Source organism: Physeter macrocephalus, chromosome 19 (assembly GCF_002837175.3).
Source record: "Physeter macrocephalus isolate SW-GA chromosome 19, ASM283717v5, whole genome shotgun sequence".
Taxonomy (NCBI): Eukaryota; Metazoa; Chordata; class Mammalia; order Artiodactyla; family Physeteridae; genus Physeter; species Physeter macrocephalus.
The window spans coordinates 13,122,000-13,194,088 of NC_041232.1; positions in this window are offsets into that span (position 1 = coordinate 13,122,000).

Below are 72,089 nucleotides of genomic sequence, written 5' to 3' on the forward strand. Positions count from 1 at the left end.
AGCCAACAGAGGAAGAGGGAAAGAGCATTTCTAGCTTGCCTAAGTGGCCTCAGCCAGGGCGGCTGCCACTCATGAGAACTCCAGTTGGAACCCTTTTCAAAGCTCCTGGGACACACCAGGCTGGACCAGCAAGGTTACCACTGAGTGGGTGAAACAAGCCTGCCCAGAAGGTTTTGAGTTATAGCCAGAAGCTCAGCAGATTGATCCATTCAACAAGTATTTCATCGAGCACCTCGTACGTGCCAGGCATTTCCTAGACATCGGGGGTGCAGCCGAGAAGAGACCTGCAATCCCGGATCCTAGTGAGGCAAGGTGTCCATGTAGTTTCAACCTGGCCCAGGAAAAGTAGGTCATCGGAAGGATGCCAAGCCATATTCATCCACCTTTTCAGGAAAATCTTCCCCTGAAGAAGGACCTTCTTTCTACCTTGGACAAAAGATGATTTCATGAAACGCTGATGCACTTATGTGAAGATCTCACATGCTTTGTAAAGCAGGGATTGACAAACTGTGGCCCATGGGCTAAATAGGGGTCACCGCCTATTTTACTGGCACACAGCCCCACTCATTATTCATTCATTCTTTCATTCATTCGTCTACATATTGCCTACGGCTGATTTGTGCCACCGCAGCAAAGTCAAGGAGTTGCAACTAAGTAGGAAATCTTTACTATCTGGCCCTTTCCAGAAAAAGTTTGCCAACCCTGCTGTGGAGAGCTTCGTGTGGCCCAGGCATGCAGGTGTCCTAAGTAGTCCGTACGATTGGATGAGAGAGTAAAACGTCAGCTTATGTTGGCGCTCTGGAGTTCCCGAAGAGGAGGGACCACTCCCTGCCTCTGCGCTGCGCTTTTGCGAGCATCTGGCCTGCCGAGTGGTGTTTTCTGGACTTGTCGGGGTCATCCGACAGCTCCATCAAAGGTCACACACCTTCTCCGCTCTAGGCCCCCATGTGATGTCTGGGAGTCTTGCCTTAATCCACCAACAAGCCCTGGGTGGGAATTTAAGCCTTGTTTGATTCTTCAGCTGATCTGCAGATAACACGGAAGGACAGCTGCCCCTGGAGCCAGGGGTGATAGAGATCAGGCAGAAAGTTGTTTGGGGAGGGCTGAGGTAGGGCCATAAACCATGCTGAAAAGACTGCCATGTCACTTACCGGTCGTTTTCTTTCTTCTCCCCCATCACCAGCGTTCCAGCGTTGGGGGCTCTAATTACAGGTAGCAGGGATGCTAAGAGACTCTTAATCCCCAGATATACTGGATGGATTTATGCTCCTAGGTGCCTTTGCTCTTTTATTCTCCAGTCACTGGAGAATAAATGCTCCAGGCTGAGCAAGAAGTCCAAATCCTTGGTGCATCCTGCCTCCTGGGAGGTTAATGACGCTTTGTGAAGGCTGCCAGCTCCCACGGGGCCAATGAATTGCCCCAGAGCTGAGCTTCCCAGAGTGTCCCAAGCTCATGACTCAAAGGGCTCTGACCATGGATGTAAAGAGGGGAAGGGAATTAGGCAGACTGCAGAGTGGGTTTAAATTTCACCTCTGCCCTTGGAAACCGGCTGGCTCTGGGCAGGACAATCCCTCTTCAAACCACCATTTTCTCATCTATAACACTGCCTAAGAGGATGGTGAAAGAATTCGATTAAATGCCACACACTGCCAGCCCCATGGTAGGTGGTCAGTAAGGCGAGTTTCTTTCTCTTTCTACTCCTCTGTTCTGGAACCTTGTATGGCTCCCTGCTACCAGCCCGATCAAAGCTGGGGAGGAGATGGAACCAGTGAGGAATGGAGAGAACAGTGTCTCAGGCAGAGAGAACAGGAAGTGCAGAGGACCATGGATATTCATGGGTGTGGGTGTTTGTGGCCAGAAAGGGGAAGAAGCGTAGAAGTTTTGGCCAGGCCAAGTCAGAGGGGCTACATAAGGAATTTGGATCTGATACCAAAAAAAAAAAAAAAAAAGGGGAGTCTTTTCAGCTGGGGAATGATTTGATCTTGTACCAGTTTAAGGTGATGGCTTTGGCCGATGCAGGGAGAATCCTGGCACATCCTTCTTGAAAACACACAGTGGGTGCCTTTGTCCCTGTGACCTTTCTTGGTGCCTGAGTTTTCAGAAGAGTTTGCAGGTTTGAAAATGTAGGGGAGCGAGAGAAAAGCTGGTTCCTATAGAGGGTTCCCAAGGTCAAATCAAGAGCCCCGGATACTTGCCTGGTGCTGCATAAAAGCCCTGCTGTTTTCCAGGGAAGAAAAGCAGTGGGTTCAGGTGCTGCTGTCTTGCCCATGACCTTCCTGCTGCTTGCGGCTGTCAAGGCTGCCTCAGCCCGAGGAGAAAGCAGCCCACAGTGTGGGCAGGGACTAAAATCATGCTGTGTTCTCTGAGTGCTTTGGAGCCAGACATACTCCACTCTGAATTTTACCTCTGCCATTTCCTAACTAGAAGGGCTCTCTGAGTCTTGATTTTCTCATCTGTAAAATGGGAGTAGGGACTTCCCTGGCAGCCCAGTGGTTAAGACTTTGCCTTCCAATATAGCGGGTGAGGATTCAATCCCTGGTCTGGGGGTAAGATCCCACATGGCTCGCCAACAAAAAAACCAAAACATGAAACAGCAGCAATATTGTAACGAATTCAAAGAAGACGTTACAAAAATTTTAAAAAATGAGATGGGAATAATAACAGTATGAACTTTGTAGCATAGGTCTGAACTTTGAGAGAGGTATGGTATATACTGTGTAAGCACTTCACAGTCTATAAATGGTATGCATTGCTATTATCTTTATTAGCTGCAAGATTGCTGGCTGTTTTTGTTTTTTTTGAGAAATTTGAAAAATCAAGTAGAAAGAGAATTATATCTCCTGATAATTCCAACACCCAGAATTTGAAGAAGTGTGACTATCTAGAGTCTTAAATGTTTATGTGTGAAGTCTCAAGAGCTTTGAAAGAGTGGGAAGTGACAGAAACTCAGATTTTGTTCTTAGATAGATTGAATGGGAATCCCTGAGTCCCGTTTCCTGAGCTGTGTGGCTTTGGGCAATGACTGCACCCCTCAGGGCCTGTTTCCCCATCTGTAAGATGGCAATACTTCCTTCAGAAAAGTGATCACTGTTATTAATAAGGAACCTAATTGAAATTAAGTTTAAAATAGTTTTAGTGCGGAGTGCACTTTATTCTAATTCCTTGAAAAATGGTCATTCATGTATGATAGATGAGGTGACAAGAAAGTATGCTGTACGTTTTAACACAGGGTCCCGTAGGCTGAGCGTTGGGCCTGGCACATTGTAGATTTCAGGCCTGTGATCTCTTCCTTCCCTTTGGCGCTGTAGATTCAGCCAGGAGAACTGCCACGGTGCCTTGGCTCTGATGTAAAGGCTCAATGTTCTCCGGTTGACACGTTATCCTCGTTGAAAACTGAGCAATCTTTCCAGAAAGGGAAAGGCCCTTTGCTCTGAGTCACGGGGTGGCCGGGGTGTCGGTATTGTCTCCTGGAACCAGCGGACCTGGAAGAGGAACTCCTCCCTGGCTCACCGCCTGGACTGCTGCCCGAGAGGATGTGTCAGCCCGGGGGCCAAGCCTGGCCCGGGAGGGGCTCCTCTCTCCAGTCTTGGCGCCAAGCAAGGTCCGCTGGGGTCACATGCAGGCCCCAGACTGATTCATTGGGGAAGACCTTCCTTCTGGTCACCCATGCCACCTTCACACTGTGCCCCCCCACCCCCACCATTCAGTCACTGAGGGAATTTTGAAAACCAAGACCAGATCATGGCACTTACCAGCAGCTTCAGTGGATTCTGGAATAACATTCCAACTCCTACATTGGCTCACACAGCACAAGGCCACAGAGTACCGTGGTCCAGAGTGTCCTACTACCCTGCCTTCCCCATATTCTTCGCACCTCTCTCTAGACCAGTGGTTCTTACTGGGGGTGCAGGGGCAGAGGAAAGGGAGGGGAGGGTGATTTTGTCGTTCAGGGCACAATTTGGCAATGTCCAGTTGTCACGACTTTGGGGGGAGGGTGCTACTTACTGATTGGCGTCTAGTGGGTGGAGGCCAGGGATGCTGTTAAACATTCTGAAATGCACAGGACGGTTCACATGACACCAAGTCAGCCAGTCCAAAATGTCAGTAGCATCAAGGTTGAGAAACTGGTATAGATCTCACCTCCTCCAGAAAGCCTTCCCTGAATCCCTGGATGGAGGAGATAACGTCCCTTGGCCCCCACGCACTTCTGATCTTATCTGTCACAGCCTCCATCACTCTGTGTGGTCCTTGGACTCCAGGGGAAGAGCCCATATATTATTGTACCTACAGTTTTGTCTTCGTTTCTCTCTAGCTTGTGAGTCTCTGTAGGTCAGGGACCGTGTCTTGTCCACAGTTGTGTCTCTAAGATCTGGCATAGAACCTGACACGTTGTAGGCACCCGGTAAATATTTGTTGAATAAATGAATGAATCTATAGGCTGAGACTCAAGAAAACTAAGTTATCTTCTTTACTGCCCCCATAATGCTACCACTGGGCATGCTCTTAAACGTGCTCCCAATTCCAGTCCCTCCTTCCAAGTTGGCTTAATACGGGGTCTCCCTGTAGGCTGGTCCTTGTGAAAGGCAAGTGTGGACGGAAGTGTGCTGAACTCTTTACAAAAGAGAAGACCCACCCTTTCGAACTGAGATACCATTATTTTCATGTGTTACCCTGATAATATCTGTTATCCCTCTATGCTTAGGAAAGCCCTGGATAAAGGCTTTGTGCTGTGAACAGTACAGCAACAGTCTCAGGGATTTAATCTCTTATCTATGACTTTATTTTGGAAAACTGTGCTCGCTCCTAGCTCCACCCTTTCCCCCCAGTCCATGCTAATGCTTTCAACAAAGATCCCCCCGAAGGGGAAATACATTGCGTTCATCCCAGCGAGGAGTCACCCCCCCAGCCCAACCCCGGAGCGGGTGGGGGGACTAGTGGGTCCCACCCCCCATTCAGTCTTGTACTATCAGCTCCCCACACACCCTTGAGAATCACCAAATGGAGTTTAAAACAATGGGAGTTCGAAGAGGGAGAGAACAGTAGATTTGGGGCTCTTCCCCTAAGCCAAAGTTTCTCAACTTCAGTACTGTGGATATCTGGGACTGGATAATTCTTTGTGATGGAATGCTGTCCTGTGCACCCAGGATGCCTTCTTTTCACAATGTCAACTGTTGGCATTGGGGAGGGCAATGATCAAGATTTTTATCTGTGTCAATAACCTAGGGAAGAGTAAATGTTGGGTAGTAAGGAAGGGTCCTGAAGTCTAGCCACAAATTCTTCATGAGCCAGCTGAGTGGGCTTAGGGAAGTCAATAGACCTCTCTGAGTGCTAGTGTCTGGATGGATAAATGAGATATCCATTCAGTCTCCACTCACTCATTCATTTTCATGGGTTCACCATCTAAAATCTGGTCATTGTATATCTGTTACGTATGTGGCTCATGCAATGATTTAATCCTCAAGAACACTTCATAAAGTTACCTCTCTGAGCTTTTCTCCTCCTCCTCACCCTTTCACCCCCACACAGTCCCCACCCCTGGCTTCCCTGCTGCTCCTTCAGTACACCAGGCACACTCCTACCTCAGGGCCTTTGCACATGCTGTTCCCTCTGCATGAAACATTCTTGCCCAGGTATCTGCATGGTTTGCTCTCTTACCTCCTTTAGATCTTGTCTCAAATGTTACCTTCTCAGTGAGGCCTTTCTGGATCACTGTATCTAACCACTCCCCCCACCGCCCAACCCACTCCAACACACACACACACACACACACACACACACACACACACACACACACACAGTCTCACTTACCCAATCGCCCTTCCCTGCTCTGGTTTTTCTTCATTTAACCTCCTATGCAGTTTTCTTATTTGTTTTGTTCATATCTCTCCTCCTGCACAAGAATGAGGGTGGAATCTTTGTCTGTTTTGTTCACTGCTCTATATCCAGTGCCTAGAATGCTACCCGGCCCCAACTTAGTGCTCTAAAGAATATTTGACTAGGTGAATGGATGAATAAATGAAAACAAATCTTATTGTCTTTTGTTTTACAGAAACTGAGGCTCAGAAGGGTTAAATTGTTTGTCATAGTTAGTAAAAGAGCCAACATTTGATTCCTGTTCTACCTGCCCCATGAGCTAGATGGCCCTACACAATTATACATCAAATGAACTAATTGTGATTTTGCAAGACCTTCTGAGGGCAAGTGTGGATGTTCATAGAGATTTCGTCAGAGAGCTGATTCAAATATTGAAGATCTCTCTTTTTTGAATCTTTTTAACAAATAAAGCGGTGGGGGAAACCTGTCTCTACAATAGGATATCTCTGTTCATGGTTGTTTCAGATTTGGGTTTCAACAAAAGTCCAAACGAATGAAGAGAAAAATATCACCGACAGCATATGTTTATCCTCATTGTTTCCAACCCAACCCGTTACGGCATTCTGTTTTTTAAATAGACTTTCTGGAAAACAGCAATATCCGTCTGCTACGCGCGCCCTCGTCAACTACTGCAAAACAAAACGGCCATAAATAGGACTTGGGAAGCAATCACTTGCTTGTGATGCTGAAATAGGAACAGTAGAAAGTTCAACTGCATCACACAATGGCTGGTTCCTGGTGGGAGTGTGTGTGTGTGTGTGTGTGTGTGTGTGTGTGTGTGTGTGTGTATGTATTGGGGCTGGGGCAGTTGCTGGAGTCTTTTCAGCTACAGAATGAGGCCCGCCCCGCTTCTTTCTTGAATGCTCATATGTTCATGGGAGTGAAATGGATTCTGATGTATAAGGCAGGAGGCTCCAAGGCCATGACACCAACAGCTATTGATGGCAGCATAATAGCTGATACACTCAGCTTTCCCGCTGTGGGTGCTGGATGCATCATGCCTGGTCGTCCTCAGAAAACACTTGCATGGCGTGTTCTGAGGTTTTGGGGTGCCCTTAGCCTGGGCCCTCACATTAATGAGAATAAACCCTCACAACGAGCCTCCCTTTCCCCAGCCTTGTTCTAGGCACTTAGTACAGTACATGAAGTCATTTAATCTTCATTGCAACCCTTGGAAACAGACCCTGTTTCCATCCCCTTTTAACACGTGGAAAAGTGTGGGTCAAAGACACAAAGTGACTTATCTCTAGGCACAAAGCTAGGAGGTTGACAAGCTGAAATTGAATCCAGAGAGTGGGTCCCAAGGTGGCCTTCTAAACCTCCGGGATACACCTGCTCACATCCTTGGGCCTCCTTTGACTTTCGTCTTGTGTTTCTAAGGCCCTCACCCTAAAAGACAATAATGTCAGCACACCCCACTAACTTAAATATTTATTGAGTCCCTGCTTGGACGACTGATTTCTGGAAATCCTCACATCAACGTTCTAGGAACTTTAACCGTTTCCCTATTTTTCAGGCATAGACTCCAGGCTCAGCAAAGTTAAGGGACTTTGCTAGGATTTCATAGCCAGAAAGTAGATAGAATCATGCATTGAACCCCAAAATGTCTAGATTCAACTTATGAATGTCTAAGTGTATATAGCCTTTGCTCTTACACTATTCAGCAGTTTTATGTTCTCTTGCCTTCTACTGCTTGTTACAACTCCACTGGCTGATTTTGGTTTTCTCCCAGTTCTAACTTGTGATCTGGGTCAAATTATTTAATCTCTGTGTGCCTCAGTTTTCTCATCTGTAAAACGGGGATGATAATACTACCTGCTTCAAAGGATCATTATAGAGACTTAAGTAAGCTCATATAAACTTTAGAACAATACCTGGCATGTGAACAATTATTATTGTTATAGTTACTGTCATTCTCATGATTTCTTATTAGAAGTTGTTTCTCCTTTTGTCTAATGCAGAAAAGTCATTTCTGTCTCTGTCATTTCTACCTAACCATCTTTACTACTTCCTGCTTCAAACACCTAAATCCTACTATTGTTTAAGAGCCACCACCTCCATGAAGCCTTCCTTGGTTCCTCCAGGTCTCACGGACTTCTCTTCCCTCTCCAAGTCACTCCAGCCTGTATCAGACAGCCTGTATCAGAACCTGTGCTTCTATGAATATGCCCTGCTTCCAGAGTGTCATCATTCCCTCCTCAATCAGGTACCATCCTGCACGGCTATGAGTGACCCCTAGTTCTTGAGAAATGGTCCTCTCTTGAATCAGGCACTAATGTGTAGACTTTGCCTTTGGTTGGCCCAGAGGGCTTAGAAGAGTGCTGAGGCCACTGTTCAATACTGGGAATAGTGCCAGGCTTGGGATCTGGCAAGGAGCTGGGTGAGAATCCTGGCTTAACCACCTAAGCCATCATTTAACTTCTCAGGTCGTGGGTATCTTGTTAGTAAATGGGGGATAATAATCTCTACCTTTCGAGGGTGGTTAGAAGCAATCAGTGGGAGAATGTCTATGCAAGTGCCTGTATCAAATACTGGATTAGAGCCTCCTTACATTATTAATAATAGCAGCTCAATATTGATCAGTCACTTACAATACGCTCGACCCTGCCTGTGCTAAATATTTTACATATATCATTCTCCTATTTAGATAATTATTCAATAGACATCAAAAGCACAAGCAACAAAAAGAAAAATAGATAAAAGCACAAGCAACAAAATTAAACATTTTCACTTTGCAGGACACTATCAAGAAAGTGAAATGACAAGTCATAGAACAGGAGAAAATATTTGAAATATTTAATTAATACGTAAGAAATATCAATATGTAATTAATACTTGATAAATACGAAAATATTTACAAATCACATGTCTGATAAAAGACTGGTATCCAGAGTATATAAAGAACTCTTATAACTCAATAAAAGACAAGTAACCCAATTAAAAAATGGGCAAGGAATCTAAATAGACATTTCTCCAAGGAGGTGATATGTAAATGGTAAAAAGACACATACAAAGATGCTTGACATCATTAGTCATCAGGGAATCCAAATCAAAGTGAGATACCATTTCACAGCTACTGGAAGGACTAGAATCAAAAAAGACAGATAACACGTGCTGGTGAAGTTGTAGAGAAATTGGAACCCTCCTACACTGCTGGTGGGAATGTGAAATGCCACAGCACTCTGACAGTTCGGTTGGTCCTCAAATGATTAAACACAGAGTTACCATATGATCCAGCAACTCCATCTCTAGGTAGTAGAAGAGAATGGGATGAAATGAGACAACCCAAGAGAAATGAAGACATATGTTCACACAAAAACTTGTCCAAATGTTTATAGTGGTATTATTTATGATAGCCCAAAGGGTCAAACAGCCCAAATGTTCTTCAGTAGGTGAATGGATAAGTTAAATGCAGTCTATCCATATAATGGAATATTATTCAGCTATGAAAAGTAATAAAGTACTGGCACATGCTACAACATGGATGAACCCTGTGAATATTATGCTCAGTGAAAGAAGCCAGTCAAAAAAGACCATATATTATATGATTCCATTCATATATAATGTCCAGAACAGGGAAATCTATACAGACAGAAAGTAGCTTAGTGGTTGTTTAGGGCTGGGGGAGAGATGGGGGTTGGAGAAGTGATAGCTAAAGAGTACAGAGTTTCTTTTTGAGGTAACAACAATGTTCTAAAATTGATTGTGGTGATGGTTGCACATTTCTGTGAATATACTATAAAAACCATGGAATTGTACACTTGAAATAGATAAATTTTGTGGTATGTGAACTGTATCTCAATAATGCTGTTATAAAAATAGTTATTCAATGTTTATTCTCTAAGAAACAAAATCAGAAGCGATACTGCTGTCAAATACAAAAAAGTCTTTCCTGACTCTTGGGGAAGAAGATGCTGATAATGATAGTATACACCAAAATGGTGTGTATTAGTTTCTTACTGCTGCTGTAACAAATTACCACAAACTTAGTGGCTTAGTACAATACAAACTTATTATTATTTAATAGTTCTTCTGGTCAGAGGTCTGAAATCAGTTTCACTGGGCCAAAATCAAGGTATCAGCAGGCCTCTTTTTATTTTGCAGGCTGCAGGGAAGAATCCATTTACTTGCTTTTTTCCAGCTTCTGTGTTCCGTCTGCCTTCCTTGGCTCGTGACACTCAAACCTCTGACCTCTACTTCCATCTTCAAATCTCCTTCTCTGACTCTGACCCTCTCTTCACCCTCTTATAAGGACCTGGTGATTACATTCAGCCCACTGGGATAATCCAGGATAATCTTCCTCCTCCTCAAATCCTTAACATAATCACATTTGCAAAGTCCCTTTTGCCATGTCAAGTAACATGTTTACAGGTTCTGGGGATTAGGACATGGACATCTTTGGAGGGGGGTCATTATTCTACCTCCTACAGGGTGTTAGAATCTCCATTCCTTTAAAAAGGAAATGGTCCTTCACCTGTCCCCTGTGATATAGTTTACCTGCCAAGACAGGAGGTTTTTGGAGGTCCCTTCTGGCTTGAGGCTTCTGATGAGTTCTTTAAGTTTCTGACTTTCTTTGCTTATTCTTCCTCTGGAATGAGTGAATATGGGAAAAGGGGCCTTGGCTCTCAGACAGGGCTGTCTGAGCCTCAGCTGTATTACTTACCTGCTATGTGACTATGGGAGAATTAATTAACCTCTTTAAGCCTTAGTTTCCTCATCATCAAAATGAAGATTATAATATGCAACTCCTAAAACTGGTGTGAACAATGACCTAGGCATAAAGAAATGGTTGATTAGTTGGTAGCTATTGTTATCAACATATTTTCCCCCATTCTCACCTCTGTCTCTTTACTTCCTATCATAGGAGTTTGCACAGTCTCTTGAAAACATCTGTACTCTTGTCTATCTATCACTAAATAGTGAGCTCCTTAAAGGAATGGACGAAGGTCTTCTCTCTCTGAAGGCATTGCAAAGAGCAGATAGATGGATGGATGAATGGATGATGGTTCATCACTGAATGGATAAATGAATGAATGGGTGCATAGACGGATAAGGGACGGATAGGAGGCTGTGTGGTACGTATGTATGTAGGTAGGTATGTAGTTATATATGCTGTAGTTATATATACATATATATATCTATGTAGTTATGTATGGGTTCATGAATGAATGGATAAGTACATGGATGGATGGATGGATGGATGGATGGATGGCTAGATGGATGGAAGGGTATGTGTATGAATAGATGAATGGATATTTGGATGGATTTATGGATGCATAAATGAGAGGGTGGATGCATGTATGGATGGGTGTATATATGTATGTATGTGTGTATGACTTGATCAATGGATGAATGGAAGTTTGGATGATTGAATAAATGAATAGATAGATGAACACGTGTATGTATATGTATGAATGGGTGAACATATGGATGCATGGATACAGGAATAAACTGATGAATGGATTCATTAATGGATGGATGATGGAAGCATTCATGCGTATATAGATGGATGGATGATTGAGCGGTTTTATGGATGAATGGGTAAATGGGTGATCATTTAAAAAATTGCATTCTGGCACTCAGAGCAATATTTTCATGCTAAGTCTTTATCAGCGAGGGTTCTGATCCCTTCTCTGAACCCAAGCATGGGAAAAGCATACACTAGAATAATCTATTATGTGTCCCATAAAAGGACGCCTGGTGAAACATGGCACCATAGCAAATGGCTATGGATCAACATCACTGCAGGAGTGTTCACTATAATTGTCTCTAAATGCCTTCTCAATATGATATCCCAGAGGCTGATTCAAAGCTTGGTCCAACTTCCTCAGCACAAAAAGATAAGACTAGAGGGGATCCCAGATGCCATTTGTTTTGACCCTTTGATTTTTCAGACAGGGAAATCAAAGCCCAGAGAAGGGAAGGGACTTGCCCGAGGTCACACAGCAGATGAGCGTCAGACCTGAAACAAGAACTCAGGGTTCAAGACCAGAGCTTCTGCTATAAAGTGCTACCGGGCTTTCTTGTTTTGTCAAACCTCCCTGTCCCCAGATGCCTCTCCCAGGCAACCTCTTGGAACATCCCCACATGAAGACCTTCTCTCTCTTTGACCCTGACAATCACGGTCCTGAGAGCCAACTTGAACTTGTTCATCTCCTGTGTGACAGTCGTTAACTTAGCCGCCAACACCTGGCCCGCGGAGCAGTTGGAAGGATTTAGAGAGACAAGGAATTTGCCTTGTGTGGGTAGATTCCAAAGATGCCCTCTGGGGTTTCAGCATTTAAGGCTTTCCCCTTGTCTCCTGATTTTCTAAAGGGAAATCTTTCTTCTCTTTCGCTTTCATTAGTAGAATAAAAGGAAGGAAGACAGACACACACAGAGAGTTTGCCCTAGTTACTTAACAAAGGCACGCCACAAAGATTGTGTTTGTTCATCTCTGGGGCCTTGGGGGCCCTATTAGTCTTCCTGGAATCTTCAGCGTGGCAGTAATGAACGCCCAGCCCTTCCTGCTCTAGGGCTCTATCCTCCCTCCCTCCCACCCGGCTCCCACCTTGCCTTGGGAGCTGCCCAGGAAAGCCAGGATGTTGAGCAGGGCCCTGTTGCAATGGTTTTGTATTTATCTCTGGGTTTCTGAAATTTCCAGTCTTGAAAGAATCTAAACCTCTGTAGGAGGAACCCTCTCACCTGCGGGGATCACCTCTGCTGGTCTCAGGGCCAGAGGCATGGGAATAACAACAGCCACCACAGCAACATCAGTAATAATAACACCTGCATCCAAAGGGCTGACCATGTGCCGGTCACAGCTCTCACTCAGTCCTCACAACAGCTCTGTGAGGGGTTGCCGTATGCAGCCCCATTTGATGGGTAGAGAAACTGAAGCAGGGAAAAGTCCACCTAGCTTGGATTCCAGCACTGTGCTTAATTACTGCATTATACCAGGTGCCATACCTAGTGTTTTACCTGGATTAACTCGATTAATATTCTTTATGACCTAACCGGGTAACCACTATCCTTATGCCTGTTTACAAAGATGAAGATAATGGGAACAGAGAGGTCGAGTCACTTGCCCAAAGACACACAGCTAGTAGATGACAGAGCTGTACGCCGTCTTCCCAGTGGCAGTGACTTTGTAAATACTTTATAGAATTATAAAATCATAAATATTGGGGGCTGGATGGGCTGTAAGGAGCATCTAGGTGAAATATTATAGTTGAAGAAATAAGAGCCAGAGAGGCAAAGTGACTCACCAACGATCATAAGGCTGGTTAGCTACAGACTTCCTGGCAGAGTTGTAGAATAATAATAATTATAATTACTATTATTTCACATAATTAAAATATTTTAAATTTTTATTATTATTTTAAGAATTGCAATAGGCCTTGGGGATCTTTTGTAAATGCACACTCTATTTTGTGCAAATCAAATTGCAAAGTTAGGGCTTCCCTGGTGGTGCAGTGGTTAAGAATCCGCCTGCCAATGCAGGGAACACGGGTTCAAGCCCTAGTCCGGGAAGATCCCACATGCCGCGGAGCAACCCTTGCGCCACAACTACTGAGCCCACGTGCCACAACTACTGAAGCCTGTGTGCCTAGAGCCCGTGCTCCGCAACAAGAGAAGCCACCACAATAAGAAGCCCGCCCACTGCAACAAAGAGTAGCCCCTGCTCGCCGCAGCCAGAGAAAGCTGGCGTGCAGCAGCAAAGACCCAATGCAGCCAAAAATAAATAAACAAATAAATTTATTTTAAAAGACTTGCAAAGTCATTAAAACAATAACTTGTTAAGCAGCCTGGTGGGGCATTTGAGAACACCACGCCACTGAAACACACACATATACACACACACAACACAGCACACACACAACACAACACACACACCAATCTTCCTTGGGTAGTGCTTTGGGTTTTGCTATGGGAGGTGTGTGTATTTGTTTCTTTTTCCCCTTAGACGGCACTCAAGGGCGAAGTGGTCACGAGGGATCCGTGTGTGTCTTGGAGGAGGTCATCTTTGCCACCACCTGAGTTCGGTTTCCTGGGGAAAAAACTGTGGCTTGGACCCAGGAGGGGGACATTGTTGAGGAAGAGAAATTGGAGCTGACTAATGGAGGGTGGGGGGAAGGCAGCACAGAGACAGGAGCAGAGATGATTCTGCCTGGGAAAAACTGGAGGGAACTGCATCTCGGTCTTGCAACCAAGATGGGGCAGGTCCACAGGCTCTGAAAGCTTACATGACAGGGTTGGTAGAGACGGGGCAGGATAGGCTGAAAGTAAAAGATAAAATGCCAAAGACCCTCCAGATGTCATTGATCCTAACCACATATTTAGGACCCAGAAACTGATCACATTTCATCTTACGTGACCCTTCAGAACAAAGTTTCTCAGTTTGGGAGGGACTTTCAGAAGATACAGCACCAGGACATTATATAACATTAAACCACTCAGTGGAAAACGTATTCTCTTTTCTATTCCTTCGCATTCCTTTGGATTTCTTCAGGTAGCAAATCCTCGTTCGGTGCTTTGACTGCTTTACCTCTTCCAACACTTGCTAACCTCTCTTAAATAGAAGGACAGCTCCCCTCAGGCCCAGAGCCCTTCCAGTTATCTGACTAGAAGTTAGTATCAATAGTTTGTGTTCCGCATGTTTATTTTCAAGGTGACTTTCTATTTGGAGTAAAGGACCCTGGGATGCCAATGACTGGAGTAATATAAAGTTGCTTTTTTTTTTTTTTTTTTTTTTTTTTTTTTTTTTTTTTTTTTTTTTCACTGAGACTCAGTTCATTCTTCTTTGTTTAGTCTATTTTCTCTCTGAGCTTCATTTTTTTAATAGTTGTCTGGTATCTTTTTCTTTTAATATTTATTTTTGGCTGAATTGCGGTGCTCGGGCTTAGTTGCCCGGAGGCGTGTGGGATCCTCCCGGACCGGGGCACGAACCCGCGTCCCCTGCATCGGCAGGCGGACTCTCAACCACTGCGCCACCAGGGAAGCCCTAAAGTTGCTTTTTGAAATAAACTTATTAGACAGCAAAACGAGTTGGCATGAAGAACATCATTAAGTATAATAGTACAGGCAGTATATGGAGGTTGCAAAATTCATAACGATAATACAGGATGACTGATGTTGGGGGAGATATCAGTCTAGATGAGAAATGGAGAGGAGCAGACAGGGTGAGTATGGGGAAAGGGTGCCTTTTTTGAATCACAGGAAGGTGCCATAGGTGTTAGCTGTAGGTCTGAAAGTTGGCAACGGATAGGGAATGGCTGAGTGGTGTAAGGCAGGAGAAGCTTGCTGCTGTCACAAATAACCCCAGACTTCAGTGGCTTCCCCCAATGGAAGGCCAGTCAGGCACTCCTCATTGGTGAGATGTCTTCCACCAATGACCACAAAACAATGCTCATTTAGGGACCCAAGTTCCTTCCAGAGCCTTAGCCTCTCCATTTAGCTGGCAAATGATCACCATGGGCAGTTTTTATGGGCCACGTCAGGACGTGCACTTAACACTTCTGTCACATCCCACTGGCCACAGCTCTGTCACGTGACTACGCTAACAGCAAAGGATTCTGGGAAATACAGTCTAGCCATCTACCGAAGAGGCAAGGTGGGGTTTGGGAGGGCGGCTAGTCAGTCTCTGCCTGTGATGGTTAGTTCATTCAATTTATTTATTCAACATTCATTCAATATTCATTTACTCATTCAATATTTCAATATTTATTCATTCAATATTTATTGAACATCTATCTTATGCCAAGCATTTTTGCATCTCAACTTAATTAAAATGATGGCTTTGACCTTTTCATATATGTTTGGAGATCATTTATGAGATAAATATGAAAAATCAATTGCACGTACTGTATTTTCAGCTAAATAGAGTGGTGATTCTACCCTTTTCATGTGTTTAGAGATAATTTACGAGGAGATAAAAATTAAATTAAAATTAATCCCACATACTGTAGTGTATTTAAATGACCTTTTCAGAAATAATTACTCATCTTCAGTGGAGGTGCTTGGGGGTGAAGGCCATATCTTAAGTATTATTCCCAAGTACCTAGCACTGAGCTAGGCACATGAATGTTTTCTGGAAAAGAATGTAGAAAAGAAGTTTCTAGAGACAATGACTATATCAGACTGGTACTGGACTAGCGAGTTGGGTTGCCCCCTAACAGCCAAGATCTTCACCCACATCACCATCTCATTGGCCCAGGACAGAATCCCAAGACTGAAAGGAAGGATGCTCTTGGCAGCCTTTCCCCATCTCCCCTGTTGCCATGGGAACATGTTGTCTGGCAGCCACAGGTCAGGAGAGGCTGGGGACCCTAGACATTCTTCAGGGCCTCCTATCAATGAGCCCTGATAGCCCTTCTTTTACCCAAGGCACAGGTGTTCTTTTACCTGAGGTGGTATTTTCTGCTTAATAAGATCTACATGAACTTGCCCGTTGAACTCATCCATGGACAAATTCCTCCAAAGAGTGGGGTTCAGAGAGTGTCCCAGGAAGTTCCATTCATCTAATGTGCATTGAATATCAATTCAACACTTCCAAATTCTGCACAGTCTTTGTGGAAGTTGTTTCTTTGGACATCTACCTTGGGAATGGTTTGCAGGTCTTGGCATATCTGCTCCATGAACCCCAATGACACCACACTGCTCATAATGTTCTAGGATAGTTCTAGGATATTTGTCTCCTCCTATTCATGTTATCCACATAGTTAAGACCAGTTAAGACCCTGCTGTTAAAAAAAAGGTGCCCTTAAACATATATCTTGGAACATTTTCCCATGTCATTCATGTTATTTGTATGGTTTTAATATTTCCAAATAATTTGGTTCTTTATCAAAGATGTTTAAGCAGGGGAGGATATAATCAGATTAGAAAATTTTTAACTTTAGAATGCTAATTCTGGAGCAGTATGGAGCACAGGGTGATGGGGATAGAGAAGCAGATGAGAGTGGAAAAAAAAAAAAAAAAGGCAAGAGGCTGCTGGAATAGTCAGGAAAAGAACACTGGCACTCAGAGAAGCAGCCAAATGTGCTGGCTGTAGGTGTAAGCCCTGGAATGAGACTGTTTGCATTTATTGGAAGGTTCATGCACTTACTGGCTGTGTGCCTTTAGCCAAGTAACGTCATCTCCCCCAGCCTCAGTCTCCTCATCTCTAAAATAGGTTCACTGATGGTACTTGCATCACAGAGGTGTTTGAGGGCTCAGTGAGATAATTCATGTAAAGCACTCTGTGTAATGCTTTATAAATTATAAGTTGTATACTTTTAGAATATTTATAATCTATAATTCATATAAAACTACTCTTAAGTCGTGCCTGGCATATATAAGTGCTCTGGGAGAGTTAGCTGGTATTCTTGTGGCTCTGATAGCAGGACATGAAGATTGTTTGGGAGGAATTAAAATGACTTTGTGTGCCTGGGTGAGTGATGGTGCCTTTGGCCCAGATATGAAAGGTGGGGGCCCATTGAGGGAAGGATGGGGAGCTGGGTTTGGGCCTTGCTGACTGCTTATGATCTCCTAGCCCCATGTCCCACACAGTGGGTGAGGGACTTAGCTGGTGTCCACAAGTCCAGGAACTGGCTTAGCTGGGCTTGTGGACATAGCCTGAAGACTTAGTCAGGACCAAGGGACACACACCTCTCTGCTATCTCTCTCCTTCATGTTTAAGGAAGATTTAAGGAAGATTTAAGGAAAGATTTAAGGAAGATTTAAGGAAGATTCCAGGGTCTAGGGTGCCTGATCGTGGGAGACCTGGGACAGAATAAGGAAGGGATTCACTGCTACTACCTCTCCCATCCATTTCCACATTGGAAAATGCAAATGGCGTCGCATCACCCTCGCCTTAAAAGCCTCTTTTGGTGTCTCACGGCTCTCACGATCTGAGATGAGCCCTTCCCACAGCCATCGCATGTTGCTTTCCCCTGGAAGCAGCCTCTGAGACGGAGTCTAGGGCACAGGATGATTCTTCAGGTGTGCTCTTGGGATCAACACCTGCAGAGAGGAGGGGAAGGAAGCAGGAGCAGGCAGAAGGGGAAGTTGGGCCAGGAGGCAGGCCTGACAACAGACTTGGCCAAACCCCTGGAGAAGTCTGGGGCTAGAGGGGCCCTTCGGTGTTGTTTCACACTGCGCTGGCACGGCTAGATCTTCATGTTCTTTATATTCACATGGACGGCCATTAGCGTGGGTTCCCCTGAGAAGGGATGTGACCTTGGGCTAGGCTGCTCTCTGCTCCTGGGGGAATCCTTGAAGGGGCTGATGGCTGAAGGTCAACTCAAATCCTAACAGTACTCCTGGCAGCTGGGGCAACACGTTTTTCCTTAGAGGGGTCTGGAGAGTGTGCCTCTGTGTCCACTTCAATGGTCTACAAGGTCCGGCATGATACGGGCTAAAGGCAGCCCCAGTCTTTTCTCACTTAACTGCTCTTTTGGTCTCTGTGCTCTAGCCACACTGGCCTCTTCTCTTTGCCCCAGTGCCACATACTGTTTTGTGCCTCGGGCCTTCACACGTTCTCTACCTGAAATGCTCTTTTTACCTGTTTTTATCTGACCAACATCTAACTTGTGCTATCAATCTCAATTCAAATGGCTCTTTCTCCAGGAAGCCCTCCTTGAAACCCTGATACATTCAGGATCCCCGTTTTGTACCAGCAGTACCCTATGGGCTGTCCCTTCACCAGTCACAATTTCAGATTTATTTGTGTGAGCCTTTGTTTGCTCTCCTCCTTATCAACTGAAAGCCCCATGAGAAGCACGATCTGGGTGAGTTTGGGTTCCCCATGGTGTCCACCTGGCCCACAGGGACACTCAAGAATGATCAGTTTCGGGCTTCCCTGGTGGCGCAGTGGTTGGGAGTCCGCCTGCCGATGCAGGGGACACGGGTCCGTGCCCCGGTCCGGGAAGATCCCACGTGCCGCGGAGCGGCTGGGCCCGTGAGCCGTGGCCGCTGAGCCTGCGCGTCCGGAGCCTGCGCTCCGCAACGGGAGAGGCCGCAACGGTGAGAGGCCCGCGTATCGCAAAAAAAAAAACAACAAACAAAAAAGAATGATCAGTTTCCTCTCCTCTGTTCCCACTGGGCTATAGAAGACCTCCTTTTGTGACACCTTTTAAATTTTGACCAAAAAAAAAAAAATGCATTCACAAGTTCTGATATTTACGATTTCCCAGTATGAGGACACCAAACTGGGGGACAGGTTCCATTACTTACCCTTTCGGCCACAAGTTGAAATATATTTTAAAAAATTGCTTTGGAAAAAGACAAACTTGACCTCACATCTTCATTGTGTCACTTGCTAGCTGTGTGACCTTGGGCAGGCCACTTCACCTCTCTGAGCCTCTCAGCTCTCTCTTTTGAAAACTGCTCCCGCCCTATTCCTTAGGATAAAATGGGATGTGGTACAGAGCCCAGCATAATACCTGGCCCACAGTAAGTACTCGATGAATACTGCTTGCTCCTCTCTTCTCAGATGCAGGTTAGATTCCTGCCCCGTTGCTGTCTGTCAAGAACAGCAGTGAGAGACAAACCTCAGACAAAGACAGTGGCTTAATCGTCTCACCCTCCTGGCTGCTGACCTCCCTGGGGCCAAGGCTTGTTTGCCTTGGAAGATGCACTGATGGCTCCCAAGGTGGTCTGTTTACCTGGTGGCCTTTGAGGGCTGGGGCAAGGGATCGGGAGACCCAGAGGCTCCTGGTCAGGTCAAAGGGGCTTGCTGGACAAGCAGGGACAGAAGCCTGGTGCTGCATTGATCCAAAGTGGAGTACTGGTTAATCCCTGTTGCTTTTGGAAAGACGGCTCCATGTGTCACTTACAGAGACCAGGGGGACCTTTTAATTCCTTGATGATGGCTTGGCCATTGAAACACTCTGGAGAGGAGGAACTAGATTCATGAAGGTGGTGGTTTTAGGTGGTGATGTTCCAGGCCCAGAGGGTTTCCTGGCATGGCATCCCTCTTTTCCAGATGTCAGTAGTTGGACTTCACGTGACACATTTGGCCCTGATAGGTATGTAACCTCTTCCTTCCCAAGGAGCTTATTAAAAGGAGTCTTATGGGGGGAATTCTTTAATAACCTATTGAGTATTTTGCTAAGTAGTCATCTTTATAATTTGTTAATCATGTAAATTTGGCTGTTTCTAATCATCCATCCATCCACCCTTTCACTTATTCACTTACTAATGCACGCACTCTTTATTTACCTATGGTCCATTGATTTATTCATTTACTTTCCCATTCATCCATCCAGTCATTCATCCATTCCTCCATGTTTTTATGATCTATCCACCTACCCATCTATCCATCTACCTCTCTATCCGTGCATCCAGCTAGCTATGCATTTATCCATTCATCCATCCATCCATCCATCCATGCATCCATCCATCCATTCCCTCACCTACCCATCTGTGGCTCCAATCACCCAACAGCTATTCAGCCATTCGCTCATCTTTTCCTTTGTTCTTTAACTAATTATTCCTCCCTGGACTTTTACTGAGTACTCACTCTGTTCCTAGTCCTATTCTAGGCACTGGAAAGATAGGACCTTGGCTTCTCAGAAGCACATGGTCTCCTGGCAAAAACCAGCATATCACTAGATAATTACCACCCAGGAAGACAAGTGGAAATTAGGTTTCTTAAAGTTGGACGTAGCTTTATGCCAAGTAAATATCAGTGAAGTCCCAACTCCTTGAGTGTCCTAGGACAAGTTCCTTTACTTTTAAGGCAAGATGGACGGAGTATGTGTAACTGAGGGAAAAGGCCAAGTTCACTTTTCACTTTTCAAGATCTTTAGCCCCTTTTGCAATATCTGTCAAGTTTTCAACTAGTTTCCTTTTCTAGCAATCTCACTTCTAGAAATCGGCTTGGAAACAACCCAAACGCCCAACTACAGGGAACTGTTTAAATACATTTTGGTACATCTGAACAATAAGACAGTGTGCGGTGTTTGAAATGCAAAAGGTAGAAGTTTATGGGCTGATAGGAAAAAGAGTTCAAGATGTATTTTTAAATATAGGAAATTAAACTGCAGAACAGTGTGTCTAGAAAAATCACTCTGTGAGGGGGATGTGAGATCACACAGATGTGACCGCCTCTCCCTCCTATTTATCACAGATCCTTCTTTCGTTTGGGGCTGCAAAGAGAAACTTTCTAGAAGAACCAGAATCTGTTTTTCCGCATCACTTCATCCCCCAAACCTAGAAGAGTGTCTGATCCATAGTAGGCATTCAATAAATATTTATTGAATGAGTACCTGGACGCATAATAAAACAACCAGCTGTCACTATTGACTTTGGGGTGTGGAACTAAAGGTTTCGTTTGGGACTTTTGTCTTTTCTTTTGTTACGTAAAATACATGAATGTTTTACTGCGAAACTTTTAAAATTTAAAAGCAAAGTAAAAAAAAAAAAAAAAAAAAAAAATCCCTCAACGTGGTCAGCCTTCCTGGTCTCCGGGAAGGGATCAGACAGTTGGGGTGACACGTCTCTGTTTATCCAAGCTGTTTTTAATGTCCAGTTAGGGAAGGGGGCCTTCTGCATTTCAAACCTCCACTCTCCCATGAGGGAAAAGCCAGACGTATGGGAGAAAACAATCAGCCGTTTGTGTGTGTGTGTGTGTGTGTGTGTGTGTGTGTGTGTGTGCGTGTGTGTGTGTGTGTTCTGGCCCAGGCACTGAGGCCCACAAACCCTGGACACCCTTTCTGGGGTAGGAGCTGACATTAGGGAACTGTGGACAGTCCCTCCATGTGACCTCTTGCACAATGCCAGGGACAGCTCAGCAGCTTAGAAAAGGGGAGAAAACAAACAAAAAAGTCGGCTGAGTCTGTTTGTTCTGAAGAAACTCAAAGAGGTGTTTGACAGTCAGTAAATGCCAGCTTGGCTGTTGTTTTCAATCTCTAACATGGGAGGTGGGAGGCCAGGGCAGAGGGGGGAGGGGGAGGGGGAGGGCAATAAAGGGAGAAATGCGGAGAATGAAAGATACTGATGGGGTGGGTGTGGGGAGCTCCTTCCAAGACCGCGGGCGAACCAGGTTGAGTGGACTGAATAGGGGACCTTGGAGGGGACTGATTTGGGACTGCCCTTGACCTCTTAGGTGTTACCAAATGCGTTTCAATCCTTTATTCATTCACTTAGGTATTGATTCATTTATGTTCTCCTTTTTCCCTTTCTCCCTTCCCATCCTTCCTTCCTTTTCCCTCTTTACAGCCATTTATTGAGTCCCTCCCATGTGCCAAGTACTGTTCTGGGTGCTGAGGACTATAGTAGTAAATAAGTCAAGGAAGCACCTTGCTCTCATGATGCTTCCTTTCAAGTTGTGGAGACATGAAACAAACAAGTGTGTCAAGTAGCTGTCAAGACTAAGATGGCCAGTAGAGTTGGGTAGGGACAAGGGCAGTGAGGGGGCTGTTCCTGACAAGGTGGTCAGGGAAGGCCTTTTCTGTGGACATTGGAAGAGAGACCTGGATGAAGTGAAGGAGAGAAACATGCAGTTAACTGGGGCAAGAACGTTCTAGACAGCTTGGAGAGAAAGGTCGCCGAGGAGATATCTGCCTGGAGTATTTGAGGACCAGCAAGTTGGTGGCACGGATGGGGCAGAGAGAGCAAGGTAGAGGTGGGAGCTGATGAGGTCAAGGAGCGGCTGAAGACAGATCATGCAGAGACTGGCCAGTCACGGTATGAGTTTCATTGTAATATGACGGCAGGTTGTTTGAGGGTTTAAGCAGCACAAGGGTACGATATGGTTAGCGTCTTGGCAGGATAGATGTGCTTCTCAGAGAGGCTTCATCAGGGCTGGAAGCAGAGCACAGACGATGTTGTGGACTGAAGGTGGGGTCCGGGGTGCAGTGTTCCAAGTGCATGGCCTGAGAGAATCATGGTGGATCTTAGCCTGCATCAGAATGAGAATGGGATTGGTGGTCCATGAACATTGGGACCACCATGGATGTTCAGGTGGAGACCTGAATTAGGGTCCTCTTTTCACCTCCAGGGTCCAAGTTCCTCCAAAGCCTTGTAGGCAACTAGACTGGGGATGTTAGAATCATACTTGCCTTTAAGCCCTGCCCGTCGCTTAGTCAATCTGATACATAGCCTACTCATTTGTAAAATGGGTCAAATAGGACCTAAGTCTCAGGGTGATTGTAAATGTTAGGGGAGAAACTATGGCTAATGTGCTTAGTGCAGTTCATTCCCATGATAAGTTCTCAATACACAACATGTTTCCCTTGGTAGCAAAACAGGACGATCAGTTACTCACGATCTAATGTACTTTGTAAAAAATTACCTTCAAGTATAACGGGGCACCTGGGTTTGTCATGGCTACCTTCTACACCTCTTTCTTTTGAGTTGGGTGAATTGCTTGAAAATTGGGCTACGTGTGAGAAGTATTGGGATACTCTTGATGCATGGATTCAGGTGTTGGAGGGAATCATTTGAGAGTCATGTGGCCAGTTCTTGGAATGCAGCGCGACAATATATCCCAATCCATTTGTGGGAAATTGGAGGGAAAAAGCCACCACTATCAAAACACTACCACCACCACCACCACCACCACCAAGAAAAGCAACACCATAGACACCAGCAGCAGTGGCCACAACACCGTCAACTAAACCATCACCACCATCACTAACATCACCATTATCACGACCACCACAACTGCACCATCACTACCATCACCATCACCACCACCAGTGCCGTCAGCACTTTGGCCAACACACTCAACATCCCCATCACCCCCATTAAAAAACAATACCAACAAAGTTCACAGCAAAGAGAAGCAGAAAACCTTGCTTTTCTGCCTCTGAAGATAAATCTAAATCAGACACAAGGCACTGGGTAGAGAAACATGGAGAGGCAATAAGTGGTCACTGTCCTCAAGGGTCTCCTGCCAGGGCTTAAAGGCGAGTAAGTTTGGTTCCAACATCCCCAGTCTCGTTTCCTACAAGTCTTCGGAGGAACCTGAACCCTGGAGGTGAAAAGAGGACCCTAATTCAGGTTTCCACCTGAACATCCATGGTGGTTCCAAGTGCACAAAGCTAAAACAGATGCTCTGATGGGGCAAAGTACTAGTAGTGTCCAAATGGGGAGACAACACACATCTGATTGGGGAGGGGATCCATGAAAGTGGTCCATTTAGATAAGAGGAAGTAGACTTTGAGAAGGAGACTATGTGTGTGTCGAATTTCCCCTTGGGAAGGAATGGCAAATAGGATGTTCCAAAGCCATCTCCTCTGCCAATGGTGGACATCCATAATCTACCACAGAAGGTTTAGCTGAGCCTGAAGGTGGCCCTAGATCCCTAGAATCCGCTTCAACATAGGGGTACTAGCAACCCAACCAGCTACAACTAACTGGAATTGGTTCTCAAGATACACCCTATCTGCCTGCCCCAGATGAGAAGGCAAGTACCTTAGGATGGGCACCTGTCTTGTTAAGTGTTATATCTCCATGGCTGGGCCGTGGGCCTACCGCAGGGATGGCTTTGAGTATCATTGAATGAATGGATGAGTGAACGCAAAGGACAGCATAGACAGAAGAATCCCGGAATCGGGAAACTGCAGTGTGTGTGCCGGGAACGGCATGTAGGTTGTGAAAATGAGTGAAGAGGGAGAAAAGATCCTATTCTGGACGCACTTGAACGCAATCACTGAAGACTTCTGAGAAGGAAAATGGCGTGATGTGAGTTGTTCATATAACCTGGATAGAGGGAACATGACAGGCCAGTGACAGGTGGTACAAGTAGTCTAGACATGGTAATAATAATTGCTAATTTTGCAGGTGTCTTACTGTGTTCGATGCAGATTATTTTTATTATCCTCTGAGCAATCATCTAGGTGCTATTATTATTGCTGTTTTACAGATAAGAAAACTGAGGCATGAAGAAAAGTAACTCACCCAGAGTCAAGCATACAGGAACTGGTAAGGAACAGCTGAATGGGTTAAATCTATTTCTGAATGAAATTGGGAAAATATTCCTGTCCTACAATGGTTTAGCTAAATTTTCATTATTTCCAGTTAGAACCAGAGATTCATTGCCTTCCTTCTGTAGCAGTGGGGGGCAAGAAACTCATCTTTTATGAGGCTCACGGCAGCTGTTCTTCCCCCAACTCAGCTGTCTTTTCCTGAAATAAGATAGGGCGAGAATTCAAGGTTTTCACAGATAACAGGGAAATAGCCCTGGGGTTGGAGATCTGAGTTTGAATCCCAGCCGTCACTCTCTGTCTGGGTAACCATAGCAACCAACATCAACACTCAATTTCAGTTCCTCATTTGTAAATGAAAACACACCCTCTCCACTCTCGGTTCATATGATCATGATGAAAATTGGGGCGTTGTCTGCATGCATGAAAACACTGTCCAATGTGCACATATAGAGGGCCGGCAGTATATCTGTCCTTTGTGACGGGTGCCATATTCATAATAACACAGTTATTTCTCTAATTATTATCATCATTTAATAGTTGGCTTGTGAACTCACTCGATAAATAGTTGATGTGGAGACTTCCGAAGCACACTTCCAATCCCCTTGCCTCACCTGTCTTTGATTTCAGCCTTTACCTGGTGTCCCGTTCTATACAAGGTCTGACCATATTTCATGCAGGTGCAATGCACGGGCCTTCACCTCAGGCCTGCTCTGTGTACCTCTCATTTCTGGCCCCAGGTCTCTTCTTCAGGTGTCAAAATACAGGACACAGCAAAGAACTAACTCATCTTCCTGGAAATGGCAGAAGTTGAAGGCCTGTTTGGGCAGTCCTTGGTCACTGGAGGATGCAAGCTCGAGAGAAAGCCTCCTTCTTCCTCCTCAGAGACAGACCAGCCCGAGGCCCATGTCATGTGGCTTCTCAGAAAGTCCTGAAGCCTCACGGTGGTCCACTCAAGGGTGGCACATTCTTGTATTGGCTCTCTTTCCTTCTAACCTCTCTCTTCCCAAGGAGCTTATTAAAAGGAGTTTTATGGGGGGAATTCTTTAATAACCTATTGAGTATTTTGTTAAGTAGTCATCTTTATAATTTGTTAATCATGTAAATTTGGCTGTTTCTAATCATCCATCCATCCACCCTTTCACTTATTCACTTACTAATGCACGCACTCTTTATTTACCTATGGTCCATTGATTTATTCATTTACTTTCCCATTCATCCATCCAGTCATTCATCCATTCCTCCATGTTTTTATGATCTATCCACCTACCCATCTATCCATCTACCTCTCTATCCGTGCATCCAGCTAGCTATGCATTTATCCATTCATCCATCCATCCATCCATCCATGCATCCATCCATCCATTCCCTCACCTACCCATCTGTGGCTCCAATCACCCAACAGCTATTCAGCCATTCGCTCATCTTTTCCTTTGTTCTTTAACTAATTATTCCTCCCTGGACTTTTACTGAGTACTCACTCTGTTCCTAGTCCTATTCTAGGCACTGGAAAGATAGGACCTTGGCTTCTCAGAAGCACATGGTCTCCTGGCAAAAACCAGCATATCACTAGATAATTACCACCCAGGAAGACAAGTGGAAATTAGGTTTCTTAAAGTTGGACGTAGCTTTATGCCAAGTAAATATCAGTGAAGTCCCAACTCCTTGAGTGTCCTAGGACAAGTTCCTTTACTTTTAAGGCAAGATGGACGGAGTATGTGTAACTGAGGGAAAAGGCCAAGTTCACTTTTCACTTTTCAAGATCTTTAGCCCCTTTTGCAATATCTGTCAAGTTTTCAACTAGTTTCCTTTTCTAGCAATCTCACTTCTAGAAATCGGCTTGGAAACAACCCAAACGCCCAACTACAGGGAACTGTTTAAATACATTTTGGTACATCTGAACAATAAGACAGTGTGCGGTGTTTGAAATGCAAAAGGTAGAAGTTTATGGGCTGATAGGAAAAAGAGTTCAAGATGTATTTTTAAATATAGGAAATTAAACTGCAGAACAGTGTGTCTAGAAAAATCACTCTGTGAGGGGGATGTGAGATCACACAGATGTGACCGCCTCTCCCTCCTATTTATCACAGATCCTTCTTTCGTTTGGGGCTGCAAAGAGAAACTTTCTAGAAGAACCAGAATCTGTTTTTCCGCATCACTTCATCCCCCAAACCTAGAAGAGTGTCTGATCCATAGTAGGCATTCAATAAATATTTATTGAATGAGTACCTGGACGCATAATAAAACAACCAGCTGTCACTATTGACTTTGGGGTGTGGAACTAAAGGTTTCGTTTGGGACTTTTGTCTTTTCTTTTGTTACGTAAAATACATGAATGTTTTACTGCGAAACTTTTAAAATTTAAAAGCAAAGTAAAAAAAAAAAAAAAAAAAAAAAATCCCTCAACGTGGTCAGCCTTCCTGGTCTCCGGGAAGGGATCAGACAGTTGGGGTGACACGTCTCTGTTTATCCAAGCTGTTTTTAATGTCCAGTTAGGGAAGGGGGCCTTCTGCATTTCAAACCTCCACTCTCCCATGAGGGAAAAGCCAGACGTATGGGAGAAAACAATCAGCCGTTTGTGTGTGTGTGTGTGTGTGTGTGTGTGTGTGTGTGTGTGTGCGTGTGTGTGTGTGTGTTCTGGCCCAGGCACTGAGGCCCACAAACCCTGGACACCCTTTCTGGGGTAGGAGCTGACATTAGGGAACTGTGGACAGTCCCTCCATGTGACCTCTTGCACAATGCCAGGGACAGCTCAGCAGCTTAGAAAAGGGGAGAAAACAAACAAAAAAGTCGGCTGAGTCTGTTTGTTCTGAAGAAACTCAAAGAGGTGTTTGACAGTCAGTAAATGCCAGCTTGGCTGTTGTTTTCAATCTCTAACATGGGAGGTGGGAGGCCAGGGCAGAGGGGGGAGGGGGAGGGGGAGGGCAATAAAGGGAGAAATGCGGAGAATGAAAGATACTGATGGGGTGGGTGTGGGGAGCTCCTTCCAAGACCGCGGGCGAACCAGGTTGAGTGGACTGAATAGGGGACCTTGGAGGGGACTGATTTGGGACTGCCCTTGACCTCTTAGGTGTTACCAAATGCGTTTCAATCCTTTATTCATTCACTTAGGTATTGATTCATTTATGTTCTCCTTTTTCCCTTTCTCCCTTCCCATCCTTCCTTCCTTTTCCCTCTTTACAGCCATTTATTGAGTCCCTCCCATGTGCCAAGTACTGTTCTGGGTGCTGAGGACTATAGTAGTAAATAAGTCAAGGAAGCACCTTGCTCTCATGATGCTTCCTTTCAAGTTGTGGAGACATGAAACAAACAAGTGTGTCAAGTAGCTGTCAAGACTAAGATGGCCAGTAGAGTTGGGTAGGGACAAGGGCAGTGAGGGGGCTGTTCCTGACAAGGTGGTCAGGGAAGGCCTTTTCTGTGGACATTGGAAGAGAGACCTGGATGAAGTGAAGGAGAGAAACATGCAGTTAACTGGGGCAAGAACGTTCTAGACAGCTTGGAGAGAAAGGTCGCCGAGGAGATATCTGCCTGGAGTATTTGAGGACCAGCAAGTTGGTGGCACGGATGGGGCAGAGAGAGCAAGGTAGAGGTGGGAGCTGATGAGGTCAAGGAGCGGCTGAAGACAGATCATGCAGAGACTGGCCAGTCACGGTATGAGTTTCATTGTAATATGACGGCAGGTTGTTTGAGGGTTTAAGCAGCACAAGGGTACGATATGGTTAGCGTCTTGGCAGGATAGATGTGCTTCTCAGAGAGGCTTCATCAGGGCTGGAAGCAGAGCACAGACGATGTTGTGGACTGAAGGTGGGGTCCGGGGTGCAGTGTTCCAAGTGCATGGCCTGAGAGAATCATGGTGGATCTTAGCCTGCATCAGAATGAGAATGGGATTGGTGGTCCATGAACATTGGGACCACCATGGATGTTCAGGTGGAGACCTGAATTAGGGTCCTCTTTTCACCTCCAGGGTCCAAGTTCCTCCAAAGCCTTGTAGGCAACTAGACTGGGGATGTTAGAATCATACTTGCCTTTAAGCCCTGCCCGTCGCTTAGTCAATCTGATACATAGCCTACTCATTTGTAAAATGGGTCAAATAGGACCTAAGTCTCAGGGTGATTGTAAATGTTAGGGGAGAAACTATGGCTAATGTGCTTAGTGCAGTTCATTCCCATGATAAGTTCTCAATACACAACATGTTTCCCTTGGTAGCAAAACAGGACGATCAGTTACTCACGATCTAATGTACTTTGTAAAAAATTACCTTCAAGTATAACGGGGCACCTGGGTTTGTCATGGCTACCTTCTACACCTCTTTCTTTTGAGTTGGGTGAATTGCTTGAAAATTGGGCTACGTGTGAGAAGTATTGGGATACTCTTGATGCATGGATTCAGGTGTTGGAGGGAATCATTTGAGAGTCATGTGGCCAGTTCTTGGAATGCAGCGCGACAATATATCCCAATCCATTTGTGGGAAATTGGAGGGAAAAAGCCACCACTATCAAAACACTACCACCACCACCACCACCACCACCAAGAAAAGCAACACCATAGACACCAGCAGCAGTGGCCACAACACCGTCAACTAAACCATCACCACCATCACTAACATCACCATTATCACGACCACCACAACTGCACCATCACTACCATCACCATCACCACCACCAGTGCCGTCAGCACTTTGGCCAACACACTCAACATCCCCATCACCCCCATTAAAAAACAATACCAACAAAGTTCACAGCAAAGAGAAGCAGAAAACCTTGCTTTTCTGCCTCTGAAGATAAATCTAAATCAGACACAAGGCACTGGGTAGAGAAACATGGAGAGGCAATAAGTGGTCACTGTCCTCAAGGGTCTCCTGCCAGGGCTTAAAGGCGAGTAAGTTTGGTTCCAACATCCCCAGTCTCGTTTCCTACAAGTCTTCGGAGGAACCTGAACCCTGGAGGTGAAAAGAGGACCCTAATTCAGGTTTCCACCTGAACATCCATGGTGGTTCCAAGTGCACAAAGCTAAAACAGATGCTCTGATGGGGCAAAGTACTAGTAGTGTCCAAATGGGGAGACAACACACATCTGATTGGGGAGGGGATCCATGAAAGTGGTCCATTTAGATAAGAGGAAGTAGACTTTGAGAAGGAGACTATGTGTGTGTCGAATTTCCCCTTGGGAAGGAATGGCAAATAGGATGTTCCAAAGCCATCTCCTCTGCCAATGGTGGACATCCATAATCTACCACAGAAGGTTTAGCTGAGCCTGAAGGTGGCCCTAGATCCCTAGAATCCGCTTCAACATAGGGGTACTAGCAACCCAACCAGCTACAACTAACTGGAATTGGTTCTCAAGATACACCCTATCTGCCTGCCCCAGATGAGAAGGCAAGTACCTTAGGATGGGCACCTGTCTTGTTAAGTGTTATATCTCCATGGCTGGGCCGTGGGCCTACCGCAGGGATGGCTTTGAGTATCATTGAATGAATGGATGAGTGAACGCAAAGGACAGCATAGACAGAAGAATCCCGGAATCGGGAAACTGCAGTGTGTGTGCCGGGAACGGCATGTAGGTTGTGAAAATGAGTGAAGAGGGAGAAAAGATCCTATTCTGGACGCACTTGAACGCAATCACTGAAGACTTCTGAGAAGGAAAATGGCGTGATGTGAGTTGTTCATATAACCTGGATAGAGGGAACATGACAGGCCAGTGACAGGTGGTACAAGTAGTCTAGACATGGTAATAATAATTGCTAATTTTGCAGGTGTCTTACTGTGTTCGATGCAGATTATTTTTATTATCCTCTGAGCAATCATCTAGGTGCTATTATTATTGCTGTTTTACAGATAAGAAAACTGAGGCATGAAGAAAAGTAACTCACCCAGAGTCAAGCATACAGGAACTGGTAAGGAACAGCTGAATGGGTTAAATCTATTTCTGAATGAAATTGGGAAAATATTCCTGTCCTACAATGGTTTAGCTAAATTTTCATTATTTCCAGTTAGAACCAGAGATTCATTGCCTTCCTTCTGTAGCAGTGGGGGGCAAGAAACTCATCTTTTATGAGGCTCACGGCAGCTGTTCTTCCCCCAACTCAGCTGTCTTTTCCTGAAATAAGATAGGGCGAGAATTCAAGGTTTTCACAGATAACAGGGAAATAGCCCTGGGGTTGGAGATCTGAGTTTGAATCCCAGCCGTCACTCTCTGTCTGGGTAACCATAGCAACCAACATCAACACTCAATTTCAGTTCCTCATTTGTAAATGAAAACACACCCTCTCCACTCTCGGTTCATATGATCATGATGAAAATTGGGGCGTTGTCTGCATGCATGAAAACACTGTCCAATGTGCACATATAGAGGGCCGGCAGTATATCTGTCCTTTGTGACGGGTGCCATATTCATAATAACACAGTTATTTCTCTAATTATTATCATCATTTAATAGTTGGCTTGTGAACTCACTCGATAAATAGTTGATGTGGAGACTTCCGAAGCACACTTCCAATCCCCTTGCCTCACCTGTCTTTGATTTCAGCCTTTACCTGGTGTCCCGTTCTATACAAGGTCTGACCATATTTCATGCAGGTGCAATGCACGGGCCTTCACCTCAGGCCTGCTCTGTGTACCTCTCATTTCTGGCCCCAGGTCTCTTCTTCAGGTGTCAAAATACAGGACACAGCAAAGAACTAACTCATCTTCCTGGAAATGGCAGAAGTTGAAGGCCTGTTTGGGCAGTCCTTGGTCACTGGAGGATGCAAGCTCGAGAGAAAGCCTCCTTCTTCCTCCTCAGAGACAGACCAGCCCGAGGCCCATGTCATGTGGCTTCTCAGAAAGTCCTGAAGCCTCACGGTGGTCCACTCAAGGGTGGCACATTCTTGTATTGGCTCTCTTTCCTTCCCCGTTTCATTCCTCCATCCTTCACTTGCTCCCTGGGACCACACTTGGCCATCAGAGTACCAATGCATACATCTTTGTCTCAGCCTGTTTTCTGGGGAACTCAGGCTTAAATAGTGTTGAATGTAGAATTTGAAACTCTGATTATTCCCCTGGCCACTCATGCTTGTATGTCCCCACTAAAAGACCTAGCACAATGTCTGAGACATAATAATAGGTGCACAATACATTCTTAGTGAATGCATGAATAAATTAATGAGATGCTTGTATCTCAAGAACATAGTACAAGACAAACTGGGTCTATGGACCTAGGTAGCAAAGTACAGTGGTTACAGGTGAAGATTTTGGAACTGATCAGCAAGATTCAGACATCAGCTCTGCCATGTATAGCTGTGGTACCTCACCTGAGTTACGCGGCCTCTCTGTTCCTTGGTTTCCTTGTTTGCAAAATGGATAAAATAGTATGTCACACATAGAAAGAGGCAATGAACTCCTCTATGTAAAGTACTTGGCACATAGTCATAAATTGATCAATGAAGTTATTATTCTTAGCAATTGTAGGAGTGCAAATATTACATGAGAAAGAATATATTAAAAAGATGTAGGATTGGATTCAAAAGTCACACAGATGTACATCATTGAATGTTGCACCCCCCCCCCAGGCCTTTTAACTTTCTTGCTACAGGGATCATAACTCCTGATCCATCTATATCTTATGTGATGATTTTGAGAGCACTTTACAAAGTATAAACAGTTCTAGAAATGGAAGGGACTTTCTTTCCCTCTGTGATATTGGTGGTGAATGGGACCATCCAGAAAGCATGTCGGATGGCTGAAGAAGGTCCTCCATTTTGGGAAGATGGAAATTCATCCATCATTTCCGAAAGGTGATCTCCCTAGCTGACCACGGTGCGATCGCCCATTGAGGTGTAAATCCCCCAGACGTGTGAAGGGCAACCAGGTTCCTGAAGTCCTGAAAGGTGAAACTGGGGCCATATTTCACATGTGGCTTAAACCCATTATTGCTGATGAAAACAGGATTTTTAAAGGACATGCTCCTTTCACCCTTCAGCCTTGTTCAGTGGACCTTTAGCCAAGAGCTGGAGTGTTGTCAGCAGCCAAAGAATTCCTGGTATTTCCCATGATGTTACTGGGCTGAAACATAGGAGGGCTTTCTTTTTACCTCATCTGCAGAGTAGAGGTGATTATGCTCCTTTTTTGATAGCATATTATCAACTTAGTATATGCAAAACACCCCCTCACTTCATGGTATTGTATTGTATTGCATTGTATTTTATTGTATTGTATGCATTGTATTTTCCATCTTCATTCCAATCCCCATTTTTTGTCTCCCTCTCCCACTAAAGGCATCTAAAGGCATTCACTTTCATATGTCTAAAATACATCCTTAAATATTTTTCCTTTAAAAACATATAGTGAGTTTTTGCATCTACTTATTTTACATAAAATCGGTAAGGTACCAATTTCATTTTGTTACTTAATTTGTTTACTCAACATGATGTTTTAAAAACTCTCCTTGTTGCTATATGAATATATTAAAATGTATACATACATTTTATATTTTTATTTGTTTCTAATTAATGCATAGTGTGCACTCCCCACATTTTCTTTATTATTCCCCTAGAGCTGGACACCTAGGTTATTTCCAATTCCTCTCCACTGCAACCTACACTCTAAAGGTATGTGTAAGATTTTTCCTGGAGGTAGATTCTTGGATCCTAAGATATATCTTGCTTAAATCAGGATAGATTCTATTCAAGTCATGTTGAAAAAAAGATGCCAAAGCCACTTGGTTGTCAACTTTGTCCAAGCCTCTTGCTTTCTACAGGTATATATTTCCCTTCATTTGTATAAGGGGGGGATTTGGATGAGAAAATCTCTAAGGGCTCTCCTGGCATTTAGATTCCACTACTAACTTCCAAGCCAGCTGTGTTTATCAAACACGTGGAAGAAAAGTTGGCCAAAATATGGTAGTCCATCATCCAAATATTTGGAAGTAGCCAGATGTTCAGCATCTTGTAGACTCCACCTAGGAGGCTTTTGTCAGTGTTCTTAGGTGGCTATCATAGGGGTATTTGTATTCTTTTAGGTTCCTAAGAATTCTCTTTCTCTCAGAGAGCTAATGTAGAGTCAGGCTCGCAAGAGTCCTGTAGTCCCTTAGGAATTTGAGCTTCAACTCTGTTCAACTTAGGGTTCGCATCTATCCCTATCTATCTATCTATCTATCTATCTATCTATCATCTATCTATCTATCTATCTATCTATCATCCTATCTATCTGTTATTTATTGGGGGGATTCAATATTTATGAGATAATGAGAACAGTGATTCTAAAATCAAATAACGTGGTTCAGACAGATGTGGGTTCAAATGACTAGCTGTTTGCCCTTGGACCAGAAACCACTTCTTGTCACCTCAGTTTCCTTATCTACATATATTGCAAAAATAAAGATGATAATGCTAACTTCACTGGCTTATTGTGAAGATCAAATGACACCATGGGTAGTAAGAACTTAGCTAGAGACCTGGCACAGAGTAAACTCTGTGGTAGTTTACCAAGAAAAGGGAGGGGGAGCCACAAATATTTTGACACTCTTCCCATGGGGAAATGAGGTCTAAGACCCTTCCAATTGAATCTGGGTGGGCTTGTGACTGCTTTGACCAATTGAGTTTGGCAGAAGTGCCACTGCGTGACTTCTGGGGCTACATCATAAAAGGCAAGGCAACTTGTGCTTTCTTCACTGGAACACTAGCCACTGGGAAAGAAGTCTAACTACACTGAGGCCACCATATTGGGTCAGGCGCTGGTAGGCACTTCAGATAACAGTTGTGTCTTAAACCAGCCTTCCAGCCATCCCTGCCAAGGCACTTAGAAGCAGATTTTCTAGTCCCAGCTGTTCCAGGCTTCCCAGCTGACTCTAGACAGTGAAGCAGAGACCAGCCACCTCCTCTGTGCCCTGTCCAGATTCTTGACTCACAGAATACAAAAGCAGAATAAGGTGATTATTGTTTTGTGCCATTATGTTTGAGGTAGATTGTTAAGCAGTAAAAATAACTAGAATGCCCTGAACTATTTGTATTATTATACTCCTTCAAGGCAACACTCAAATATTATGTCTTCTAAGAAGACATACTATTTTTTAAGCTTTGTTGAAGTATAACTGACAAATAAAATTGTAAGATATTTAAACCGTAGAACGTGATGATTTGATATACATATACGTTGTGAAAGGATTTCCCCCATTGGGTTAATTAACACATCTATCACCTCACATATTTCTCTTTCCTGTTTTGTGTGTGTGTGTGTTTGTCAGAACATTTAATTTCTGCTCTCTTAGGAAATTCAATTATTTGGTCTAGTGTTATCAACTCTAGTCACCATTTTATACATTAGATCCTTGGACCTTATTCATCTTATAACTGAAAGTTTGTACCTTTTTACCAGCATCTCCCTATTTCCCCCACCCCCCAGTCCCTGGCAACCACTTTTCTACTCTCTGTTTCTAGTTTGACTTTTTTTTTTTAAGATTCCATATATTAGTGATACCAGGCTGTATTTGTCTTTCTCTTTCTTGCTTATTTCACTTAGCATAATGCCCTCCAGGTTCATCCATGTTGTTACAAATGACAAGACTTCCTTCTTTTTTTAAGGCTGAATAATATTACATTACATATATATGTATTATATATATATATTACATTATATATGATATTACATTATATAGATATCACATTTTCTAGATCTACTCATCTGGTGATGGGCACTTAGGTTGTTTCCATACCTTAGATATTATGAATAATGCTGCAATGAACTTGGGAATGTTGCTATTTAAGATAATGGTTTTGTTGGGAAAACATATTCTAACACTGATAGTATCTAACAGTTATCCTGTGTTCACTGTGTGCCTGGTATATGTTAGGTGCTTTACAGGTATATATTCATTTAATCCACACAACTACGCTGTGAAGTAGGTATTATTTTATTTATCTTTTAGAGATGAATAGACAGAAGCTTACATAATTTCCCCAAGGTCATGTACCTAACAAGTTGTTAAACTTGAATATGAACTCTGGTCTTTCTGACTCACATAATGAGTGATCATGAAATCATCACTCTGGACATTTTAATTACAGAGACGGCACTCATTTCTGGTTCTTGTGAGGACATTGACCATGACACTTGATCAGCGTGGCTATACTGGCCTTTCCTATTTCCCATTTGAAAACTACCCATGTTTTGCCAGAGAAACAATCTGATATCAGCTCTTCCAGAGGAGTGAAGCTTCTTAGGGAAATTCAAGAGAAAGGGAGCTTTAAGCTTCCGTCTCCGGGAGGGAAACCTCTTTGTAAAGGGATAATGCAAAGGCTTACATTTTCTAAAATGACGAGAGCCCCCCAAAACTGATGGAGCTCCCCTCAGATCTGAGGACATCAGATGCTTTGGTCCCAGCAGGTCCGGAAATGGATGGAAGACCCCTAGTCCTCTTTGCCATGTCCCACCCACATGAAATCCATAACTTAAGTGACTATAACCTTAAAGCCACTAATAAAAACATCTCCACTGGCTCTATTTACCCAGCTGTGTATCTCAGGATCTGCCGCTGACATTTTTAATACTCTCTCATTTCTCTGTCTTCCACAGGATTCATTTGAAGCAGCCCACAGGGAAGGGTGTCGCTGAGGAAACAAAACCCGGACCCCCCAGGGCTCTGGCTGAGAGGTGGGAGCATGCTGGGAAAACACTTCCACCTGAGAAGCACAAAGGACGCCAGGAGTAGAGGAAGCTGGCCTGAGGCCAACCGGAGGTATCAGAGTGGCTGGGCCCAAAGAGGGAGGTCTGATGGTGGGGCTTCAGAGCACTTACCCTCCCCATGTGAAGGCAAACATCTCAGCTGCGGCTGCAAGGAGGGCGTTGCCCGTTAAGTCAGATGGCAGCAGAGATGGGGGCCTTCTGATTTTTTAAAACCTTTTTCTGAATTATAGGATATCTATAGAAAAAAAAAAATCCACAAAACTTAAACAAACAGCTCAGTGAAATCACAGGGTAAACACCCATCCAACCGCACCCAGGCCAAGAAATAGAACATTGCCAGGCCCCCAAGCCGTCTCCCTTCTGTGCCCTTCCAGTCACCATACTTTATCCCTTCCCCCAAAGTGATCCCCATCTTGACTTTTAACACCAAAGATGAGTTTGACTGTTTCTGGACTTTATAGAAATGAAACTACTCTCTTGTAGCTGGTTTCTTTTACCTGAAACTGTGTGTGAGCTTCATTTCTGCTGTCTGTGAAGCTGTTTGTTTATTGTTGGGTATTACTCCATTGTAGGATTATATCATGATTTATTGATTGATTCTACTGTTGATGGACATTTGGGTTTGGAGTTATTGTACTGGTGTCACCATGAATATTCTTCTCCCTGCCTCTTGGTGCATTCATTTCTGTTAGCTACATACCTAAGACTGGAATTGCTAGAAACGATAAAATTCCTAGGAGAAGACATAGGGGAAAAGCTTCTTAATATTGGTCTTGGCAATGCTTTCTTGGATATAATGCCAAAAGCACAGGCCAACAAAAGGAAAAATAGACAAGTGGGATTAGATAAAACTAAAAAGCTTCTCACACAGCAAAGGAAACTATCAAAAATAATTAAACGCAGCCTACATAATGGAAGAAAATATTTGCAAACCATATATCCGATGAAGGGTTAATAGACACAATATCTAAGAAACTCCTATGACTCAACAGCAATAAAACAAATAATTTTTGAAATGGGCCAAGGAACTGAAAAGATATTTCTCCAAAGAAGACATGTAAATGGCCAACAGGTACGTGAAAATGTGCTCAACATCACTAATTATCAGGGAAATGCAAATCAAAACCACAAAGAGATATCATCTCACACCTGGCAGGATGGCTATTATTAAAAAAAGAAGAAGAAGATAACAAGTGTTAGTGAGGATATGGAGAAAAGGGAGCCCTTTTACATCGTTAGCAGGAATGTAAACTGGTGCAGCCACTATGGAAAACAGTACGGAGGTTCCTCAAAAAATTAATCATAGAGCTACAATATGATCCAGCAATCTCACTTCTGGGAATATAACCAAAGAAACTGAAATCAGGATCTCCCAGGGCCATCTGCATTTCAGTGTTCCTTACGGCATCATTCACAATAGCCAAGATGGGGAAGCAATTTAAATGTCCATTGATGGATGAATAGATAAAGAAATTGCAGTATTTACACACAATGGAATATTATTCAGCCTTTAAAAAGAAGGAAATACTATCATTTGTGACCACATGGATGAAACCTTATTTCACTTATGCTAAGTGAAGTAAGCCAGACACAGAAGAACAAATACTCCATTACTTACATCAGCAATCTAAAATAGTCAAATTTATAGAAGCAGAGTTAGAAATGTGGTTACCAAATGGCTGGGTGGAGGGGAAAACAGGGAAGTGTTGGTCAAAGTGTACAAAGTTTCAGTTTTGCAAGTTGAATAAGTCCTAGAGATCTACGTACTACAGTACCTGTAGTTAAAAATACTGTATTGTTTAGTGTGTTTTCGAGTGTGCAATCTCTTATTTAGGTCTTCATGTTTTCCATAAATTACATTGTTTAAAAAATATTTACTTGATGATAAAAAAAGAAAAAAAAAAAAAGACTGTCTTGACTGAATAACAGGGGAGCCTGATTTACATGAAAGAGTCTGGAGAGTTCCTTCTGCTGAAAACCTGAGTAGGAGTTCACCAGGGGAAGAATCGGGAAAAGAATATTCTAGGCTAAGGGAACAGCATGTTCAAAGACTTTGAGGAAGGAAAGGACTATATATTTATTTATTTATTTATTTATTTATTTATTTATTTATTGAAGTATAATTGATTTACAATGTTGTGTTAGTTTCAGGTATACAGCACAGTGATTCAGTATGATATATATATATATATATATATATGTAAATTCTTCTCCAGATTATTTTCCCTTATAAGTTATTACGAAATATTGAGTATAGTTCCCTGTGTTATACAGTAGGCCCTTGTTGGCTATCTACGTTATATATAGTAGTGTATATATGTTAATCCCAACCTCCTAATTTGTCTCTCCCCCACCCCTTTCCCCTCTGGTAACCATAAGTTCATTCTCCATGTCTGTGGGTCTATTTCTGTTTTATAAATAAGTTCATTAGTATCATTTTTTTTTAGATTCTGCATATAAGCGATATCATATGATATTTGTCTTTCTCTGTCTGACTTACTTCACTCAGTATAACAATCTCTAGGTCCATCCATGTTGCTGCAAGTGGCATTGTTTCATTCTTTTTAATGGCTGAATAATATTCCATTGTATATATGTACCACATCTTCATCCATTCATCTGTCGGTGGACGTTTAGGTTTCTTCCATGTCTTGGCTATTGTAAACAGTGCTGCAATGAAAATTGGGACATACATCAACCATTTTATTTTATTTATTTATTTATTTATTTATTTATTTTGGCTGCACGCGGGCCTCTCACTATTGTGGCCTCTCCCATTGCGGAGCACAGGCTCCGGGCGCGCAGGCTCAGCGGCCATGGCTCACGGGCCTAGCCGCTCCGCGGCATGTGGGATCTTCCCGGACCGGGGCACGAACCCGTGTCCCCTGCATCGGCAGGCACTGCGCCACCAGGGAAGCCCCAACCATGTTATTATGTAACAGATTCTGTGGGTCAGGATTTGGACAGGGGGCAGTGCAGATAGCTCGTCTCTGCTCCATGTCTGAGGCCTTAGCTGGAAGAGTTTAAGGGCTGGCGGTGACTCTGTAGCTGGGGCCTGGGCTCATTTTGAAGTGCCTTCACTCAGTACCTATATGTGGACACTCCATGTGGCCCGGGTTTCCTCACAGTATGGCAGCCTCAGGGTTCTTGCATGATGTCTCAAGGTTCTAGCATGAGTGTTCCAATGGACAAGACGGAAGCTGTATTGCTTCTTAGGACCTAACCTCTGAGGTCACACAGTTTCCCTTCTGCCATACTTTACTGGACGCTATTTGTCAAAAACAGTCATAGCCCACCAAGATTCAAGGAGGGGGGAAACATAGACCCCCACTTCTGGATGGGAGGCTGGCAAGGTCACACTGTATAAGAGCATATGGGATGGGAGATGTTGTTATGGTCATCTTTGGAAACTATATCTACCACACGACTTAAACCAAAGAAGATGGTCTATGGGAGTTTCTAGCTTTGGAGAAAGATGTTTCTCAGCATCCCTGAAATCAACGTCTTAAGACTACCTCTTGGAGAACCTGTCTTCACCTCAGTGCTGTTCAGTGTGAGATTATTCCACCTAGATTCATGAGTGGATATAAGATGTAGGAGGTATAATAGTGGCTCCCCAAATAGGTCCACATCCTAATCGCTGAAACATGTGACCACATTACCTTACATGGCAGAAGGGCCTTCATAGATGTGATTATTTTGAGATGGAGAGATGATAAGAGGGAAGTAAGAGTGTCAGAGTCGGAGAAGGAGAGGGGATGTGACAACAGCAGACTTGATCTCTCTCTTTAACTACTACGCAGTTGGCTTTGAAGATGGAGGAAGGGGCCGTAAGCTAAGGAATGCTGGTGGCCACGAGAAGCTGGAAAAGGCAAAACAATGGATTCCCTGATAGGTCCTTCAGAAGGAACGTAGCTCTTCTGATGTCTTGATGTTTAGCCCAGTGAAACCTCTTTTCAGACTTGTGACTTCCAGAACTATAAGACAATGACATTGTGTGGTTTTAAGCTAAAAAGTTTGTGACAGTTTGTTATGGCAGCCATAGGAGAACTAATACATAAAAGAATAGTCTTTGGTTTTCTACCTGGCTTTGCCTCTTTCTCCAGCAGTGGTGCCTTCAGAACTCAGAAGACTATAGACTGAGTGTGACCTAGTTGCTCACTCTGAGGCAGTCGGAGCCTAAAAATTGGCTACAATGGATTCTAAAGCTTTACCCCAAACACTCTTGACATTCAGGAGATAAGATTTCTAATGAGAAAATACCTGTGAGGGACGTCAAAGTTTTCTCCCAATGTTTCATCATTGAACTGCCCTAGAATCTTGCTACTCAGTGTGGTCCTCACCAACAGCTGCAGTGTCATCTTGGTAAGCCAGCCCATAAAATGCAGAATCGCAGAGACTGCCTTCAGACCTACAGAGTTAGAATCTGCATTTAAACAAGATCCCCAGAAGAACTATGTGTGCATGAAATTTTGAGATGCGCTATTTTAGAGATCTTACTGTACTGACCCATCTCTCCACAAGTCCTCAGAGAGAGCGTCAGAATGGTTGTTTCCTTTTTAAATATAAAGTAGAGGTGGCCCTGAATGCAAACAAATGTGCAAAAGTAGGACGAGTGTCCCCAGCTACTGAGGCTGGGGGTTGGATTCAGGATGCACGTGGGGTTTCTCACTGTCACTTGATGCTGTTTCTAGGCTGGGGGAAAACAGACACCTGTGTGTTTTCTCCAGGAAATACGTACAAAGAAAAGTTTGTGATGTTCTCGGAAAGGGGCCAGAGGTTTCACCCAGCTGAGGAGCAAGGCTCTCTCAAAGGGTAGATGAACAAAAGAATGCTCATGTTTCCTTCAAAATGGTCATAATTTAATTTCTATCCAATGTCGCCTGGGTACATTGCAGACTCTCAGAAGCTTTTTTTTTTTTTTTTTTTTTTTAAAGTCATGCAATGGGGCTGTTTCAGTTTATATCCTCCCTAAGTAAAGCCATACAAGTGCCATGTTTCTAAGTCTGCTCACTGCCAGGAACACACACATGGACTGTAGCAAGGACGTGGTCCTGTAAGAGAAAGAGGCAGCAGACTGTGGGCGAGAAAATGGAGGCAGCCCTGAGACCCCGAGACTTTGCAGACCGAGACACATTGTTTGTGATCTCAGTGAGATTCTGCTTTGATTGTAGATCCAGTGATTCTCCATTTCAGAAATGCATTCAGGCTGAAAACTGCCCGAGAAGAGAAGGGAAATGTCAGGGAGCTGAAAAGGAATTCTTGAGCACGAGAGGATGCCAACATCAAGACAAAGAATCATAATTCTTTTGTCTTAGGAGGGAAATTGCTTTTGTTTTCCATCTTCATATTTCCTGAGGTCACATTGCAGGGAAGTAAGAGATTGGGCTCCTCAGAACCCAGATCCAAATAGAGCGTCTTCACTAAAGATGTGTGAAAATTGGATGGTTGACTTTTTCACGTTGGGTTTTCTCTAGTCAGGTTATAACCCTTTTGGGGACTGTTCTTTTTCATGGTCTATAATTATTCAGAGTAAGGGGAGAAGGATGGTTTGAATTATTTTAAAAATGGATTCTTTAGGGGGGGGATGAATTGGGAGATTGGGATTGACATATATACACCACTTTGTATAAAATAGATAACTAATGAGAACCTGCTGTATCGCACAGGGAACTCTACTCAGTGCTCTGTGGTGACCTAAATGGGAAGGAAATCTAAAAAAGAGGAGATGTATGTATACGTATAGCTGATTCACTTTGCTGTACAGCAGAAACTAACACAGCATTGTAAAGCAACTCTACTCCAATAAAAATTTTTAAAAAAACTAAAAAAAAAAAAAAAAAACCTGAAAAAACAAAAAGGATTCTTTTAGCCAATACCCTGCTAAGAGTCAATATAAGGTTTTACCTAACCTGTTATGCAACCAACCAAAACCAATTTACCACAAAGCCTGGTATGTAAATATACAAACTCTTCAAGATGCCAGAATTATAAATAAGTTGAAAGATACAAATGAACCGCAGGCAGAGAATCTTAGAGGTTCTCTCTGGCAGGCGATGGGCTGAGGGTCTTACCCACATCGTCCCCCATAATCATCAACACATTCTTACAACGTGTGCTGCTGTTTTATTCCAATTTTACTGACGAACTGAACTGAAATGAAAGGAAGGTCATTCCCCCATGTTTGCAAAGGTGGGGAAGCAGGAAATTGGGATTTGAAGTCAAATCTGTGAGTTGGGCTTCCTGATTTCTATTGAATTCTCTCATTGAATTCCCACTGCAAACCCTAGGTTTAGTATTGTTGACCCATTTTACAGATAAAGAAATTGAGGATCAGTGATGGAGTCACTTTTAAATAGGAGAGTTGGGCTTCATACTGAGAAGTATCAAACTGATCTCAACGTTAGACCTTGCGGTGGATTAAAGTTGTCCAAATGAGGAAAGCTCTTTGTAGAGATGGAACAGTTCCATATTTTGACTATGATGATCGCTACTCAACTGCATACATGTGATGATAATTCATGGGGCTCTGCATACAATACACATGCAAACACACACATAGACACCCACACACAGGAGCACACGTGAAAACTGGTGAAATCTGAAAAAGGTCTGTACCTGAATTAATAAGCACTGCAGTCAATTTCCTGGTCTTGACAATATACTCTGGTGATGTAAGATATTATCACTGGGGGAAGCTGGGTGAAGAGTACAAGGAACTCTCTGTACTATTTTGCAACTTCTTGTGAGTCTTTTTATTTTAAAACATTGTCTTCAAATTCTTTAATGTTTCTCCCGTGGAGAGATGGAATCTCTGTTTCCTCCCGTGGATTCTGGGAAGGCTCTGTAACTGTTTACAGATAGAATACAGTGGGGGAGATGCTGTGCCAGATTTCAGGCTCCCCCACCCCCCCAGTCTCAAGAATTTGGAAGCCTCACTCCCTGGATCTTGTTATACTCTCTCTGGGAGCTCTGAGCCACAATACATGACATCCGACACCCCTGAGACTGCCATGTGGAGAGGCCATGTCCAGGCCTTCAATCAACCATCCCAGATGAACTTGGCCTTCCATTCATCCTTGCTAAATCACCAGTCACAGATAAAAGACTTGGACTCTCCAGACCGGCCCATTCTCCAGCTGATTAACAGAGTGCTGTCCATCAATACCTCACAGGGCCAAAAAACCACCTAGCTGAGCCCCGCTCAAATTCTTGACCTGTGAAATCATGAGACCTAACAAGTTGGTTGTTGCTTGGTGCCTCTAAGTAGTGGGTAGTTTGGTGTACAGAGACGCATAAGAAAATAGACTTTTCATTATCTGATAAAGAAAGGCAAGGCTGATAACAAGGGGTTAGATACACAGAATCAGATGATGTGACACAGTAGGCATGTCCCTTCCCCTCTTTTGGCCTCAGTAAGACTGGCTTTACCTTGAATGTCACTTCCTCCAGGAAGCTATATAGAGATTGGATTAGATGTCTCCTCCCTTTCTCCCCCTGGGTTAGCAGGAATCATAAGTATCTTGATGTTATGCTTTATTTCTCTCTTTCTCTCCCACCAGACAGTAAACTCCGTGAGGTCAAGAACTAATTTTGTCTAGCTTATCACTATTTCACTCTGCCTACAACAAAACCTTTAATAGGTGATTAGTGAACGAACGAGCAAAGACACGGGTGCTCTCCCAAATACTGCTCAGTGCTGGTCTCATGTAGTTCTTTCTCTCTGGAGCTTTGGGGCAGGCGAGAAGGATCCAGGTATGCTTCCAGCACCCGTCAGACACCAGCTTTCTGTCTGGCACTCCCAAGATCCCAAGTGCACACATCCATCTGCTGGGCGACAGCTCAGAAGCAGCAAAAGCCGGGAGGGCAGAAAGGCGAGAGGTGTATGCCCCCCAGTCCCCCACCAAGCTGGCGTCACCCTGGTTTGCTTACTTTCCTGCTCAGCTGCTTTAGTCAGAGGAGGGCCATTTCCACGGGCTCCTGCCTCATAGGCTATCACCAGGGCAGCTCTCCAGTCCTTCCTGTATTTGCCTCTGCAGCTTCCTCATTTAGCCTCTGTCAGGGGGGTGATCTGGCTCCTCTTGGGCTGCCCTTGAAAATTCCAATCACAATGACCCAACAGATATTTACTGAGCATTTCCCTCCAGCAAGGCTCTGGGCTGGACAAAGCCTCAACCTCCAGGAGCTTAATATTGGGTTGGCCAAAAAGTTTATTCGTTTTTTTCCCTTCAAATGCTACAGAAAACCCCAAACAAACTTTTTGGCCAACCCAATATTTCAGTGGCGTTTTTATCTGGTGGAAGGTGAGAGATGACAGAAAGAAAACTGAACCCCTGGCCTGTTCCTGAGGAGGTGCAGTGGTGACCTGGAGCCAGCACTCATGGGCTTGCAAAGGCCAGTTGACAAGCATGCAGGAATGCTTGTGAGCTAGTTGTTAAACTGTGGGTGGCTTGAGATTGGCCAGGTGAGAATACGCTCATCAAGAAAATCAGCACGTTGGGACTTCCCTGGTGGCGCAGTGGTTAAGAATCCACCTGCCAAGGCAGGAGACACGGGTTCGAGCCCTGGTCTGGGATGATCCCTACATGCCGCGGAGCAACTAAGCCCGTGAGCCACAACTACTGAGCCCACGTGCCACAACTACTGAAGACCGCGTGCCTAGAGCCCGTGCTCTGCAACAAAGAGAATGAGAACCACAGCAAAGAGTAGCCCCTGCTCACGGTGGGAAAGAGAACTAGAGAAAGCCCACACGCAACAATGAAGACCCAACACAGCCGAAAATAAATACATTTATTTATTTATTTAAAAAAAAAAAAAGAAAAGAAAACCAGCACACACTAGAATCCAGCTCCCTCACACCAGTGTGCCAGCACATCACTGGGAAATTCACTTCCTCTTTGTGGGCCTGTTTCCCTGTCTGAAAAATGGGGATATAAATCCTGCCCTTGAAAGATTTCACAAGTACTGACACAGTATGGTCCTTGGCACACTAGCTCCCTCTCCAGCCTGCTCTCTTCTTCCTGAACTAATATGGTTAAGTTCACCATGGGTTCAGTTTTCCTTTGGATTGATGGGATGAGTAAACATCACTGAGTAGGAAAGAATGGGCATCTTAGGATGGAGCGTGGGTGGTTACCCAGGGTAGGCAGTGTTACTTTGGAAAGTCCCTAAAGTTTTCCAGAAACTCCTTTCACCCCAGTATTGTTAAGGGGACAGGGAGAATAAGATCAGGCAGAGATATTGAGGAGGCAGGTCAACATGTGAGGGTCTGGGTAGTTTTGTAAGTTGCCCAGTTTGGGACAAGGGTGCACTCACAATACTTCTCTTTGGTCATTCATTCATTCAAAAATACATGTACTGAGCATTACAACAGACCAGCTAATCTCTGAGCTAGACTCTGGGTATGCAGCTAGGAGCAGATATTTGCCCTGCCCTTGTGGAACTGGACAGGTTAATGGTGGAGACAATCACAAAGCAAGCCATCAAAAGTGCATAGGTGTGGGGCTTCCCTGGTGGCGCAGTGGTTGCGCGTCCGCCTGCCGACGCAGGGGAACCGGGTTCGCGCCCTGGTCTGGGAGGATCCCACATGCCGCGGAGCGGCTGGGCCCGTGAGCCATGGCCGCTGAGCCTGCGCGTCCGGAGGCTGTGCTCCGCAACGGGAGAGGCCGTGGCAGAGGGAGGCCCGCATACCACACACACAAAAAAAAGTGCATAGGTGTAATTTAAGGAAGATGCAGGCCACTGCATGGGCATGTATGGAGGGAAGCAGTTTTTGCTGGAAGCTAAAGAAGTGACATATAAGCAAAGCTTGGAGGGAAAAGAACATTTTGTCGTGCTCGATGAGGAATGTGCAGACAGATGCCTGGATTGTCTGCCATGATCCTTGCCTCCTGATGCTCACGTCCTGTGTGATCCTCTCCCCTTGGGTGTAGGCAGGACCTGCGACTTGCTACGACTAATAGAATAAGGCAATGGAGACGCAATGTCACCTCCAGGATTACTTAACAGAGGACCGCAACTTCTGTCTTGCAAGCAGATTGTCTCTTTTGCCTTCTTGGCTTGCATGTAGATGAAACGACCATGTTGAAGAGGTCCACGTGACAGGGAATTGGGAGCGCCCTCCTGCCAACAGCCAGCAAGGAACTGAGCCCCAACACCACCCCGGTGGGTTTGGAAGTGGATCCTTCCCTAGTTGAGCTTTCAGATGAGAATTCAGCCCCAGGTGACCACTGGATTGTAACCTGATGAGAGACCCAAAGCCGAGGACTCAGCTAAGCCAGGTCCAGATACTTGATCCACAGTGATGGTGAGATATTAAATGTATTTTTGTTTTAAGCCACTAAGTTTTTGATAATTTGTTATGCAGCATAGTTAGCTGATACAAAGAGGGTCAAGAATTTATTCCAGGTACGGAGAGCCATGTGTGTGAAGGGGATGAAATAAAGAGAGTCTGAACACTGGAAGGAGGACAAGAAGGCCAGTGGCTGGATTGAACATGAGAGCAATAAGCCTCTGAGAAGTGAGGCAAAGGTTAGCCTAGGCCATGTTCTACAGGCCCACAGGGGCCATGGAACAGTTTCTGGCACTTATACCGGGGCCTCTGGGACATCAGTGAAAAATTGGAAATGGTGAGCTTGATGAAATTTGCTTTTCAAAACACACAGTAGGGAGTCCCCTTGGGTGGCTAGGTAAGGAGCCATGGTGGCTCAGACCAGGAGTTGATGGTTGATGTATAGAGAAGTGGACGCTTTCAAGAAATACTTTGGAGGAAGGATGGGCAGGATGACAAAGTGAATACAGGGTGAGAGAGAAGTAGAGCCATCTGTTGAAATGGAAAAAGAGGTTTTTGGTTTGAGGGTTTTGAGGGAGTTAGAACATTCTGGTTCAGCCTGGGAAGCTTAAAGGCTGAGGTGGAAATCAGTCTTTTGACCCCAGCTTCTGTCTGGGTCATTTTGACCTCCCTCAGGCAGGACAGTTTAGGATTTGCCTAGCTAATGAGCAGTTAACACACTGTGTAAAGATTTCATTAGCATGTGGAGAAGGCCTGGCTGAAGAATAAATCTCCATGTCATTTTGTTGATGTTAATTATTTCATATGAAAACACTCAAAAATGTGATCGACTGTACATTGATCAAGGGAGATGTGTTGATCTCCCTGGGGAGCCAAGCCACAGCTCACAATGGTACGGATTTATTTTGAATGTATGAAGTCCCCTACCGTCACACTGTAGGTTTAACAAGAAGTGTCTGGGAGCCATAAAGTGATCTTGTTCTATTTAATGAGAGAGGGGACATTAATTCATTCTCCCTTCATTTATGCACCCACACTATTTTTTTCTTCTTATGTATAATTCATCTGTAAAGGTTTTGATAATTGCCCCTGAAAGTGGCTTAACTTTTCTGAGCTTTGGTTTTCTCCTGTTAGAAGCTTGGCACTCCACACTTAAAATGTAGCTGTCTGGGCTCAAATCTTGGTGGAGTTCAGTCGGCTTTTCCCACTAGAATGGAAGCCCTGTGAAGGTAAGATTATAGTTTTCGCTGCTGTGTCCCCAGTGCCTTAGGAGACTGCCTAGCTCAATAGGTGTTTGCTGAATGAATAAATGAAACAACATGATACAGCACACGACATCTAGAAAGCCCTCAGAAAGTGGCAGCTGTCCTCTCTCTTTTCTTTCTCACTCTTCCTCCCTTGCTGTGTTCCTCCCTCTCTCTCTTTCAGCCTCCTCCTCTATTTTCTTCCTTTTGGGTTTGGGAAAAAGAGAGAAAACAGAAAGCATCTCTTACTACTGGGTATCTGATTTTCTTTTGGCTTTCCCAGCATATGTATGATCATATCTGCTTCTGTTTATAGTATGACTTCAGAGGATTATCTTTCCTGGAGAGAACTAGTTAAACCTCAGCAGTAGAAAACAGTGCTCTGGGACCCACAGGCCAGTTCTTCCTTGGAAAGGATATTTCTATTTTGGGGGGCGGTTGGGGAATATCGTAGTTGTTCCTTGATTTAGATGCTCTTTGCCTCAACTCAGGGAAAATGAAAAGTTACCCTGAGAATTGAGAGGGTGACCAGGCTAGACTTTAATTTACTGCTTCTCTAAATGGAATACTCATCATCTATCCATCCATGCATCCATGCATCCATCCATTAATCCACCCATCCACCGTCTATTCATCCATCCAATCACTCATTCACTCATTCACTCACTAACTCATTCATTTTTTTTAACATCTTTATTGGAGTATAATTGCTTTACAATGGTGTGTTAGTTTCTGCTTTATTCGCTAGCTCATTCATTTTTGTCTTCAAAGAAATATTTGTTGCACATCAACTATGTGCCCCACCTCATGCTAGGAATTGGGGATACCATGGTGACCAAAATGGATATAGGTTCTGCCCCCAAAGGAGCTTGTAGTCTAGTGTAGGCAATTCATCAGCTATCAAGGAGTGGGAAATTCTACAGGATGATTCAGATTGGAGAGGACGCTTTGCCTCCATCCTGCGGATGGTAAGTGAAGAAACTTTGGGGTAATAGACAATAAGCTAATTACCTTCTAGAGATAGCATAAATAACACGATACATAATCTCTTCTCTACTACCTAGTTAACAACTCCTTCTATTAAATTCTTTCTATTAGAATAAGTGATGGGCTTTCTGTCTCCAGCCTGGATCATGACTGACAGACACAGCTATGCAAAGGATAAATAACATGTGGTCATGTTTACTTTCTAATATGAAATGGGTAAAAAAACCAGAAAGCAAAACTATCAAACAATATGATTGGAACCTTATTATTTTTTTCTTAGCTACCTATCTTTTTTAAGTCATCTTTTTCATTAAAAATTTAAAAATACTGTATATAATTGAAATTTAACATTATATTAGCTTCAGGTGTACAGGATAATGATTCAATGTACATATATATTACAAAATGTAGGCTAGTTAAGTCTACAATTTCAACAAGTAGGCAGTAAGTCTAGTTAACCATCACCACACATGGTTACACATTTTTTTCTTGTGATGAGAACTTTTAATATCTACTCTCTTAGCAACTTTCAGATATACAATATACAGTATTATTTTTTAAATTTTAATCTTTTATTTGAAGTATAATTGACTTCACATAATACTATATTAATTTCAGGTGTACAGCATGGTAATTCGATATTTTGATAGATTACACTCCATACAAAGTTATTATAAACTATTGATTATATTCTCTGTGCCGTACACTACTACCTTGTAACTTACTTATTTTATACCTAGTAGTTTGTGCCTCTTAATCCCCTTCACCTATTTTGTACCTCTCCCAATAGACAGCATTATTAACATCGCTATGCTATACATTTCATCCCCAGGGCTTATTTATTTTATAACTGGAAGTTTGTGCCTTTTAATCACCTTCACCCATTTTCCCCACCCTCCGCCTCTGGTACCACCAATTTGTTCTCTGTATCTCTGAGTATTTTATTTTTTTAGTGTGTGGAGAAAAAAGAATGAAAATGAATGAAAAGAATCAAAGTGATCAGTGGCAGCCTCTGATGGCCAGCACATGCATCCATATAATAGAAAGTCCCTAAGTCCTACTTGGCTGAATCCTTCCCCTGGTGTGTGTCTCGTGAGAAGCTGACATGGCTGGCATGAGACCCTTTGGAATTTTTCCTACTGGGTCTGTTTCCCTCCCTTGCCTGCACTCTTTGGATTCGCGGTGGGGTCCTGGGTACCGTCCATCCTACCAAGGAGCATGGAAGGGCTTCTTTTGATGTGGGCATGGTCAGGGAAGGAATCATTTTAGGAGGACAGCCTGGGGATCTTGGATCCCATCTCTGTGGCAACGATGCTGCAAGGACTGAAAATCTGATTTTGTTTTGGGCTGTGGTGGCCGCTAATTACAGGCAGCTCCAAGTCCCTTTGCTGTTCCCTAGAAAGGTCTCTGTTTATTTGTTGGCAAGGGTTATCTACTTTTTTTCGCTTTTGAACACTCTTCCTAGTCCTCTTCTTCCATCTCACCCATCAGAAAAATAAATTTTTTTTGTCGCCTCTGGAGGGTATTTGCTTTCCTGGTTGTTATGGAGATGAAGAGCCAAATGGCAGAGCAAGCTTGGGAAGGGAAGGATGGACAGGACGACCCAAGGTAGCCCTTGGCCCAGCTGGAGATGGCTGTGAAGGATGGATGTGAAACAGAAGAGGCAGACCGGGGCCCTGAGGATAACGAGAGAGATAAAGAGAGAAGCACAGAGAAGTGGGAGGGGGACGAGGTGGTGGATGCGAGGTGACTCAGACCCAAGACCCCAGGAGCTGATTCAACAGAAGCTCACAGGAACACCAGACGGCGAGCGCGGGGACGGGGGTGCTTTTTTGTTTGCCATCCTCACGTCTTCAGCGAACGTTTTGATTTGCTGTGCTGTCTACTTCCCTCTTTCCTCAAGATCGATCTGCAAACTTTGTTGCTCGGAGGGCTGAAGCAGCCTTTGGGGCTTTGGCGAATCCTTCCAGAGAAAACCCTTTGCAGACCTTCCCGGGGCTGCCCACCAGATCCCCTTGCGGGACTGACTCTACATGGGGCGGTGAGGGCAGGACAGGGCTTTACTTCCCCGGCTCCGTCTAAGTCTGCCCTGCTCACGACAGTAGCCGCGAACCACGTGTGGCTATTTAAATGAACCAGAACAAAATAAAATTGAACATGCAGTCCCTTCTTGGTAGGTTCTGGTCGTTTTTTCTGTTAACCTAAAACCACTCTAAAAATGCAAGTCTAGGAATTAAAAGCAAATACAGTTTTCCAGTTGCAGTAGCCACGTTTCAAGTGCTCCATAACTACACGTGGCTGGTGGCCACTGTATTGGAAAGCACAGATGTAGACTGTTTCCATGATCACCGAAAGTTCAATTGGACAACTTTGGTCTGGGAAATAGTACCTTTCTGGACTCTTCCCTACACATTCCAAAGAGTGAAAGGAAACCATAGTCTGATAGCCTTTCATTCACTCATTACTGAACAAATATTTACCGCCTGCCAGATATTGTTCTAGATGCTGAGAATTCAGTTGAGACAGACAGTTCCTTTTCTTGTGAGGCTTAAATGCTAGTATATGATAACAGACATTCTAGAGATACAAATAGAGTATGGCTATGGTGGAGAATAAAGCAAGTTAAGGAGGAATTCTGGGTGCTAGGTAGTGGAGAGGGTTCTGCTCTATAAAAGATAGTTAGAGAAGGCTCATCAAGAAGGCGATGAGGGAACAAGCTTTGCAGGTTTCTGGAGGCAGAGAATTGCAAGCAGAGGGAACTGCCGTGCAAATGTCCTGAGGTGGAAGCGTGCCACTCCGTTTTGAGAAGATGAGTAACACAATCTGGCTTCGGTTTTAGAGGGATCTCCTCCGGCTGCCAAGTGGAGAATAAACCAGAGGGGAGAGGAAGGAGGGCTCCCAGAGAGAGCAGTGGGGAGGGTACTGGCATATCCCAGGTGAGAGGTGATGGCGGCTTGGACCAAAGCAGCAGCAGTAGGAGAGCTGAAAAGTCAGATTTCAGGAGATATTTTGAAAGTAGAGCAGATAGGATTTTCTGCTGGATTAACGCAGGGGTGTGAGAGAAAGAGAGGCGTCAAGCAGGACACAAAGGCTGGAGAGTCTAGAAAGATAGATCTCCACTTATGAAGATGGGGAGATGGCTGGCAAGCAGTTCTGAGGTGGAGACAACCAACAGTTTAGCTGTGGACCTAAGAAGCTTGAGATGCCTATTCAATATCTGAGTGGTGATATTAAGGACACAGTTGAATCCATGTATCTGTTCACTCAACAGCTATCTGTTGGGCTCAGATATATACCTGGGACTTAGTCATCCTGGATATGAGAGATTGACACTCAATTTTATTTCCAGTTTTCTTCAGTTGCTCCCTTAAACGAAAAGAAATATGCATATCTTGTTTCCATCGTTTTTGTACCAGCTTGCAAATCTAAAGTCTGCTCTGAGCAGAACACCCAGCTGACTGGCTTGGCCCCTTGCTTCTTCCTTTTTTTTTTTTTCAATTCCTTCAGTTCACAGCCTGCCATTCAGGGACACTAAGAACATCAAATGTCAGCCCAGCCCTTGAGAAGCTGGCAACTAGTAGGAGTGGTTAAGACACAGAACAAAGCGCACGGGCTTTGGACCCATCAAACCTGAGTCCCGAAACTGGCTCCACCACGCACCAGCTCCTTGGCCTGGGGCCATTCCCTCAGCCTCTCTGAACTTGTTTGCTCATCTGTATAATGGAGTGCCTGACACCTAGCTCTCGGGGCTGTCAGCAGGATTAGAGAAGATGCGTATAGATCTACCAGCATAGCGCCTGACACATATAAGGGCTTATTTAATAAGTGGTTGTGAGGATTAACTTCATGTTAACGAATGAAACAGATACGTAATAGGAAAAAATTGATAATATATGTGGTTAGGTGCTTTTAGAAACAGAACTGAAGGAAGTGATGAGAGACTGAAAAGCATAGAGGCTAGCATCACGGGCTTTGGAGATAGATATTGGTTCCAAACCCAGCACCTCTGCTTAGGCACTGGGTTGACACTTGGTTCCCAGGGCCTTGGTGTTTGGATCTGTAAAATGGGAACAATGACCCTTTAGTACCAACTCACAGGCTTGCTGAGGATATGTGTAAAGGCTTAGCCCAGTTCTGGGCTCACAAGAATTGCTCAATAAACATCAGTTGCTATTATTTCCAGGGGAACACAGGGAGCCAGAGGAAGCTTTCAAAAGGAAAAAGTGACTCAGAGGGCACATGCATGTATTAGAAATTAGGGAAAGACAAAGCAAAGCAAAGCAAAACAAAACGAAACAAAGCCCTTTTCTGGGTCTATAGAAAGGCAGTCCAAGCTGCTCTACTGTTGCCCTGTCCCGTGTTCACAAATGTCTTTGATGTTCCTGTTCAGGATCTTGAGGCTCTTTTAAGATTTTTTTTGCGGGGGGGCTGCATTGGGTCTTCGTTGCTGCGCTCAGGCTTTCTCTAGTTGGGCGAGCGGGGGCTACTCTTCGTTGTGGTGTGTGGGCTTATCATTGCGGTGTGTTCTCTTGTTGTGGAGCACAGGCTCTAGGAGCACGGGCTTCAGTAGCTGTGGCATGCGGGCTTGGGCTTCAGTAGTTGTGACACATGGGCCCAGTAGTTGTGGCTCGCAGGCTCTAGAGCACAGGCTCAGTAGTTGTGGCGCACGGGCTTAGCTGCTCCGCGGCATGTGGGATCCTCCTGGACCAGGGATCGAACCCGTGTCCCCTGCATTGGCAGGCGGATTCTTAACCACTGTTCCACCAGGGAAGTCCTCTTTTAAGATTTTAACTTCTCAAAGAAATCTTCAAAGTGTCTGGTTTGACCAAAGCAGGAACACGATGGATATGTCTGGAAGGATTTTGGAATGCAAGGGGTGAATGTGTTTTTCAGGCTGGATTTTTAATCAAGGAACATCTCAAGGAACCAGGGCTCCTCTTCCTAAGTCTGCAGGAGCTGACACCCTCCTAGAGGGCGACTCAAGAACATTCATGGGTGGGGTAGGTAGTGGGCCTTGTTAATGTCCTAACCAGGGTGGCATAACCAGTCTGTAGGCAAAGTTTTTCTGAGCTGACAAGTTATTCCAAACTCTAACTGTGCAGTCAGTCACTCCTGGTGCTACCTGCAGGCTTAGCTTGTGGCCTGGACTATGTCATGTTTACACAGGTCCAGAGCTTACCTTGCAGATACCGTCAGGCAGCCAGAGGTAAACGGAGTTTTTTGTCTCCCTTTTCCATGATGCACTTAGAGCAGCTAATTTGCGTGGTTGGGGTAACTCCCTTAAAAGTTAAGCAATCAAGGTGGGCCCTGCTCTAGGTGCCCTTGGTAAATATATGGCATCCTGCCGGGCCAGCTCATCAGCACAGCTGGTCCCACTTAACTAGGAGAGGCAGAGGGCAGAGGGCATGGGCCTCGCAATCAGCAATCAGGCAAACCGGGTTCTGAACCCTGGTAATGCCGCTTACTAGCTGTAGCCAAGTTGTTCCCGTCTTTATGCTTCTCTGTTTCCTCTCTTGCAAAATGAGTTATACATGGAGATAACATCTATGAGTAGCAGCGTCTATGTCAAAGACTGTTGCAAGGATTGAATGCGATACTATATGTCGGGGGCTTCCCTAGTGGCGCAGTGGTTAAGAATCCGCCTGCCAATGCAGGGGACATGGGTTTGAGCCCTGGTCCGGGAAGATCCCACATGCCGCGGAGCAACTAAGCCCGCGTGCCACAACTACTGAAGCCTGTGTGCCTAGAGCCCGTGCTCCACAGCAAGAGAAGCCCGCACTCCACAATGAAGAGTAGCCCCCGCTCGCTCGCTACAACTAGAGAAACCCCGTTCGCAGCAACGAAGACCCAATACAGCCAAAGAGAAAAAAAAAAAGGTTAAAAAAAAATACTGTATGTCTAATGCCTGTTCAACAAATATTAATACTTGCCGAACATACGCTAGGTACTATTCTTGTCTGTTGTTTTATTTTTTTAATTGAGTATAGTTGGGGACTTCCCTGGTGGCGCAGTGGTTAAGAATCTGCCTGCCAATGCAGGGCACACGGGTTCGAGCCCTGGCCCGGGAAGATCCCACATGCCGCGGAGCAACTAAGCCCGCGTGCCACAGCTACTGAGCCTGCGCTCTAGAGCCCGTGAGCCACAGCTACTGAGCCCATGTGCCACAACTGCTGAAGCCCGCATGCCTAGAGCCCGTGCTCCACAACAAGAGAAGCCATGACAATGAGAAGCCCGCGCACCGCAACGAAGAGCAGCCCCCACTCGCCGCAACTAGAGCAAGCCCGCGTGCAGCAACAAGGATCCAACACAGCCAGAAATAAATAAATTAATAAATAAATTAATTTTTAAAAATTGAGTATAGTTGATGCACAGTAGTATATAAGTTATAAGTGTACAATTTGGTGATTCATAATTTTTAAAGGTCATACTCCATTTATAGTTATTATAAAATATTGGCTATATTCCCTGTGTTGTATGATATATCCTTGTAGCTTTTTTTATACATCGCAGTTTGTAACTCTTAATCCCCTACCCCTATCCTGCCCCTTCTCCCTCTCTCTCCCCACTGGTAACCACTAGTTTATTCTCTATATCTGTGAGTCTGCTTTGTTTCTGTTATATTCACTAGTTTGTTGCATTTTTTAGATTCCGCATATAAGTGAGATCATCCAGTATCTGTCTTTCTCTGTCTGACTTATTTCACTCAGCATAATCCCCTCCAGGTTCATCCATGTTGTTGCAAATGGCGGGTTTCATTCTTTTTTATGGCTGAGTAGCTAGGTACTATTCTTAGCACTTTACATTCATCAATTTATTTAATCTTCCCAACAACTCTGTGAGGTATGAACTATTTTTGTCTCCATTTTACAGATGTGGAAACAGACAGACAGATGAGGTCACTTTCCCAAGGTTACACATTAAGTCGTAAAAGGAACATTCAAAGGATGCCTGACTCCAGATCTTGTGCCCTTGACCACTGGGTACTACTTCCTCCCAATAAATGATAAAGGATCAGTATTTTATTTTTCCAGTCTTTACTGGGTGCCTGTGAGTTGTGTTAATCTCACTCAGAATCCAGAAATAACCACGAGCCTGTCTTTTTCCCACCATGGAGAACAGTGGCTGATCTCAGGCCTTTGAGATCTGTACAATTCCATACACTTATTTATAGCAAGACATAACTAAATTCTGCCCATCTAGGCTTTCATTCCCTCTCTCTCTCTCTCTCTCTCTCTCTCTCTCTCTCTCTCTCTCTCTCTTTTATTCCCAGGGGAACTTTTAGTAGCTTATTTGGAGCGAACACCATCCGGAAAAAAAATTTCAGTAAGGAAAACAGGAATCAAGACGTCAGGACGGGTTGCCGACAGGACCTTTGATCTGGCCAGAAATAAATATAAGGGAAGCTGTCGAGAGCTCTCTTGCCCGATTTCCATCTAAAGCAATAGAAATAGGCCTCAATCACCGAGCCCCTATGCTGCCCCCAGGACTGGTGAGGAGGAGAACGTGGTCTCCACGTTGCAATGGGAATCCAGTGGCTCTCAAGAACTTTGCTGGTGTTCTGCCTCCCGAGGGTGGGCTGGGGAGAAAACGTCCATTGCTTGTTGCCGCGTTCCTCACGGTAACCAAGATAACTAAGTGTTTGTCCAGGGATGAATGGATAAAGAAATTGTCATATATATGAGATATAAATTATATTTAATATGATATAGTATTACATATTCTTATTATTCAGCCTTAAAAAAGGAGATCCTGCCGTTTGCCACAACGTGGATGACCCTGGAGGATATAATGCTAAGTGAAATAATCCAGACACAGAAAGAAAAATACTGCATGATCTCATGAACATGTGGAATCTAAAAAAAGTGGAACACATGGAAGCAGAGAGTAGGACAGTAGTTATCAGAGGTGGGGAGGTGGGGGAAATGGGGAGATGCTAGTCAAGGGATACAAAGTTGGAGTAATGTAGAATGAATAAGGATCTTATGTACAGCATGATGGCTATAGTTAATAGTGCTGTACTGAAAACTAGAAATTTGATAAGAGAGTAGATTCCAGGAGCTTTCGCCACTTCAACAAAAAGAAAAGTAATGATATAAAGAGATGGATATGTTAATACATACATGTGTATATGTACATCATAATACATATGGATCTGTTAATACAGCATATGTGTATGTATATCATAATATCATGTGGTACACCTTCAATAGATACAATTTTAAGAAATAAATCAGGATAGGAGAAAAGTTCCAGAGATGATTCAGAGCTTGTGGGGCACCTAGTGTTGGCTGGGAGATAAAGTTACACAGCAACTAACTCGGACCTTTGGGAAATGATAGCAATTATGGCAGGCATTTCTTCAGTTCTTAGGTACCAGACACTGTGCTAAGCCCTTAAATGGATTACCACATTTAACGTTCACAAGAATTCTATGAGGTACTATCATTTCCATGTCACAGATGAGAAAACTGAGGTTCAGAGTGTTTTAGCAGGTTGCCCAGGGCCACGAGAACTAAGGTGTAGTGGAGGGGAAATTTGAATCCAGGCTCTATGACTCCAATACTTGGTCATTGAACCACTAATCTCTTCTTAAGTAATGACTGGGGCTCAGAGAGTTGAGTTTCTCAGTGGGAATTTCCTAGTTCATTGAGTTGTTCCTAGAGCTGCAGGATTGTAGAGCAGAGACAACAAAGTGAATCCTGGCATTTACTGAGAACTTGCTCTATGCTCAGCCTTGTGTGAGGGGTTTCAGAAGCTCAGAGAAGGGTGTACAGGACAGGAACAGGGGAAGGAGTGAGTGAGGGAGAGGGAGGACGGGGGGATGGCTTGATTACTAGGTGATGTAGGCCGACGTATCTGCCTCGGGTGACCAGGTAGATGGTAGAACCATTCATCAGATTCGGGTACCAAAGGAAGAGATTTGGGGGAGATGGTGAGACAGACACTATGGTTACCAGCCCACCAGGCATCCCCCTTATTCCCTGCAAATTGATTTTGTTCACGTTTTGGCCTGTGGTCTGCAAGTGGGCATGGGACCCAATTCTAACCAGTGAGAGTAGGATGGAGGCTATGACGACTCTGGAAATGTGGCTTCTTTATTGCTCGAAAGAGAAAGTGATGCCAGAAAAAGGCCTCCCCTCTCGCCTACACTTTCTGCCTTGGGCACAGGTTGTGACCTGGAGCTGTGGCCACCATCTTGTGAGCAGGAATTGAGAAGCATGAAGAAAAGTCAATATGTTGAGCCCAGTAGACTGGCTGGATGGGCCAGAGCTTGCCTTGACACCCGGCTGAGTGGATTCCCCAAACATGGACAAAAACTTCCTGCCTACAGATGTTCAAATATATCCAAATTAAATATCTTTAAGGTTTAATCCACTGTGAGCTGGCTTTTCTGTTGCTTGCAGCTGAAGGAATCCTAACGGATGTCAAAGTAAGTTTAGTTTTTGTGCTCTTAAGTATCTGAGAGGTCCCTTTGAAAACTTCCTGAGAAAGATGAAAGAGGAAAAGAGAGATTTGTCAACCAAGTTGAGGGTGGGGATGCAACTTTATTCCCCTGTGCTGGGAAAACAGAGTGAGAGGGGATGGATGCACTTGGTGGAATGGATGCATAGAAGGTCTCTGAACACATGCAAATCCCCCTCATAAAAGCAGTTTAGATGTTGGCCATCTGAGTGGATGTCTGGCTCTCTTACAGGTCAGAGCAGGTCGGAGCATCTTTCCTGTTATCTCAGGGAGGAACAGATCCAAGTTGTTCATACAGCTAAACATCCCTCCCTGGGTATTTTCTCCCAAGATGTAATTTTAGGGAGCCAGGCTTACTGCCACCAAGGAGGAAGGGCTCATGAAATCGTGGCCAGCCAGGGTCATTGGAGCTCAGGCTAGGAACTTAGGTAGTGGGAGATCTTCTGCTTTCAGGGCTCCTTACCACCAGCCCGCTAGTGCTGGGATGCTCTTGGTCAAGGGGACTTTGCTCTTCCTACCTGTGCAAAGGGTTCTCCCAGTATTAATAAATCCAGTTGTCTCTGTGCTGTGCTCCCAGACAGCCAGATGCAATTTGCACTCCACCATCCTCTGCATCCCATCTGCAAGCATTTGAGTGTCCCCTCGCTCTGGGGACCGGAGACCTGACCTCTTCCTCGCTCTCCCTTCCTCTTTCCACCCCTGCCCCTCCTTCCTCCCATGATATCTGAGAGGGACAGGCAGCCTTGTTTGTCCCAATCACCATCTTTGAAAGCCTCCTCCACTGCACCCTCCTCTCCATTTCGCTCCCCCATTCCAAGCCCAGATGCTTTGCCCGGCACACTCTTATTTGTCACCAGATGTTCGAGGTTGCAAACCGACCCCCTAGCTTTTCCATCTTCCTTTATTGTATTCGCCTCCCCGCTTCCGGTGATTCCGCAGACAACCCCCCATCCTGGCGTGTGTGTGCTGACCTCCACGTGCTCCCAAGTCAACTGATTGCGCCTGAATCCACTTAAAGGTGAAAGGATAAAGCAATTTTCTTCAAGATGTGGCCTAAACTGTTTAGTCTTGGAGGTCTCCAAAGGGCAGGAATGAAAGGATGTCCCCCGCAACCGCCGCTTCAGCCTCAGAGCACCCAATCTGGGCTCTCCTTGATCTGAGCAATTTGGAAGAGCTTAAGCAGTTTTTGAGCAGTTTGTCAGACCTCTGCAGAATCAGGCCCAGAATGTATGCACAGGGTCAGCGATTGCCTGCTTAGCAGACTTGCAAATGAAAACGGAAGAAAAATTAAAAAGGGTCATCATCAACTGGTCCCGCATCGAAAAGTCAGGAGGCATCAGTGCAAATGGAGAAAGTTGGTATCCATCAATCTGACATGGGGACAATGGGCTGTGAGTTGATATATATTTTTTAATTTTATTTTTTCCTTTCCGTTTGTTTATTATTATTATTTATTATTATTTTTTATTGGAGTAGAGTTGCTTTACAGTGTTGTGGTGGTTTCTGCTGTACAGCAAAGTGAATCAGTTATACGTATACCTATATCCCCTCATTTTGGGATTTCCTTCCCATTTAGGTCACCACAGAGCACTGAGTAGAGTTCCCTGTGCGAGACAGCAGGTTCTCATTGGTTATCTATTTTATTAACAGTAGTGTATATACGTCAATCCCAATCTCCCAATTCATACCCCCCCCCTTCCTTGGTAACCATAAGTTTGTTCTCTACGTCTGTGACTCTATTTCTGCTTTGCCAAATAAGTTCATCTGTACCATTTTTCCGGATTCCACGTATAAGCGATATTATACGACATTTGTGAGTTGATATTTTCAATTGTTAAGTGAGGAGTCTGGAAGCTGGGGCTGGAATCTAAACAGCTCTCAGCCCTTTCCACCACTACAGCACATCCGGCCCAATTTGGCCCTGGAATATTTTTGATTAGGGAATGTTAGACTGTGATTGTCTGAAGGGCAGGAAGGCCGGGGTGGGGCAGGGGTAGGGCCGGGGGTGGGCCGTGCGCCGCATACTCAGAGGCTCCAGGCTGCACAAAGGGACCCCATTCAACTCCTGGCTCTGGTCCATATTCACTCTGGCTCCTGAGAAAGTCACTTGTCTCTGGGCCTCAGTTTCCCCGTTGATCTGTTTTGAGGATGATGCGGGGGAGCCATTTGCTTGCAGTCAATTCCTACTTGTGCTCTTAGTATGAACTAGTTAATGAGTCACCTTTTCCTGGCTAGGGTGCCAGCATTGGATACCATAGCCTGGAAGGACCAGAGAGACAGACAGATTTTATCTTCCTGGGACGGATTGTAGGTTCCCCTTTTCTCCAGGTTGCCTTTCCTTTGCAGCCTTTGTAAGTAGTCTGTGAGGCACACGGCCTGGATTCCAGCACGCAGCCCATCCCTAACTGTATTGTCAATGCCTGGTGGCTTATTCTGCTTCTACCAGTAGGCAGTGAGGTTTCTGTAGGCAAAAGCCATGTCAAGCTTGCTGCATGATATAATCTCCCAGTAACTCACATAAGCGTGACTCTGGGCAAGTGACTTCATCTGAGCCTCAGTTTGTCCAGCTGGAAAATGAGACTCAAAAATAGTACTTTCCCCCGTAGGAGTGTGATAAGAATTAAATGAGGCACTCCATGCACAGTGGTTGACACAGAGTAAGTACTCAACAAATGTTTGCTGTGCTATTATGATAATTACTCTAGTTGTCCTTGAAGGACTGTCCCTGGAGTCTCAGATATCCCATTTCCAACCAGCCATCCCATAGGCAGACAATAGATTCTTTCCTTCATGAAATCTCTGGAAAGCGTCACATCCCAAGGGACCAAGGTGCTGGGAAACTGTCTCTAAAAGTGAAACTGAAAATCCACGTGGGTTTGGATCTTTCTTCTAAATGCCTTCACAGGCGTTGCAAGTGCTACCCAGAATTCATGGTGGTTTGGACAATACATCTGACCTCATAAAAACCACTTAGAGGCAAATGTGTACACCCAGCAATTCCACCTATTTATCTGCTAGAGAAACACTTGCAAATGCTCATAAAGAAGCACATAAAAAGATGGTCATCGCCGCCCTCTTTGCAAGAACAGAAAACTGGAGACAGCCTAAACGCACATCAGTAGGAGACTGGTTAAATCAGTCCTGTCAAGTCCCTGCAAGAGAAGAATGTCCAGCAGTTTAAAGGGTGAGGTTGAGCTATGGAAGGATCCCCAAGACGCTTTGATAAGTGAAAAAAATGGCACAGCAACTGCATCCATGTAAAAACAAAATGAAAAAGCCTGTATTCATGCATTGCATACATCTGTGTATAGATGCATAGAGAAATATCTGGAATGGCGCTCAGCAAACCAGTAACAATGGAGCTACGTTAAAATGGGAAGGAGAAGAAAGGAAAGCAGAAGGAACGTTCCCTGCTTTCTTTCCCTGAAATGTTGGATTTTTAACAAAAAGAAATTATTATGCATTTCCAACATAAATTAGCAAGTGAAACATGCTCAAAGATAGGGAAAGTTAAAATTACAACTGTAAAGGACAGAATTTCAGTAAAATTCTGTGACAGAGAATACATCCCAGATGCCTCTTAACACTAGGATAAAAATGAATTACGGTGCGTTCACACGATGGAAAACCGTGTGTGCTGATGAGAATAAGCAAACTGCAACTACACAAAATGCTGCAAATAAACCTCACAAATGTAATATTAAGTGAAAGAAGCTAAACACAATGAGCCATGCTATATGAACCCATTGATGCAAAGAACAGAACCAGGCAAAACGAATCTAGGCTCTTTTAAGTCAGGCTAGTGGCTAATCTTGGTGGAGGGTAGTTACTGGCGGGAAACATAAGGAAGCTTCCAGATGCACTAATGCTCTCTTTCGAGACTGGGGCACAGGTTACACTGGTTTGTTCAGTTTGTGAAAATACCTTAAGCCGAACACTTAACAAGTTGTGCACTCTTCTGTATGTATATGTCAGTAAAAGTTCAAAAAAAATCAATACATTCAAAACAAGGTGTTTTTTTTGGTTGTTTTTTAAAAATATGACAGCGGAAAAAGCCCTTTATTTTCCTAGAAAACCCACCATAAACCAGTCTTAACCATTTTCAGAGGTTTTAGCACAAGTAAACAATCATTTATGTAATGAAGGGAGGAGTCCATCGCTTTCATCAGATTTTCAAAGGGAACCTTCACCCCCGAAAAGATTAAGAACAAATGCTATGCAATTTTGCAGGGGATGGAAAGGTGGAGGGGGGAGGTGAGGGCAAAAAAAAAATCCCTTGGGAGAAACTTGCTTCCTGCTCAAAAGGTATCAGCCCTGAAATGCCAAGCTACAGGCTGCTGGAAGTGGGGGAGGTCAGGGTGAGTTCCTCAAACAGCCACCCTTTCCAAGGTCTTGGTCAATCTTGCTTCTCTCTTGCCAGCAGAAGTTCACCTTGCTGTTCCCCACACATCTGTGGTTTACGGTGGGGTGTGATGCTTGGAGGGTGATTTACAACTAGGCTCAAGCTGGGGAGAAGGTTTCTAGAAGAAGGTTCCCCACCCCCATTCCTTTGTAATTTAGGGGCATTTCTTGAATTCCCCAAGCCATTGGCTGCTGGCAAAAAATGCACGTGGGCCGTTTCTGGGATAGATGCTCCCCCCAAAAATGTGTCCCTGTGAAGAGAGACGATTGGTCAGGGGAAGTGGCTTTGCCCCATAAATCATTGAGCATTTGGGAATATATTGTCTCTGCTTATGAGATATGAGAGAGAGAAAGAGAGAGAGAGAGATGGAGAGAGTCAGGGTGGACTCACGTGCAGGGCACTCTCACAGGAAGGGATGCATTAGGAGAAGGAGGTGAGAGCTTGGGAGCTGCCTGCGACACGGCGGTTTAAAGCGATTTTGTCCCGGAGATGGCATGACACCACCAGGCCACGTGCTGGACCTGTCCCTGCATTTCTGGCATCGTTATTACTACCTGGCATTGTGGCGCTTTGTCTCTCTCCTTGATGCGTCCTGTCTTCGGTTTGCCTCTCTGAACAGTGTTGGGGAGAGGAGTTTGCAGACCCGAGTTCAAATCCCAGCTCTGTCTCTTACCAGCTGTATGAACTTGGGCATGTTACTTAAACTCTCAAAGACCTCAACGCCTCCTCCATAAAACAGAAGAAATAATGCCTCTACATTGGGTTCTTGTGGGGATTAAATGAGATATTAAATGAGGTTAAAGGGGATGAAATGTCTTCCATGGTGCGTTTAGACTCTCAATTCATAGTTATTTCTATTTTTTATACCTGCTTCTACATCACTGGTTCTCAACGGAAGGTGACTTTGCTCCCAGGAGATAATCTGGCAATGTCTGGAGGCATTTTCGGTTGGTTGTCAGGACTGGGGAAGGGAGGTGTTACTGGCATTGGGTTCGGAGAGGCCAAGGATGCTACTCAACATCCTGCAACGCGCAGGGCAGCCCCTGCAACAAAAAATTATCCAGCCAAAGGATCGGTAGTGCTGGGGTTGTGAAACCTTGCTTTGGGCCGTACATTCTGTACTTTTCCCTCCTTGGTATCCCTGTACTATACTTGGTACTCCCATACCCTTTTGCCTTTATAGCATGCTCCAGGTAGCAAAGTTGGTTTTCACATTTCCAACATTATTGGAAATTACAGACTGGGTCCAGATCCTGGCTTCGCCACTTACTGGCTGTGTGTCCTTGGATGAGTTACTTAACCATCCTGAGCATCAGTGTCCTCATCTCTAAAATCAGAGGTTGGTTATGAGGATTAAATACGATACTGCACAGGAATAATGGCACAGAGTACTGCTCAAGAAAAAAAAAAAATCTGTGTTTCTTCACAGTCGCCTACAACCTCAAGAGGATGATGAATCTTAAAGATGCGCGGTCCATGGCTGGCTCCCTTCTGTCTAGTGTGTATGTGCAGGAAAATGGTTTTCTTGCCTCTCCCGTCTCTCTCCTGATCATCTCCCCTAGTCCCTTCCTTTTCCTTTCATTTCTCCCCTTTCTTCTTCCCTTTCATTTCTTCTCTTTCTTCCAGCTCAAGCCCAGGCGGGAGCAGAGGAGGCCCTACCCTTCTCTGCTGTGGTTACACATGCACAATTTCAAAGCTTCCTTCTGAGCACAACGTGACCTGTTTCAAGGGGCTTGGCTCGCTCGTCTGGTTTCTTTCTCTTTCACTCCCTGGCTCTGGTTATTAAAGTTAGGTTCCTGTAAGAGGAAGGGGTGAACTTTGAAATCTCGGGAATAAAACGCTCCTTGGGGCCTTTTTATCACGTCACCCTCACCCCCTGCCTTTCCTCCCTTGGTGGCGAGAGTTGGGGATCAGAACCTCCTGGGCGGGCTGCCTTCCTCACGCATCATCTGAGCCCCATTCGCCCCGGTGTCCCTGACGACAGGCAGCTGAGAGCCACGTGCAGCCCCGCCTGCCTGGTGCATCTGAGCACCACCTGGCCCGCATTCCCAGCAGGACCTGAGTGGAGAGTGAGTGCTGTGGCCTCGGCATGTGCTCCTGTCTCCCTTTCCTCCACGGGGAACCTCAACCTGGTCAGGGGCTCTGTTTTAAACAAGCCTCAATTAAAGGAAGAGAGCCCCCATCAACATTGACTGAGCATACTCTACACATCAGCCACATTGCTAAGTGTTTTCCGTGCATTGTCTCAGTCAGTCCTCACGCCAGCCCAAGGAGGTGGCTATTTCATTGTCCCCATACGAAAGGTGATGAAACCCCAACTCACAGAGATTAAGTGACTTGCCCTAAGTCACAAATTCGCTAAGCATCAGAGCTAGGATTCGAACCCACGTTTCTTGGATGCCAGAGCCCTGGTGAAAACTTGTCCCAGTTTGCCCGGGACATTCCCAGTTTTAGTGCTATAAGCCCCAAGTCCCGTAAAACCCCCTCAGGCCTGGAAAACCCAGGATGGCCTGTAATCAGGGGAGGAAGCAATGAGAGCGACCCTGATAATACTACCAATCGTGAGTGTCTTTTAAGAACTGTATTTCCTCCTTTCTTCTTTTTCCTTTCCTGTATCGCCTGCTGCAGGAAAAGAGGTTTTTTTTTTTTTTTTTTTCTTTTTTTGGCTGAGGCTCAAGAATTACTGAAACCTGATAATGCCTGGGTTTGGAGAAAGCTACTTTCTGGTGCTGAGGTTCTGCACAGAGATGACTTATTCCTCCTTGGGCTTAGGGTCACCCCAGAACCTTCTCGAGCCCTTCCCTGGCAGTCTTTCAACTGTGATCATGTTTCCATAGATCACCTTCTATTTTCTGAAAGGAGAATTGTTTCTGGCCACGTAATACACAGAAGTAAGTCTGATACTCAGGGCTCTCCGGGATCTTCCAATCTTAGCAATCTGTGCCCGGCAAATCCATTTACTCTCCCTCCTGGTCACCCACGTAGACTACATTTCCCAGCCTGCCTGCAGCTAGGTGGGGTCAAGTGACTGAATTCTGACCAATGGGATATAGATAAGTGGAAGTGATGTTTACCATGTGGTCCATAAACGTCCACATGCAATGTGCTGCTGTGCAATTACATGCAGTCTTTTTACTTCTGGGTGGCCATAGAGGATGGGAGAGCCACAAGATGGAAGAAACATGGTTCCAGAATCCCTTCTTGAAACTGAGCTTCCTGCTGATTAGTAATACCTGTTTTGGACTGTATGTAAATATACTTCATTGGTTTAAGCCTCTGAGATTTGAGGGCTTATTTGTTATAGCAACTAGCATTGTCCTAACTAATACGGTATCCAGTCACATTTCTCTCCACGATAACACACAAAATCTCCCCTCTGGTCAAAAGAGTTTATATACTTTTTTCCCCCATCCCTGCTTGGATGTCCTCTGCCTGGAATATTCTCAATTATTTTCTTCCTATTTCAAACTATATTCATCTTTAAGGTCCAAATTAAGTCCCGTCTCTTTGGTGAAGCCTTCCTATATTATTCATCCTTCAAGAGTATTCATTCACTCACTTACCCTCATTCATTCATTCACTCATTTACTTAATATGCTTTATGAGTACTTTCATGAGTCTCAGGAAGTATGTTAAGTATTCAGAAGAGGACAAATTCTAGGCCATGTTACCTTAAAGTGTAGTGAGGGAAATAGATGAAACAAAAACTAGACCTCACAACCATTGTAATAAGTAAGGCGATTTACTGAGGGCTGTGGGAACACAGAGAAAGAATGCCTAACCCAGTTTTGGAAGGACAGTGTTCAATAAATACTCAATGAATACTCAATAAAATATGCATAGATATTATTACTTTGCCAGGTCCTGGGTTTTTTCTGCTAAAATTAGCAAAGGTGACAGGGCAACTGATGGGCCCTTGGGCGGCCCTTCTTTCTACTGAGTCTTTCTTTTTCACCTCCTTTTCTAACGCATGGTACTTGATAATGTCAATGGGTCATAATCATGTCATTCACCGAAAAAAGAACTTGTTCAGAGAAGAAAATCCTTACAATTAATGGACACCAGGCCTAATGAGAAGTTGGTGTTGGGTATGGGAGTCAATGGAAGGAAACGGATATTCATTGGGTGATTACTATGTGCCATATAGACTATCACATTCTAAGTGGACTTAACCATCCTAATGACCCTATGAGCTGGGTATTATTTGGGTGCTTACTTATAGATGAGATGATTCAGTTTCAAGGACATGAAATCACGTGCTAAGTTCATGTACCAAGGGAGGGATGGAACCTCTGAGTTTGAAGGTTTTCTGATTCCAGAAGTGCAGCTGTCAAGCATGATGGTGGGATTGGTCGGGGCCCCTACAGGAGAGAAGGCTCGCTCAACAGGAGAAATGGAAGTAAATGTAATTGAGGGACCATTGGCAAAAGTGTGGGCAGGGTTTTAGGAGACTGCTAAGGCCAGTGAAATACCCTGGGGTGGGCAAGAGCCTGAACTATTACCTAATCTAGGCCCCAAGAGGTAAGCATGGAGAGGGAGAAATTGCCAGAACATGGAGAGAGCTAAAGCTGCAGAAAAGGACCTCCAGGCAGGAGATGTGGCTTTGGTATAAGAACTCAGTTATCCAAGCCCAAACCCAGCAAGAGAGAACCGAGGGGATAAATACTCTGGCCCCCCTCTTTTCCCTCTTTCACATCTCTTGTGAATTTATTGGTCAAACTGAACTGGAATCCTCAAGGCCAAGGGGCCTGTTGACGCTAACGTACAGGTCACCCTTCCAGGGAAGAAGTCAGGGTGGAGAGGTGGGCTGGAAGGGGAAACCAGGACAGCCATCATAATGATCTCTTGCCTCTCGCATGCACCTCATTTAAATGACAGTGGATTAAACTTGCACTTTCCAATGACCTTTGCTGTTGTCGTTTCGTACTGCATCCTATACATTGGTGGACATAAAAGGATGAGTAAAGTTAACAATGTTGCAACCTTAAATCATAAATTCTTGCCGTTGAAGGATTCTGGGAGCAGATCTCTCCGGAAAACATGACCTGGGGCCAATGTGGTTATGGTGGACCGAACAAACTTCCTAGGCAGGAAGAATGTCATTACAATCTTTGTGAATCTAAAGCTCTATCACTTCTTGGATGGCTTTAAAAACCCACATGCATCATTGCTGGGACTGATGGTACCAAGCACGAGTAAAACTGATGATTAGACAGAGGCAAACCTTCTCGGATTAAATGAGAACAATAAGGCATCCCAAAGATGGCTTCTCCAGGGAGCCGAGAGGAATGAAACAGGCAGCCTGCTGGGATCTGAAGACCAGAGCCTTAGAGAGAGCCTAGAGCCTTCAGCAGAAAAGGGAAACAGGAAACAAAATCAGAAAAAAACAACACAAAACAAAACCACCCATTTCTGATTTCCTGGGGATCATTAACAGGAGCATTCTGGCTAATCTTAATTGCTAGGGCTGAGGAAGGGAATTGCCAGGGTAATCAGATCCCAAAGCATACGGGGCTTTATAGATTAAAGCAAAGTTATCTCCTAATCCCATCAAAACGTCATAATCTTGTGTCACAGCAGCATCTAAACACAGCTGATTGAGATGCCACGAGTGCTGAATCTGGGATCCATCACAGCCCTGCCATCCGGAAAGCAAATAACCCCAAATAAGAAGATTGGATTTAGTGTGGTCTGGAGATATTTACTACAAAGGCCGAAGCACTGGCTCCATCCCTCCCTTGGGCTTCGCATGGGGGAAAACTCTGGTGTCCCCAGACGCATTCCTTTTAAAGAAAATTTTCCCCAAATGGAAATAGATTCATCATTTTTTGCTGATTGTAAAATTAATATGTGCCGGCTGTAAAAAGGCAGGCAAGACAGAGAAATCTGAAGAATAGAAAGCACGCACTTTCCCCAGCCAGAGCAGTTTTTGTTATTTTGGTGTGTTATCTTTCCAGACATTTCTTCTAGGCACGCACACGCATATATACACATTCTCCTTCTCTGCCTCCCCCACCGCCTCGCCACCCCCCCGCCCCACGTGCTCTCTCTGACCATCTCCTCACATCTTCTTTATTTCTCCCTTCCACCCCTAAGAGTCCACGCCTTTGCGTCTGTGGTCCCGTGGCTAACATGGTGAACCCATAGCTCTCGGGTCTCCATCTGCTTGGTTTAACCAACCAGCAGAGACTGACCAGCATCTCTGTGTTCCATTCCAAGTCCCAAAGAGAGAGCATCTGAAGCGCCTACTGCAGTCAGTCACGGCGTGGCTATGGGGTTTCATATACAGTGACAACACACATACTGTAAAGTTACCTTATTGGAGGTGGGGAGCAGATGGTGGAGGACTGGTGGCCGTTCTCAGGGCCTTCCCTGGCCCTCCAAACAGAATCGAATACATTTTAACCGGTCCTAGCCCCTGTCCTGCTCCCACACAGAGGGAGTGGCTAACAAAGGTCCTTCAGCGAGTGAGTGATCAAAATCTGAGATCAAGGGCTCTTCTTCCAGACTCTGGGGTTGCTTTGTTCTATCAGCCGTACCTCCATCATGACAGTGTTCGAAAGTCATATTACAAATAAGAAGGTGGAAATATGAAAAAAAAAAAAAAAGAAGATAATTGAACATTCACGCAATATTTTACGTTTGATTTCAAGATGTTCAAAGACCCGTTTAACCTGGAAGTTCAGTCCAGGGATCCAATATTAAGAGCCCCTATTCTAGAGGAAAATACTACCCAGGTAACTTAAAATAGTCATCAGTTTCACATTTAAGTAGCTTCTACTTGCCTTCCGCAGAAGATTCTAAATCTACTTGTAAATGGATGCTATTCAGGGATCACAAGCTGAAAGCATTGTATCTTCTGTTGGTCATGATGCAGAAGCACCACTTCCTGCATCCTCCAGATATCTGCCATGGATGTCTCCGGAAGTCAATGGCCTGCCCGTGACTGGACAGGCAGGCTTCCAACAGCATCGGAGTTGGTAGCTGTCTTTAGATCGTTGGCATCCTATCCAACCCTAACCCTCTCTTCCCCCTCTCCCTCTTCTCTTCTCTTCCCCCTCATTAACTAACCCCTAGAGTTTGTCTCTTTCTTTCTCTGCCCCTCTCCTTTCTTTTTCCTTCCTTTGGTTTTCTTTTATTTCTTTTCTCATTGGAACACTCCTCATATACATTTAGCATCCCTTTATGGATTGTTGTTTCTGACATTGGTAAAAGTGAATAAAGTGGACAAAGCTCAATTACAATAAAGGATGGAGAATCCACCGAACCTGCCTTTTGCTGTGAGACCCCAAGTTCAATATCCTGGGTTCAAGCCCAGCCTCTGACACTCACTAGCTCTATACCCTCACTCATGTTCTTCACCTTGTCAGACTACTTCCCCATCTATAAAATGGGGGTGAAAGGGCTTCCCTGGTGGCGCAGCGGTTGCGCGTCCGCCTGCCGATGCGGGGGAACCGGGATCGCGCCCCGGTCCGGGAAGATCCCACATGCCGCGGAGCGGCTGGGCCCGTGAGCCATGGCCGCTGAGCCTGCGCGTCCGGAGCCTGTGCTCCGCAACGGGAGAGGCCACAGCAGAGGGAGGCCCGCATACCAAAAAAAAAAAAAAAAAAAGATTCATTGAGAAATACAGAAACTGTATATGTATGTAGTGCATGATTTTTCACAAGCTATAAACCCACATGTGCAACCATAGAATCGAACTTAGAAATTGTGCCGCGCACAGGGGGAGGCCACAGAGAGGGAGGCCCGCGTACCGCAAAAAAAAAAAAAAAAAAAAAAAAAATGGGGGTGAAAAATATCTCTACCTCACATGGATGTCAAGAAGTTTCTGAATGAGATAATGCATGACTTAGCTGCCACCAAATATTAGGAAGACGTAATGCCAAAGAGGTATCTGACTTATTTCGGATAGGTCCAGAAGGAAGAATTAGCAACTGTGGGTGAAAGTTACGGGAAGGTGAGGTCTGGCTCAAAGTCAAGGGAAAAAAAAATTCCCAGAGCAGGCCAACAATGGGCTCGGGTTGTCTCAGAAGACACTGAGTTCTCCCTCACTGAAAGTATCCGAGACAGGACACAAAAACCAATGTTCTTGGATATTATAAGGGAATTCTAGACAGTGTACAAGTGTTGACTTCTGACTCCCCTTTTCCATCTTGTGTTCTTGATGAATCAGTGCTCTTGGATCTTCATATCACAACCTTTATTTTCTGGGATCATAACTGATGCTTACCTTCACAGGGCTGCAGGGGGAGGAAGGCTGATCTGGAGGTTAAAGAAAAGGAATCTAGGAATCCCACGGAGGATGAAAATGAAGAAGACCTTCCATTGATGGTAGGGTAGGGAGGGGCCAACGTCAGAGAGAGGACTTGGCTGATGGGAAGTTTTAGGTAGTTTTTCATGAGTGCATGATGTAAACACCCTCCTCCTTTTGGCCCGCAGAGTCTTCAGTAAAACCTATGCAGCTCACTAATGCTTCTGTTGTGAGTGGCTATGGTCTGAAGCTCTATTGGCATCAGTTAAAACAGAGAAACCATATGGGGCAATTTGACTTCTGGGTTGCATCTGTCAAATGAGGAAAATAGATGGTGCCTCCCCGGGTGACTGTGAAGAGTCAAGACAGACAACATCTAACACATAACATGCGCTGAGTAAATGATCCTTGAATGTGTAAGTTCCCCCTGGAATATGACTGCTATCTTTTCCCAGATCAGTTGCATTTTTCTCTCTGAGAAATGACCAGGCATTTAGGTTTTTCTGAGCATTGGGTTTCACGTTTACTTTGGCCTGGGCAGTGAGTCAGAAATGGCCTCTGCATCCTGGAGAGCTCTTTGTTACTTCACTTGATCTAGTTTTTCCCACCCCTCCGCACTAAGACCTCAAGCTAATTTTGGGAACTTGGGTTTTTTGCTGCCTGATATCCAATCCTCTAGAGCATTTCTTAAAGGAGAGAAGCACTAATAAAACTATTGAATGGAAATGTCCAGCTCGGAGAGGCATTTTTTTGGAAGGCAAGAAAACCATGAAATCCTTCACTGGAGTGGTTTTTCCTTTCTTCTTTCCAGAAATTCTGTGGTATCCCTGGATGGGTCTCTCTCTCTCTGTTTTTCTGAGGCAAAAAAAAAAAAGGTATATAGACTAACTGGTGGCCAAAACATTGTTCCCTGTTCTAAGGTATTCTGCTCTGTGAATGGCTTTAGCAGACCATATGGAAGCTCCCTTCATAGTATTAGGGACACAAAGTTTTCCTTCTAAAGGATTTTTTTGGGAGAGCCCCTTGCGT